Here is a 72,089-nt window from a genome sequence, read left to right as displayed (position 1 = left end):
TTTAAGGCATTCAAGATTGAGTGTGAGTTTGTTTTAAGCCCAAAATAAAAGTGTGTGAGATTCGATTTCAAGCGCGCGCCTGGAGGCTCTCCACGTCATTTGTTGTTCAATTTTAGTGCCCAAACTTGAAGTGTGATTGATTTAATCTAGAGTTTTGATCATTTAAGAATTTTGATAAAGTTAAAGCAAACATTGAAAGACCAAGTGAGTGAATTAAATTGTGGAACATTTAACACCTTTTTCAAGTAGACCCATCCCCATAAATGGCGCTGAGATTGCAACCAATGGTTAATATTTGATGGGTGATTTGAAAAGAGGTGAGTCCAAGGAACTACTCAAATTGATTTTTGCAAATTTTTATTTTAACTTAACAAAGTTTCTTAAATGTCCAAAAATCAAACTTTACCTAGATTGCATGTGGAAAAGAGATTTGTTTTGTTCAATTTTTAGAAGCTCCAAATGAAGTGTTTGATATTGCAATGGTTAATTGATCCTTGGCATTCAAGATTGGATTTGTTGTTTTAATCATGCATTCAAGGAAAATTTGATTTTAATCCATGGCATTCAAGAGTGACTTTAGCAACATGCATTCAAAGACAAGTGGTTAAACATTCAAGTTTTTTCCTTTGAGCATTCAAGATTGAGATTTTGTGTGTTGTTTTAAGAACTTTGAAGTGCTTTGTTTTAACCTTAGATCATTCAAGATTGTTTTGGACTCAAAAGTGAAAATGACTCTTTGGACTTTGGTTTTCATTCAAGATTTTGTGTTATAGTTTGCATATTTTAAGCCCCAAAAATGATATTCCTAGATTTTTTTGATGCATGAAAAACCTAAGAAACATTCAAGATTTTGCAACAAGACATTTGTTTGAAATAAATAACAAAGCTTTTTAGGACAATTTTGGCAACCATTTAGGACTCTTAGTTTTCATGAGATTTTTAAAAGAACTTTAAAATATTTGCAAATGAGGTTCATTTTATCTTTGATTGATGCTTTGAGTTTGATTTAGATTTTAGTGTGCACTTAGTGTTGATTTTGAACCTTTTGAAATGGAAACTTGAAGTTCTTTTTTAATTCCTAAAAATGAAGTGTTCCTAACTTTGCATGAATGCATCTAAAACCTTGATGTTACAAGGATGCAAATGATTGGATTGGTTTAGTTTCACTTGTTAAAATATTTTTTTTTTTGGGAAATTTTTAATTTTTAATGGATTTAAGTATGATTTGGGGGTTCATTTTAAGCACTAAAAAGAAGTGTGTATGATTTTTCTTTCTTAAAAAAAAATGGCCAAGATCTCCCACAAGAAGAAGAAGAAGAAGTAGATGGAATGAGAATAATATAGACAAGAAGAGGAAGAAGAATTCCAAGTTCTTTGTCCACCTATAAGCTTGAAAAATCTGCAAACACTATGAGATATACTATGAGTTCCTTTGTCTTCTTCATGGTCATGTGGACCTACAAAACCAATTTATACAATCCTACCAATCACAAAAACAAGCAAAATTAGCCAAAATCAGCAAATGACACACAAAATTTGACTAAAAAAGCTAATTAAGATGACCCATGCGGGGTCCCACCGGGCGTGCCAAAATGTATATGAGCAATGTTAGTATGCTAATAGAAACCAAATTTAAATAAAGCTTCTACAAACTAAACAAAATTCATAAACTTCAAGATAGACTAAGATGAGCTCTCAATTGAGAATATGAGCCATTAATGGGCTCTCTCAATGAGAAGCTCTCTTGTTGAGTAGCTTTGTCTAAATAGATAGGATGTATGCTCAAGCTTTTATGCTTCAAAAAGGGCTTCAAATGGAGTTGAAATTTGGGTGTGAGTGTATGGTTTTGATGTAAAATGGCTTCTCAAAATGGCATTATGACTTTACTTCATGGATTGTGTTATTTTGCAAAGGGGAAGGATCCAATTTATAGGCAAGAGGCTTGAGGAATTGAGGGCTAAGATGCAAGGATGGGGAAAAACTCATGGAGGGCTTAGATTGCATGAGAGGAGAGAACATGGATTGTGCTTCCTTACAGCCAATCAAGGAGTGACACATGTCACATGGTGAGAGGATGGAGGAAAGGGGAAGGATGAGTCAACAAAGGAGACTCAAGAGATAAAATCTTCATAAAGACCCTCATAATGACTTGTAAGAGCAATAAAAAGGCTTGGAAGAGTCATTTATGGCCTAGTGGGCTTCATAAAGTTTTATGATTGAGATATTTTGAGGGTGATGAGAGCAATTTTGACTTGGACTTGATTAGGAGGGTTTTAAGCTTGCTTAGGCTTGTGCAAATGATTAGAGGATGGATTAGGATGGTTTAGGATTAGCTTAGGGATAGGCAAGTGGATGGCATTTAATGAGGGTGGGTGAAGGAGGAGATATTTTTTAACTTTAGCTTGGGTTAGTAATTCTTAACCCATGTTTAGGGAATGTGACAAGGTTAGGAAGGGATTAGGATTAGGGTTAAAGACATCTTCTAGAAGAGTCTAGGCTTTGGATGAGGATGAAGACTTTCTAGAAGAGTCTAGAATTTCCTAGGATGAGGATGAAGACTTTTTAGAAGAGTCTAGAACTTCTTAGGATGAGGATAAATTAGATTTTTAGGAAATAAATAAAGTTTTATTTATTTCAAGCGTTTGGGTTGAGGAGATATTTATTAAAACTTTTTTAATAAACATGAGGATTAATATTTAATCTTAATTAAATATTTTGAGTTGGGATTAGGGGTAGGAAATGATGGGATTAGCCTTTAATTAAAATTAAAGAAAGATTAGAAGATTTTGGAAGAGGTTAGTGGTCTTAAGGAAATTGGCCAAGTTTTGGGCAAAAAATAAATTTTTTATTTATTTTGGGTTTTTTGGTCAATTTATTAATTAAATAATTAATAAATAAGGAAATAATGTTTAAATAAGATTTAAACATTTTTGGGAGGGATTCCTTAATTAAATATTTTTAATTAAGATAAAGGGATTTAATGGCATAAAAATTAATTAATTAATTAATTAATTAATTAATGATGATGTCATCAGAGATTTTTTTCAAAAAATAAAAATATTATTTTCTAAAGGATTTTTAGGTGTCTACACATGATTCTATGATTCTTATATGACAAGTTGGGTGGATTTCTCTTTGGATGGATTCTATTTATGTCTGGTGGTAGTGGCATAATAGAAAGTAGTATCATTCATGTTTGAGATGTTAGATACTTTGATTTTGTTGTGGGTACCAAGATTGAGCACATGGTGTACTTTGATCCATGATGGCGGATGTCCTAGGTAGGATTGTTCCCTTGTTCATTTATGTAGCTACAAATTGAACCTATGAAATGTATACAATAAGTGAGAGATTTTTGAGGTTATATGTATTGCACACATTGCATTATTTTTTTTTATATTGTATTATTTTATTTTATTATGTAATATTGCATCTAGATGGATGTGCAACTTTACACACCTAAATCTAGTCACATAAATTCATAATCAAATTTGGTCATCTTCTAAAGCATATTTTAATTAAATATTTAATTATTTTAGCACAATCTCCTGGTTAATTAATTTAATTAATTAATTATAGCCCAATCAATAAATTAACAGACAACCACTAGTCTAATTTATAAATAAAATCCCCCTTCCTATATTCAATTAAATAAATGCAAAACTCATTTAACTTAATCTCCAAAACCCCTCTCTAATTAATAAATTTAATTAATTAAATCCCTCAACCCACAAACTCGTCCTCTAAACCAACAGTTACCAAAACTCAACTCATGCACCAAGAATTCCTCTTTTACTTAAATAATTTATTTAATTAATTAAATCCCATACACCAAATATCCCTCTTTTAATTAAATTATTTATTTATTTAATTAAATTTCATGCACCAATAATTCATCTTTAATTAAATAATTCATTTATTTAATTAAATCTCATGCATCAATAATTCTCTTTTTAATTAAATAATCCATTTATTTAATTAAGCTCACCCACCAACCTTTTCTATAACAAATCCATCCACCTCCCACATCATCAAGTCAATTGAGCCACCTCACCCACCTTAATTGAAACACATCACCTCCTCTCTCATGTCTAAAATCCCTCTCCATGTCACTTGCATAAATTGAGGTATGTTTTATTCCCTCTGACTCAAGCCTAAGTCCACTCTCATGCCACATCTCCCTCATCCATCTCAAAATACAAAAATCTATCTATTTCACCTATCTCAGTCAACTGAAGCTTATCTCATACCTCACTCAGTTAACTATCCATCAGGAATTCTTGTCTCCTCCTCACTAAATTGCCTATAAAATTGAACCATTTTCTCCTCATAGATCATCCACCTTTTGAGTAGAATTATTATACCATTTTGAGAGCTAATTACTTTCAAAGCATTATTTGGCAATATTCAAATTTCCATGCATCCATCCACAATTTCCCATTACTGGAGCGTTCGGCATACAATTGAGCACACATTCATAATCATGACCATATCTATAGATCAAGAAAGTTGCAGCGATACAAGGTTTGTATTATTTGTTATTCGATTTCTTTTTTGGTAAATCTATTTGTTGGCTTTGTTATTAGTCTATGAATGTTAGTTTATTCTTTGTATTATTAGCACACTTATTTTATCATGTACATTTTAGCACACCTAGTGAGACCTTGGAAATAGGTCAATTTTCTGTCCAAGATTAGTTTTTCTTTGTTTAAAGACTAATGGATTGTCTACCATTTTTTATGTTTTTGTGGTTCCCTTATATAATTTCCTAAGTTTTTCAAGTCAAGGTTTATACCAAGAGCATGTGATCAAAAATTAGAAGTTTTTGGATGAATATTCATCAATTTATAATTTTCTCATGATTTTTCATTAAAAAATTATTTTGGGAGCAAATAAATAATTAGATGATAATTTTTTTTTGCAATTTTGTGTTGATGTCCACAACCTACAGTAAAAAATTTAGAATTTTTGGATAACTTTTTGACAATTTTTTTTATGATGTTTCATAAAAAAATTATTTTGTGGGCAAATTAAAGAATTAGATGATGAAATTATTTTTGTAGGTTACTATTGAATTCCACAGCCTACAAAATTTTTTTTTTTTAATTTTTGGATTAAGTTGTAACAATTTATATTTTTGTCATTATTTTTCATCAAAAAAATATTTTGTGAGCAAATAAAAGAATTGGACAATGAATTTCTTTTTGTAGGTTTCTGATGATGTGCGCAAACTACAATAAACACTTAAGAATGTTTTGAGCAATTTGCAATATTTTATTTTTTTGCATGAGTTTTCATAAAAAAAAAATTTGGGAGAAAATAAAATAATTGGATGATGATTTATTGATGTTAGAAGCCTACAATCAAAAAATCAGAGTTTATAGATCAATTTATGTCAATTTATAATTTATTCATAATTTTTCATTAAAGAATTATTTTGGGAGAAAATTAAAGAATTGGCTGATGTCATTTATTTTGTGAGTTGATGTTGATGGCAGAATCCTATAGTAAAAAATTTAGAGTTTTTGTATTAATATTTCACAATTTATAAAATTGTCATAATTTTTCAAAATAAAAAAATCTTCCATGAGAAAATAAAAGCATTGCCTAATGATTTTTTTTGCAAGTTGGAGAAGTTGTTGTTGATCTCAGATTGGTTTTGAAAAGTGAGTGTCAACACATTTAAGTTATTTACTTAGTTCATGTTGAACTAGTAGTACATGTCGAGCACAACATGTAAATATTAGACCATGTCGAGTCACAATGAGTGCCGATTCACTCAAGTGTCGAGTAGATAGACCATGTCAAGTGATTTAGGAGCTGAGTAAATAGTTGATGTCGAGAAATATAGGTGATGAGTCACAACAGAGAGATTAGTGCATGTCGAGCATCAAAGACTTCATATGTCGAGTGACACAGTTTTGACATATTTGTTTGTAATAGCACAAACAAATATGTAAACCATTTTTTAGCCAACTTAAAGATAAATTACAATATTTTGGAGATAAGGACAAATCTCTAGTTGGATTCCTTATACAATTACATGCAACAAATTAGAAAATGGGAAGGATTATGTGAAAAAATGGATGAATCTCAGTCACAGATTCATACTTAACCCTAAGCCACCAAAGTCTTCTTAAGGAAGACAAAACCCTAAACTATCTATGAGAGTTGAAGGAGCAAAGAGGATAGTTTGCATGTAAAATGTAATGCCCCGCCTGGAGATCCTTGGAAACAAGGATTCAAATCAAGCCAATATATTTTATTTTTTACAAGTATGAATGCACAAGACAACATCATACAGGGATCACAACGATCGCAATGGAAGACTTCAACACAATCCCAACAACCAACAAATCTTCGAACACCACTACCCAACTGACACACCCAAGCAAAAGCCAACAACCACCACAACAAGATGAGGGCACAAGAAATGACCATTCATCAACAAAACACCAAGTTGGGGTAAAATGCAGAATCCCAAAATTTGGCTAAGCCTGAAATCCTGTAGCCCTGAAAATTGGCTAAGTCTGGATTTCTGAAGCCCTGAAATTTCCTAGAATCCATAACTTATCTCCGAGAGGTTTGAAATCTATCTCAAATGATTTATTGCATATATCAAAATATATCTTAAGTATAAGAACTTATACTTAAATGATATATTTTAAACCCCAAGAGACTAAAACAGAAACACAAAAACTCGATTTCAAGAGAAACTGACAAAATTCAAAATGCAACAGCACAGGGTTGAAGAACGCCCAAAAGGGTATCCAAAACCACTCTCAAAAAGATCGAATCATGAAGAAAAGTTCCTGCTGATGGCACACATAGGTTTTTCATAAAAATCATGCGACACTTTTTACTAGAGGAGGGCGACACTTCTCCTTAAGGCGTGCGACACTCTTCCAGTATCGTACGACATTTCTCAAGAAGGCATGTGACACTTTTCAGCATCATATGAAATTTTTCAAGAAGGTGTGTGACACTCTTTCAATGTCGTACGACATTTCTCAAAAAGGCATATGATACTTTACAGTGTCGTATGACATAGTTTGCATGGGCGTGCGATACTTTTTAAAGTGTCGCACCATGCTAAACAAATGTCGCCCATAGAAAAAAAAGACACTTCCAGAACTCAGAAAGGCAAAGAACAAACCAAAGAACCTCCACACCAGGGAGTACCGAAACCACAAAAGCTTGAGGAATGAACACTTGAGTGCAAAAACAACAAAGAAAGAAGAATATCTATCCATCTAAACTACAACAGCAAAGAACACACTGAAATAAACATCGCAGAGAGCTGAACAATCAAACTAAGTACACGGTTCCTCCCAACCGTCAATAGCATCATAAGACCATCGTGGATCCTAGCCATCCTTGTGCGTAACATCCCAAGCCACTGACCAGATCGTCGGTACTGTCATAATAGAGATGTCACTACTAAAAACATGCAACAATAATAGCATAAGAAAATCTAACATGCTAGTGATAATGCATAAGATAATCCTACAGTAGATAACATCACCTATCACAAGCTAAACAGCAGTAAGCAATAGATATACTACTAAAGCAAATCACATCATCTAATCATATGCTAAACATCATAATAAGGGAATGCGCCAAATAAAATAACATCATCTAAACATGATATACAAGCATCCCAATGAAAGCATAAATCACAAAAAAGCATACTCCAGAACCCGAAGTACCAAGTGAAGACATCCAACAATGGTCGCACTAAGACAAAAGATCATCTCTATCCACTGATCCCTAGTAGTGGTAAAGGTAGCTACACCTCCCAACCATGTGGAACCCATAGGTCCACACCCACCGTGCTGATGGAGATAGTGATCCAACCACATACACACATAAAACACAACATCCATGGCTAACACTCACGTGAGACAGTATGATGGATGCAACCAAGAACCTAAGACAATGCAAGGAGTACAGGTCCTCATCAGACACTCAATAGGCTACTAAGTAGGGGTTGACATCATGGAGAGTCACTTGGCATCGAAAAGCCCAAACTCATATCTGTGTAGCTCAACTCCCTCAATGGAAGGCCAATACACAAAAGTACCATTTTATTATCTTAAGTTTTATTACCAGTCACACATTTTGTTTAGTTATCACTTATTTAAAACTTCCTATCCTCCGCCAACCCTATGGGACTAAGGTCACCAGGTTGTGAGATAGAAGCCCCCTCCATATGCTACCCTACCCTACCCATGCTCATCCTACAACAAGTGCCCGTGGGCATGCATACTCCCATCCCAACCCCAATGATCATAACTTTCGAAAGTACCATGAAAGATCGAGCCTCGCAAGTCACTCAAAAAATGTACGCGGACGTACTCGTGTGTGGTGCACTACCATCATGAAGATCATAACATAAGGACAAGAATGAGAACACAATGCAAAGAAAACACCCAACTGAAAGCAACACTGGAAGGGCGGATTCTACACGAATCTCAAAGCCAATAAAACCATACATCATGAAATCACTCAACTGGCCTCAATCTGAGAGTTTGGATTCTACATGAATCCCAATGATGTAACAAGACCAAACATCATGAACTCACTCAACCGGCCTCAATTTGAGAGTATGGACTCTACACGAATCCTAGCACTCACGAAACAAAAGCAAAGGTCCAAAAGAAACCATAACAGGTAACAAATCACTCAACCGAACACAAAGTCGAGAGTACGGATGCAACATGCATCTCAATGCAATAAAAGGTGCAATAGTGGTTTGACTGATATCCAAACGGATCATCCAAGTCCACGACCCACATTGTGCCAAGAAAACTTGAGAAAATAGGGTGGCATGCAAAATGAGGTAAAAACTCCAAATTTTAAAAAAATTCCAAAATTAAAACCCATTTGACCTTTAGGTTCAAAAACCTCAAAAATTCAAAAATAAATGGAATCGGACACCGTATGCAAAAATGGCCAGCATAACGGTGTAAAATCTCAAACCCTCATCTCAAAAAAAAGGGAAATGTTCATACTCGCCCAACCGGGTAGAACTAGCATACAAAAACGGAGGGGAACACTAGTTCTCAGCCTCCAAACAAATGGCTACCAAAAATAGAAGTAGAAATGGAGTAGAAACAATAAAATGAGAAAGCCCTACCTCACAGTCAAAAGGGCAAAATGAGAATCTGAACCATAAAATAAAACGCTCATAGAAGTGGCTGAAAATCACGGCAATCCAAGATTTCCCCGAGCTGGATCCAATGAGCTCAACCTTGCCACGATCCCATGCCCGTAGCTCCCACAACGAACAAAATAGTAAATCCTCATGAAGAGGATTTTTTGGTTTTACTCTCCAACTTTCCAATTTGAAAGTGAGAAGTGAGGAATTAAATTCCTCTTTGGATATTTATTCACTTTTCAAGTGAATAATCGATTAGGGCAAATAACTAGCCAACCTAGTTAAACCCCGAATCGACCCAAATGAAAATAGGCTATTCCTATAAATAGGAATTCATCTATGGAAAAGCTGCCAGAAATTAAAATAAATCAATTAAAAAGCTTGAAAACCCAAAAACACATAAATCTCCTTAATAACTTTCGTGACAAAGCAAACCTCTAAATGCACAGACATGCTTACTGGTCTAATCACATAATGCAAATGAGTTTGGATTTAATAATCACCGAAAGGTTTAATTTAAACATTTAATAAAGGATACATCAACCATACAAGGATGACATTGGTAAAATATGAACGGTTGAATCACTAACTCCATGTGCCACTACTAGGGATATAAATCATGCACACTAAACAACACGATCAAGTGCAATTGCATATAATAACATAGCCGAAGCAATAAATGCATTAAATTACCTAATTTAACCATTTATTTAATTATATTAAAATAATCTATTTACATCACTCATGTTTGCATAAAGCATAACAACGCAGGAATGAAGTAAATAACCATAGCATTAAATCTATCACATAACATAATCAGATGTATGTCCTAATACCAGATAACCAGATATCATCATAAAACACACTGTCATCTCAAAATGGCATTTTCATGCAATATGATCAACTGAACAGCATAGTAGTCTAAAATCTATGATACTGGAATCAAAGTGAACATCTGACCCTCAGGTCCTCTCAAATGTAAAACATCACATGAGTAACAATTATCTCTCTAAGCAGAAATATAACAAGGTAATGTCCGCAGCACATAACCAAATAATCTCACATGAACAATCCATTTAATTACTTACACATTTAATACTGATTGATTACTCTGCATTAAAAAGGCACTTAAAACACATAAGCAAACACATTCATAAACATGACTAACCACTGCTACAGGAACCTAGTCCAATGTAGCATGGTAATAGAACATAGTGCAATCTCTGCACACATCTCAGGGTAATCACGAAACCACCTCATGATACCACATTGATCCTGATAACCATTGGCACAAACCTCAGTGAACCAAAAATCACATCATAATCTCAAAGATCAGTCAAAAGCATAATCAAAGCAACTGATAAAGAAACATAAATCCAAACACCTCAACAGTGTAGACCACTCAGGGTCACAATCATGATTTCCATCACAACAAAAGATCAGCAAGGTTGCATCCATCAAGATGACTAACAAAAGTCAAATGGGAGAGGCGCTACATAAAAACAAAGCATTCATGGTGACTTAGAAGTTATGAAGAGAGACTGAATTGCAGAATCAGTTAGAGCAAAACAAGGGATAGAAAAAAGGATACAACATTGAAACATTTGATCAAGAAGGATCAAGAAGACATTGTATAGAGGTGATCTATTATTAGGCAAGCAAGTGCCAACCATAGGATCTATGTTGAGACATTCTAATAGGTGATTTCAGTCAAATCTCTTAATAGAGTAGTCTTAACAGGTTCTATGAAATCCTTTAACAGGGTGCTTACTTAGTTGCAAGTTAAAGTCCTCTAACCAAGCACACTTCTAACAGGGTGTTGAAATCCTCTAGCAAGGTACTTAGTTTTAAGTTAAAGTCCTCTAGCCAGACACACTTCTAATAGGGTGTTGAAATCCTCTAGCAAGGTGATATCTAATAATCTTTGTAAGCCTTTAACAATGCAGATCTTTTACAAGGTAGATCATGTTTCATGGTCAAAACATTGTAACCTTCATTCGATACACTTTATTATTGTAGTAGTGAAGATTTTTGGGTGTCATCCCTTCTCACTTGGAGGGTTTCTAGGTCATCATATATGGTGTTATGTGTGTGAATTCTTACATGTTTACATGATTCAAATGTATATGCTTTACATGTTATTTTAGTTTACTCATTGAATGCATGAGATGGATGTGTGGTGAAATTTTTATGGATCCAAGTTTAAACTACTAATTCACACCCCCCTCAAAATTTTATCTTTCCTATTGTAATTCCAACAATTGGTATTAGAGCCTTGTTCTCTAAAAGAGAAGCTTTGCAACTTTGAGGAAAGATCTTGAAATGGAAGTCTAAAAATTGGAAAGACTATTGAGAACTAGGAGATTGAAATACATCTCATATTACATCAACTAAATGAAGCAAGAGAGGAACTAAAAAAATCCTTGAAGAGAAGGAAAGAAATTGCTATTATGGATAATGACACACAATACAAAGAGATTGGCACTACAAAGCTATTTGTAGATGGACACTCAAATGAATTTGATGCAGTAGTTGTAGATCTAATGGAAAAGAATAGAGTCCAAGAAAAGGTAATCATAAATCTCAAATTAGAGCAAGAATCACAAGCCATACTACTATGTGAAGTGGTTGAACAAAAGAAGAAAGCCATGGAAGACAAATCCATGATTGAAGAAGAAAAAAGAATTTTGGCCAAAAGACTAGAAGAGAAGCCAACAGAGCTAACCAAGATCTCCAACATGCAATTGGATACTCTAAGTCAAATGATGAATGCCAACTATGAGTTAAAAGTTAAGGACATTGAGATAACTACATTGAAGTTGTAAAATGAAAAATTGCATAATAACCTAAAGAGAGAAAAAAAATTGCTAAAAGTTTCAACAAGCCAAATGAAACCATCAAATACTTTGAGTAATTATTGAGATCCCCTAGATCCAATAATGATACATCTGGATTGGGATATACAAGCACTAAAGAAGGAGAATCATCTAAAAATGCAAAAGAAAGGATCAACAAAGGTAAGAACTCTAAACCTACTTGTCATAATTGTGGTAAGAAAGGACATACTGCTAATGTGTACAAGAGCAAGACTGCAAATTAGACTGTCAAGTCTAAGAACATAGTTCACTACCATAAGTGCAACAAACAAGGTCATCAGGCACATGAATGAAAAACTAATACCATGCATAGACAAAGATTTGAAGGATATTGCTATAACTATTAGAAGTATGGACATAGAGCTTTTGAATGCAGATCCAAACCCATGTGGTCATCAAACAAGAAAACAAAGGTGAGGAACAATGGAAACTCTTATAATTGGGATTATAATAGAAGGTATAGATGTCATTATTGTTAAGAGTATGGATATGTTTCTAAGAATTGCATTAGGACACACTTCAGAGGCAATTACCAAAGGTGGTTGAGTCAAACCACATGTTTAATTAGCTATTTGAAAACTGGTCACACCAGTAGGTATTGCCCAACAAAGTCAAAGGCACCAAGTTGTGAATTTGATAAAGGAAAAGGAAAGGCAGATGTTGAACACATCATAGATGAGATGAATAAGACATGGAAGAGAAAGGATGATTGAAGCACATCAAATGGAGAAGGGATCACTTCACCCAATGGGTCAAGTGATGACACCTCATCAAATTAGAAAATTAAAAGGTATGTGGGACTGATATTTAAAGGTTATATCATACATCAATTCCAAAGGAGATAGTACTAAAAATATTACATTAGCATGAATAAAGATGCAAAATGTTGATAAGGATTCCAGATAAATGTTTAAGTTTTTCATATTGTTGTCATGCATGAAATATTTACTATGTATGCCAAGTGGAATGTTGGAAGATGTCAAGTCTAGCTAGTTGATGTTGAACTCATAGTGATTGTCAAGTGGTGGAAATGTCAATGGATGTCGAGTGAGCCTGAAATTGGTTGATGCCAAGCTTACAACTGTGTAAGCACTCAACATTAAATGCAAGGGTTTTAAAGGGTATTTGAATGATTTTAGCTCATTTTTCATCATTTCAAATTCAAGAAAGAACGAGTAGAGCAGAAGGTGATCTAGAAACTTATCCAAGCATTTGCAAGAGATTCTAGTAGCTATCTCACACCAATTCATTAGATCTCCTAAGATATTTATCAAGAGCTAAGATACACAGTTTAATTTTCATAAACCCTAGTTTCACACAATGGCATTGAGTTCAAAGAATGTTGAAGGGAAGGAAGTTTTAAATGTTTAGTTAGTGAGTAATGAAGTTAAACAACCCATTTTCAAAGTCATTCTTGACATTGCATATAAGCAAGACCCTTCTAGCGCATTATCAATGATTCCACCAAATGTAATAATGGTTCAAGATGTGATAAAATGTTATAACTACAAGATTGGTAGCATTGGTGACATGGAGATTAGGGAGGCATATAAAAAGCTATGTGATAATGGTGTTTTGAAAGAAGAATTTAAAATTTTTGAGAAAAAGGGATTAACACGAGCCCTGCATTTTCCAAACATGTTTAAGACAAAGTGGATATGAATAGTGCTTAGCCAAATCCATGATGGTTCCTTATGGCTAGAGAGTAGAGTTGTTAAAATTAATAAGAGGATAATCCATAGGGTTACTGGCTACCCAACCCTAGATAGGCCTAAGACACTAAGAAGTGATTCTAAGGAGGTGATTGAAAAGAATACTGGAGCTATCTAGAACAAAAGAGGTATGACAATAGATACAATCACTGATCCATTGTTAAACTTTGTTGTAAGGTTTATATCACACAAATTTTATCAATCTAGTAGATTGACTAGTGTACCCTACATAGCTATGGATTTTGGATACAAGATTGTCAAGAAAGACCATACATATGATCTAGCAGAACTATAATTGCAACAACTAATGGAAAACTTTGGAGCAATTAGAAAAATAGAGAGCACACAATGCAAATTTGGCTCTATATTGATATGTATATTCTTTTATGTACAAAAAAAATTCCCCTGATTTGGTATTGTAGGATAGAAGACCAACAGATCAATTGCACTAGAGATTGGTGAGTATATTGAGCAGCTAGGAGAGAATTTTGAATCCTTAATGACTAGTTACTTTGAAGATTTCAAGAAGTCAATGAAGGAGAGACTAAGAATACCAGTATCCTTAATTGAAAAACATTATAATGATGTATGTTTTCTTGTGGATGCTGATTATACATTTGTACAAGCTACCATACCAAGGGTAATATGGTTGAGACCATTAGGCTATGAGATAAATGTGGATGAAGCCTCAACAACTATAATAGCTCTACTTGCAGAAGAGGTAGAAAAAACTGCAAAAGTTTTTGAAAACTATGAGATGGTAAAGTCCAAGATTACCATGGAATTGAAGACTATCTCTACCATGAAGAAAAAAGAAAAACTATTAAAGAAGCTAAAAGCCAAATTTGGAGAGGGTGTCGAAGAGGAAGAAGAAGAAGAAGAAGAGGAGGATGAAGAGGAAGAAGGAACTAAAGCACAAGAACCTCTAGCATTGACAGAGGGCATGGGAGAAGATAAAGAAGAGGAGAAAACTAAAGGTGTTGAGGGAGAAGAAGCCAAGGAAGCACCTACTCCTATTGAGAAAAAGAAGAGGAAGGCCAAGGCACAACCTATGGCAAGGAATAAGAAAATTGTCAAACCTAGTCAACCAAAGCCCACTGAACCTACAACAAGAGCCAACACATGTGCAACTAACCAAAAAGGCCAAGGAAAAGACAAAGAAAATAGAACAAGGAGGCCAAGAAGAAAATATGATGCACAACAAGATTCGAAAGAGGAGAAAACAAAGTCAGATGAAAACAACCAATTCAAGGTGGTAAGTCACAACCCTCTCTCATATCTTGAAAAATTATGTGAAATGTTAAGAACAATGCAAATCTATCAAGATTTTATCATGTTGATTTTGATAAATTTGGTAAAGAGGAGAAAAACCAAGTAGAAGAGGCCATATATGCCATGATGTCAAAATTCAAGACAACACCTCTAGAATTTTTCAACTTTGTACCTTAGAGTCTATATGACATAGTTGAGAAAAAGTGGCATCACTATCTAAATAAGCAAAGACAAATTAGGGAGACCACACTAGCCCAAGTGATACCTAAATTAACAAAGGTACAAATTTCTAAGGTTGTAAATAATTATGTGGTTAGGTTCACACCTAAATACAAAACCTTTAGTATTTTACAAAATAATATTGAAGATGTTGTTAGGAAGTCAACATGGATATGAAAACTCATTTATGGCTTAACCATAGTAAAGAAAGGAAAACCTAAACCTTCAAAGGTCAAAGATGATGTGGAGGAAGATAATGACAAAGATAATACTATTGGAGGAGGAACATAAATGAAAGAAGATGACAAGTCCATAGTTAAGTCTGAGTAGCAAGAAGAACAAAGTGTGCATAACACACAATTGTCGAGTGTCATTCCTTCATATGATATAACTAAAACAATAACTGTGAAGGATTTTTTTGATCTATCAGCTTAGAATATCAATCCTCTTACTAAATAATATTTAAAGAATATACTAGATCAATCTATATTACAAGCCAAACTTTGTGGCAGTCTAGTTTTGGTAAGTGTAGATGAATTACAAAAGTTAATGACTAATGTTGCAAAGGAAAAAGTGAATCCACAAAAACCACCTTCTATCATCCCTTCAGTCACTAGTGTAAAACCTTTGGTTCAAATGCTAGAAGCCACATCTACCAAGGTTGATACAACTATCAAGATTGATATTGTGATATTGCTATTAAGATTTAACTATGTGATTTTTGAGTCAAACTCATTGACCCATTTTTTATGAGTAGTGATTCAACATGAATTCATCTCTCATGAGAATAAATAAAACACTTAGCACTCATTGGATCTAGGTGATTCTCATAGGGGTGAAGCACCGAGACTTCTTGGGAGGTCACCCATCCCAATACTACTCCAGCCTGAGCGCACTTAACTACAAAGTTTTCTCCATGTTTAAACCCAAAGCTTGCAACCCCATTTACAAAACCTTCACCAAGTGTTATGCCTTATTAACCATTCATTTGAAAGCCCCTTAAGCTCATCAATTGATAAGTAGGAGATAATTTCCACAAGTCAAATTGTGATATTGCTATCAAGATTTAACTGTGTGATTTTTTGAGTCAAAAAAATTGACCCATGTTTCATGAGTAGTGATTCAACATGAATCCATCTCTCATGAGAAGATTTATATTATTGAGAAGAAAATAGTAGAAAAACAAATCATCACTACAGGACAGCAAGAAATAGGTCGCATAGACTTATCAGCACCTGCAACACAATAACAAAGTACAATTCAAGTCATAGAGATAGAATAGGGCAAGCCTAAAGAGAGTGAATTGACTTGTAAGGTGAAGGAACAAGTTGTCATTCAAGCTCTAGAAACTTTACCAACATCTGGTACTCCTTCCACATAAACTCTTCAGAAGCCAAGCACAGAAGCTATTCCATTACAAATCTTAGTGCCAAGCCCAAGCTCATCAAAGGTTGAAAAGTTAATTCATTATGGAGATATAAGCCTTGATGAAGAAATTATTATACCTAAATATGATTATGATACTATGAAATTATTAAAAAAAGGCATACTACATTAGGCCTTAGAAAGGAAAAAAGCACCAAGAAATGCTCAGGAGAGAACATAGGCAAAAGAAGGCACTTCAAGACATTAAGCACTTCTTTCTAGAAGCATTTAGTCTGCCAATTCCTAAAGAGACCAAGCTACTAATGGAACAGTTAATAGATATAGTGGAAAAGGTCAATAATTAAGACCTTGATACAAATGCCAAATTATTAGAATGGTTAGAAAAGAAGTTCCAAAATAAGGTGAATGAGAAAATATCTAGTAAGATAGCACTAACACAAGTTGCATTGGCAACTAAGGTTGAGGATGTGAAGAAGGTACTTGAGAACATCTTCTCATTATACACAAAATTATGCAACCCATCACTCTTCACCCAAGAGACTAGAAGTCACATTTTGAGTTTGGAAAGTCAAATTTCTACATCAGGTGCAATACTACCAAAAAATCCATCTTATAGTGAGAAGAATTTGATAAAATTGCTTCAAACATAGAGTTAGTTAGCTATATTGAAAGCAGATGAGGCTAACATAAGAGCCAAACTAACTAGCATACAAGAAACTCTCACCCCACATATAGAGATATTGTAAAAGGAGCTAGGCTATGATGAAACTCTACTAAAGAAAGGCCCCAATCTTTCTACTTTAGACAGTCTAGTCCACCTTGCTATCGAGCTTTGCATCCAACTCAAGTCATTGCATGTTGTCTATGATAATTGGGATGCAACCCTCAAGATAATATTGGATGTCCATAAATCCTTTTTGGACAAACACATAATAAGTGTATAGCCCATTTGACATAAGTATCAAAAAGGGGGAGAATAAAAGAATGGGAGAATAAGAAAGGGGAAGAATAAGAACAAAGGGGGAGATACATCATTGGGGGAGATATATTTTTGGAGAGAGAAAGAAAAATAGAGAGATATCAGCTAAGGAAGAGCAAGAAATATCAGATGAATAGATGAAAGATTATCAGTAACGCAACGGATTGAAGTCAAAGTGTATCAGTAGAGACATGTTTACTCAGAAGGAGCACATAATTTTAGTTACAAAATAGACATATCAACTCAGGAGGAGCTATCAAATTTTGAGGTATACAAATTATTGCAAAATTTTGAAATATTGAAGTTTTGTATATAAACTTAGTCATGGATATATTATGCTCGAGAAATCAAAGATATCAACTCATATTCAAGTGTTTTTGACACTCATGTCAAAGGGGGAGATTGTTGATCTTAGATTGGTTTTGACAAGTGAGTGTTAACACACTTAAGTTATTTACTTAGTTCATGCTGAACTAGTAGTACACGTTGAGCACAACATGTAAATATTAGACCATGTCGAGTCTTAGTGAGTGTCGAGTCACTCAAGTGCTGAGAAGATAGACCATGTTGAGTGATTCAGAAGCTGAGTAAATAGTGGACGCCAAGCAATGTAGGTGTCAAGTCATAACAGAGAGATTAGTGCATGCCAAGCATCAGAGACTTTAGATGGCAAGTGACACAATTTTGACATATTTTTTTGTAATGGCACAAACAACTATGTAAACTATTTTTGAGCCAACTTAAAAGTAAATTATGATATTTTGGAGATAAGGATGAATCTCTATTTGGATTCCCTATGTAATTACATGAACCAATTAGAAAATGGGAAGGATTAAGTGGAAAAATGGATGAATCTCAACTGTATATTCATACCTAATGCTAAGCCACCAAAGTCTTCTTAAGGAGGATGAAACCTTAAACTATTTATGAGAGTTGAAGGAGTGAAGAGGATAGTTTGCATGTGATAACAAAGCATTCATGGTGATTTAGAAGTTATGAAAAGAGAGTAAATTATAGAATCAGTTAGAGCATAATAGAGGATAGAAAAAAGGATAAAACATTGAGACATGTAATCAAGAAGGATCAAGAAGACATTGTATAGAGGTGATCTGTTATCAGTCAAGCAAGTGCCAACTATAGGATCTATGCTAAGATATTCTAACAGGTTATTTCAATCAAATCTCTTAACAGAGTAGTCTTAACAAGTTGTATGAAATCCTTTAACATGATTCTTACTTAGTTGTAAGTTAAATTCCTCTAACCAGACACACTTCTAATAGGGTGTTGAAATCCTCTAACAAGGTGAGACCTAATAGTCTTTGTAAGCCTTTAATAGGGAAGACCTTTCATAGGGTAGATCATGTTTCATGGTCAAAAGATTGTAACCTTCATTGGAAACACTTTATTACTACAGTAGTGAAGATTTGTGGGTATCATCCCCACCCCAGTTTTACCTTCTCCCTTGGAGGGTTTCTGGGTAATCATATCTGGTGTTATGTGTGTAAATTTTTACATGTTTACATGATTTAGATGTATATGTGTGATGAAAGTTTTGTGGATCCAAGTTTAAACTACTGATTCACCCCCCCACCCCCACCCCCCCCCCTAGAAGTTTACCTTTCCTATTTTAATTCCAATAGTTGTTAGGAGGGTGAAATAAGAAATTTTGATCTTAAAAAAGTTTTAGGAGTTAAATTTTTTAATCTTAAAATTTAACTCACATTTCATTTTGGGCACTAAAAAGAACAATGCATGCTCTTACATACACATAATCTTGAATGACTAAGAGAACGAACCAAATAATGATTTTTTTGATTTGGGTCTAAAATGAAGTCACACAATCTTGAATGCATAAAGTTTCAAAGAAAATTACAAATTGCACACTTAAATTTAGGCTTTAAAATGAATGCACAATTCTTGAATGACTAAGGTTAACATGCTCTTATTCCCTTCTATTTCCATCTTTCATATTTTGATTTGTTAAGTTGACCCCTTCAAATAACTTATTAAGTTGACATTTGATTTACTAAGTTGACCACACACATTTTCAAGTTGAAAAAATAAATATTACATCTTAATCATGTGTGTCTTCTATCATAGATAGACAACTTAAAATCTTCAATTTGAAAAGAACAAACTTTTTGGTATGTTTGTAGGAGTGTTTCTACTACAACACTCCCATTGTCTCATTTAATTTCTTTCATTTTATAATCTAGTTAATTAAGTGACGTGTGTACCAAAAGATTGTAGCAAGATCATCCACAATATCCCTATGAGCACTTCTAGAGAAGCATGTCCATTGGGAAGCATTAACCCATCAGAGAATGACCTCACCAATAAATTACCTAGATGGTATAGAAACAAGGTGTTGAAAAAAATCTCACTTAATATCCATGCAAGTTTGGATGATGCATTTCTAATGGTAGTCTAAGGTAGGAAAGCTTTCCTATAATTTCAACATGGTCATAATAACCTCTTAAATGGGTCATGCCCGTAACAACCATTTGGGATGATTCCATGGATGTAATTATGAACCAATTTAATAGCTACCTTTTTAGTAATATTCTAAAAATCCAATTTGACTTTAGGGATAATGTGTTTCTGAAGTGCTTGCATTGTGACTCAACCTTGTAAAAAATGTTTTTTGAGCATATACAATTCTTGGTCCTATTTTTCCAAAGTCATTTTTCAAAAAAGACTACATACTTGTCTATCTCAAAGTTGCTATGTCCTTTGAGATATTGTTTGTTCACAGATCTTATTTATTGTTAAGAAATCTATCTTTGGGTTCCAACAAGTTGTTAGTGAGTTCATTCACAACAAACCTAAGATTGTTTTGGTAAAATTATAAAATTGTATCATTACTTTATCTATTTGAAAGAATACTTGTCCTATTTATTATTTTGATTATTTATTTGTGCACAGAGTGTAAGGAAACTCAAGTGCGGAAACAACTTCCTACACTAATCTCTTAAGAGAAGTATGGTGCAAATCCTATTAAAATCTTTTACACTTATAGATTCAATATAATGTAAACAACAATATTTCAGCCAACAAAGCATAAGGAAAATAGATAGAGAAAGAAACACATAACACAAAGATTTTCCAGTGGGGAAAAACCTTTTGGTCAAAAAACCCCACCCATCCAGAACTTGTACAATGTATTATCTTCAACACAAGGTTACAATACACTTGCAATGCAAGTTCAACAGTGACAACCAAAGACTCCAGAAGTAACTCACAGTATCAACAATACACTTTTTTGCATTGCATCTCTTCACAACCCTAAAAATGCTTATAACATGTGCTTCACTTTAGGGCTACTCCCAAAGGTAACCATATTAGGGTTTTTACCATTCTCCAAGAAAATAGGAACCCCAAAAAAAAATTTGAACCCCACGATTGGGGTAGAGTGTATAGTACTCAAATTTATCAGTTGCCACATGTCTTCACCTATCATTGAATCTTCCTAACATAGCTCTTACGTGTCATAGGAATCTGTCATAGTCGTTTTAGCCATGATCTCCTTATACACAATTCAAGATGTCAACACATCAACATTTATTGCAAGAAATACATTTTACAAAACAAATAATAAGAATAGGAATTATCCAAGGTTGAGACACCTTATTCCTAACACAAATAAGTCAAATGCTCATGTCTGACCAACCAAAGGCCAAATTTAGAAAGGCCAAGCTTAATCTATCCTTAGCATATAGAGAAAGAGAGTCAACATGCCAAAAACTAGCACCCTCCAATCCTAGACTTGCGAGTCAAATTGAGAAAGGAGTTGAAACAACATTACAAACTAAGTGGGATAACAAAGTCAATAATTTAATCCTTAGGAAATGAGTAAACCACATTCTTATTGACCATTCATCTATCAACCATCATGATTCCTTTTAGTCTCATCATGCATCCTACACTTTGTTACTGAGATCTTTATCATTAAGTACCGAAAGGTTGTTAACCAGTCTATTCGCAACAATCCTAGGATTTGTTCTAAAGAAAATGATTAATTCAACCAAATATAAGGAATTCTTATAGCATTCACTACCTAATCTGAAGGTTGCTACACTGAGAAAATATAAAAATCCAAGTTCTTGTGTTAAGATTATCCAAACCTAAGTTCAAAAAGGTTAATCTCCATCTATTCCAAGTATACAGAGAAATAGAATCCAAACACAAAAAATCAGCACCCAATCCAAGAATTTTCTAATTAGATTGAATTGAGAGAGAGGATATTGAAAGCACATTACAAGTAGAGTAGGAGAGCGAGATTGGTAGATTGAGAGCCCATCCTAGAGTAAATCATGCCCTTATCAAGATCACCATGTATGACTATTATGATTATGTCCAACTTCTTCCTCACATACTTTTCACTTTTTTTACCCTAGAGTCCTTTCTTAGAGTCATCATACCTTAGAAGAACACCCAAAATCCTTTCCCAGTTACATCTTGATCCACATGCTCTATCATATCCTATATTTGGTATCATTATCCTAGAAACCACATATCTTATATCTTGCATCTAAATACCACTACATCTATCCCTTGGCTAACACACTTGTCCAAGGTAGGTTATCTCATCATTTGTGTCCCTCATCACCTTGATCAAAAGGTTGAGCTCCACACTTGATTATCTACCATCATCCTACATCTCCCACATAGATCACATTATATCCACCTTTGATACCAAGATAATCCTCATTGTCCTATAGGAATCACATCCTTAGACTAATCCCTCACCATCAGACTATCTTCAAACATTGGTCACCACCTTTAGCCTCTTATAAAATCTGTGTACTTTAGAAATATCATAGACTTTTTCTCCTATCTTGTATCCAATATCATATTGTCTTTTTTCACCCCATGTCTAGGTTATAGTGTCATTTCATGCCATCAACCACACATCTCAATAAAAGGAAGAAAAATAAAACTACTTCATATCCTCTTGGCACAAGAACTAGCACATATCTCAATCCTAAGAAAACAAAAAACATGCAGGACCCAACATCTCAAGATCTAGAACCCAACACCAAAAACATCTTGACTTCAGAACACACCATGAATTTATGGATTTACCTAGGAATGCATCATTGGTTAGCACCATCAAAGCACAAATATACCATTAGGGCATACTTTCAAATTGAATATATTGAAGGTTTTGACTTTGGGTGAATGTCACCATCTAGCACTACCATAGACCCCACTCCATCTTGTTCCAATGATGATGCAATTCTTGTTGACCATGATTTATATGTGTAAAGCCTTAGAAATATTGCTCCACACATCCTCCAAGTTATAAACATTCCTTAAAATTATCCCATTATGCCTCTATGAATACCCAATAGGACTTCTTATCCTACCTTTGACAAGGAAACCATTTTTGCATTCATCTACACCTCCTTCCTATATCACACCCACGTATCCCCCACATACATCATTTATGTCTCCATCTTCCTCCACAATCATATCCCAATATCCACCTTCCATAGAAATTCTACTAGCTACATCCCTAGTCCAAACCCACCACCTTCATATCCTCCAACCCATTTTCCAAATCCTCAACTTGATCATAGTTATGCAATGCATCAACCTAGCTCACCTACTATTTCCAATCTAATTCCATCCACTCTATCCTTCATAACTCTTTGACCTTGTATTAGTCTACTATATTCCATCCATCTTATATCACATAAAACCCCCTTTCAAAAATAACCTACACCTCTAAACCCACTTAATATTCCATACCCCAATCTATCACACCTCCTGTACTAGAAAAAAAACTTCCCATCACCAATAACCTAGTAATGCCTCCTCTTGAAGGTAGCCAGACCTTTCCACCATCACAACACCAACAAACAAGGTTAACCCCTTATGTGCACTATCTATCCATGTCATCTCATACATCCATTTCTAAACCTCCACTAAGTCAACCAAGCCTACAAAATGCCACCCCACCTTTGTATACCTTTACATCATCTAGTTATGTCAATCCTCCACCTCAAAATCTAACACTTAATTCTCCAAGGAATTTTACAAGGAATCTAATAGAAACTGTATCTACCAAATTTGATGATCCATTTCATCTAATTCCATCATGTCAAGTTGTTAGTGATAAAGCCTTTCCATATCCTACACCCATAATTCATCTACCATATCCCACAACTATCATCCACCCCACTTATAGATCCCCTTCCATATCCTACCATCATTAAAACCCTCCCATCCATCAAAACCCTCCAATTTGCATCCACATATCCTCCTCCTAGAATTATCCAAACTCCATCTAATGAAACCCATGAGTCCATTCTTCATCTTCCCATCCCCATTGAGGGAACTCCCATTCATCCATCTAATGATTTCACCCATACATCTCATATCACACCATCCACTACCAACTAATCCTATCAATATCTTGTCCAAAATCATGTTGATGTTAGTGTGCGGTTGTCATTGCACCAAAAGATTGATCTATTAGTGCCTGATACAACCACTCAGTTTATAGTACACAGGAGGCAGTTAAGCCCTTTTCACAAATTGTAAGAGGAGTGCTAAATGAACTTCCAACAATCTCCCCCTCAGTGTTACCCGAGGTTCTGAGGATTTGAACTTGTGACCAAGCTTGGATACCACTTGTTGGAGTGGGGTTTTCATTGCACCAAAAGACCAATCTATCAATGCTTGGTACAACCACTAAACTTATAGTACATAGGAGGCGGTTAAGCCCTTGTCATAAATCCCAAGGGGAGTGTTGAAAGAATCTACAATAGTTGAAATATCCATTAGCATAAATTATAATCCTACCATTCTACCTACTCCATCTCAAGATCCTCCAATCCTGCTTATTCCCCTACATGATCCATTTTTACCATCCAATCCATCTAAAGAGAAATCAACATGTCCTCCATATCAAGATCCTACCCTTTCATCCACTACACCACTTCAACATCCTATTGTTTCGTTCATCCCTCCAAGTCAAGATCCATTTCCAACCACCTATTCAAATAAACATAATTAAGTCCCATCCCCTTTGCTTCATGATCTTATAGCTATTTTAATCCATGGTAACATATCTATAAAAGAAGAAATAATTGTCCTACCCAAAAGTTCTACTCCTCCACCTACTAATGTACTCACATCTTGTGTTCCAAATAATGAACATCATATTGAAAAAAGAAATAAAAGTTTATCTATAGATGTTGGTATCCCTTCTATCCCTTCATAGTCTCAAGTCCTTCCATCTTCACCCCAAAGATCCCACCCATCTTATTACAGATTCATTATGGGCCCTTATCCTACTACTTCTTTCCATCCCTCCATTTTGGATTTCTATATCCCTTATCTAAATCCTTCACTCTTTCCAACATTTTGGGTCTTAATATACCTAATCCAAAATCTTTATCTCCTCCATCTATTTTGGGTCCTACTCCTTCCTTGATTCCATCTATTTTAGGTCCTTATCCTTCATTCCTTCCATCCATTTTGGACAATGACATGCATCCATATCTTGTATTCCAATCCATCACCCCATCTCCTTAAATCCACAAGCTAAATCATCAAAGGCACTTATCCTTGAATTATTTTCATCCTTCAACCTCTATCATTCCATCCATAATATCTCCATATCCTCCATGCTCTTGTTCCCATACCATAACTAATGGAAGCCAATTTGATGCCAAAATTAAAAATCATAAATCCAAAAATCCACAAAAATCCAAGTATCAACATGTCCCATCTAAGATACGTGTTCAAGAAGAGAAACATCTTATCCAAAAGAAAGAAAAATTTAAAAGGCCCAAAGTGAAAAAGTCAAAAATCATGTAGATACCCAGGATAATCATAAAATAAATGCATCTTAAAGAAAAATCTCAATTGGCATCCATTCATAATTTATCTGAATCTCCATAGACACATCCTCCATCCCCCCATTCATTCTTAGTCCTTGTGCTTCTTATCCTATATTGTAAATTGTCCATCTTCCAACTTTAGTTTTGGTCTTTATATTCCTCCTACTCTATTTTCTCCTTAATCTCATTCAACATCATCTTCCGCACTATTTCATTACCCTTCAGGGTGTGTTCCAACGATGATCTTTCTAATTCCCTCATCCATTTATCCACAAGTATTATGTTTTCCCATCCATTATCTACCAACTCTCATCCACCATTCCACTCATTTAGTCCAATCTTTTTCATACTTTCTTATCCACTGATCCTAGCAACATCTATGAGTAATAAATTAAAAATTAAAAATAGTCAAAAAAAATTTCCAATTGTGAAAACTTAGCAAACAAGCATCAAGCTAATCCCTCTAGCCATTTTCTCTACACATTTTGGGGAAGTTCCTCTACCCACCATACACATCTCATCTTCCTACCATACCCACCACATCTTATCTATTTCACCTCCTCCATCCTCTCGATATTGATAAAAATAAATAAATGATGCCACCACCATGTGTAATCTCTTATCCTTTATCTACCCATTATTCCTTTCATATAATCCATCCTCCTCTTTTCCTTTAGCTCCATCCACCCATCTTAGTTATCCTTTATCTACTTGGACCTCATCTTGTTATTTCCCTATCTTACATCCTATCATTTCCCTTCTTATTTCCTCCTCATACATGACATATTATAACTGGGGGTATTGTATTCCTTGGAGACACTATCCTATCCAACTTCCATCTCCTTTTTGTTGTTCTATTTCCATCTCCATCTTCCAATCCCTATCTTCCCACCTTCCATCTTCATCTTCCAATCCCCATCTTCCCACATTCCTATATCTAAATATTCCTATTCACCATACCTTTTTCTTCTATCCTTGTACCTCCCAATATCTCCTCCATATTTTCATCACTTGACATATCTCTTGTCATTGATATCTATCTCTATGTTATCGCCATGTAACCCAATACCATCGATTCATGTTGTAAAGCTCCTATAAATCTATCATCACATGCCCCATCTCATTCTTCCCCTCTAGTTATCTAAAATTGTGCATAAATAAACCCATTTAGTTATAACCTTAGTCTTGTTTCTAGTCTTGATCAAAATCCAATCATCATCATTAGGATTCATCCTTCCCAATCCTTACCTTGTTTTGAGGTATATAATTCTCATTATCCACATCACCCTATGCACCATTAGTCCATCTTGGCTTTTTAACTTGACAAGGACACCATCATGCATTTCTTTGCACCACTAGGAATCCATCCCATTCAACCATCCAACCGTGTAAACAAACTCTTTTATGGTATCTCAATAAATTTTATTCTACATACCATCCCTAATCAGTCATTATTAGTTTTCAGTCATCACTCATTCGGTATCAATCCTTAGTCATTAGCTCATCATTCTTCAAGAAGTCTCATTGTACATATCCCAATCTTGTGTTAGTTCACATCATATTAGTTCCTTTACTTCTCACTACTCCACACTAGGTGCTAGGTGCTAAGTGCTATGAATAAGTCCTTGCAAGATACATCTTTCTTCTTATCAGACTTGGGTCCATCAGTATTGAATCCTATTGATTGCTTTGGCACATAGTTATTCTTTGTTGATTTACTCATTCTTTTGATGTTAGATTTCAATTTTGGTTTTTTATTATCTTTTTTGGGCAATTTGGTTATCCCCTCCTCAAGGTCACCACGATCATTCACATTAGTTGGCCAAATAATATTATCAAAAACCTATAGCAATGGATTGCCTATTTAGGATTGGACACCCTAATTGGTTTCTAAATGAATTATTCAGTCTCATTTAATTATTGACCAAGTACATAAACTTGGAATAGCATTTACAAATTATATGCTTTAAACCTTCTCAATCTAAGACTAACTTGTGGAATTCAAATGCTTGAGCTTCAAGAAAACTAAACTAGAACTAGAAAATCATGTAATCACTAACAGAAGCTACTTTAGCCACCTATGTTGTAGGAATAGTTCACTGATTTTGTTATCAATGGTTGCAAGAGAAACAGAGTTCTACCTTACTTAGAAACAAACAAGGAAATGAAATCTATTCTAACAGAACAATGCACTCACCAAGTGGCCCCCCTTGAATGAGTGAATAGGAAATATAATCAAGATAAGAGATATAAACTTAAACTATACATTCTATTCATTAATGGTGAAAGATTACACTTGATTGAAAAACATTATCACAATAGTGTTTCTATGAAAATCAACTCACTCTATTTCCTCGACTACCTTCAAAGTTAAAATAGTCATTATTTTAAAGGAAACTATAACTACTTCCTAAATCTAAGATCACTCCATTAATGAGGATCAATTATAGACTCACAAAGTTTAAGCAAAAACAACATTAACCACTAATAAATCCTCCAAGAATATAGCAAGTTGTGGAAGCTACATTCGTGTGCTATTATAATAGGAAGCAATAAATGATTTTCCCCACTTGCAAAAATCTAGCAACCCACAGTTGGTTTTGACTTCTTCAACATTGAAATGTTGATCCTTGAATACCCATGAAAAACACCTACAAAATAATAAATTCTCACACAACCTTCCTATTTGAATTCCTTAGAATAATTGAGAGGGGGGGTGAATTAGTTATCCAAGGTCCAGATGTACAATTATAAATTTTCACAACTTAGTGAACCCATATCCATAAAACATTTTCATCATGCATACCTCCATTAGATTATACAATCACTTAAACTTGTAGGTTACTATCAAATTAATTTGTAGAAATGTAAACATGAAACGTAATAGATTCAATAACACACTTGACACAGTGATTTAATGTGGAAATCCAATTTGGGAAAAACCACCAGTAACATGCTAGTCATTCTCACTCTTCTGAAGTGATGTCATGTGAAAGGCCAACATTATTAAAGGTTACAATGCACACTGTTAAATGTGACCTAGTTAAAGGATTCCAATCACCCTATTTGGAGTGAGCTTTGTTAGAGGACTTAGATCATTCACTTGGAATATCACCTGATTAAAGGATTTACAAATGACTGTTAAGTCAACCTTAATCCATAAGATTTACCCTAGACTGATACAATGATTAGAGAGTAACAGTAAGGCTTGATCGGATAACAACTTACAACTTCATTTTTAGATTATAGATATATGTTTCAATCCTCCATTCTACTTGACTTTCACACTCTTCAACTCTGATAGTTTATTCACCCTTCAAGCATCCACACTCTTAAGCCTTCTTGCTTTGTTTGCCAATGTAGTCTCTTATTTTAGGTCATTGAATGAAGCAAATACCCTAGACTCCCGGTCTTCCTTAGGGTCTCACACATCAACTCTTTCTTCTGACCAACCACCTCTAGAAATAGAGAATTAAGATATTTTTCCATCAATCTTGGCAGAAAAACTTCATTTAACTTGTTCTTCTAAACTTACTCAGTGTAACCAACCTTTCCAACCTTAAGTAGATTATCAATGCACTATAATATCACTATCTTAACTAATTCTTGTACTCCTTTTCATATCATAACTCAACCTTTCCTCTAGGTGATATTTCTATCTCATTTGATCAAATCATCTTCATCAATCAAAAAAATGATAGTACTTAAGTCATATAAGTAATTATCTTACCAGCATGTAGCAAGTTTGATAGCAGTGACAAAACAATAATTGTAACACATTTATCATACTTGTATTAATACATTTTCAACAATCTCCCTCTTTGGCATTGATGAAAAACCAAACTGACCAAACTTAATCAGTATAACCTACAAAATTACAAAAATAAAATAATTCTTTGTATTGAAATCTCTCCCTCTATTAGCAACTTTCATCTTCTGAATAGATTACAAAAATTAATGTCCTAATCAACAAATAATCAACTCATCCTTATGACTCCTTCTTGATCACTTCTTATATCATCCTCAATATTATCTTCCTCTTACTAGGTAGATGTAATAAGCACATACACTTGTATGCTTTCTCCTTCTAAGTAGATATTCCATAGTTTTGTATCTTCTATATCTGGATTTCTCCTTCTGTGATTTCCTGAACTCAATACACTTTTCTTGTCAACGATTTCTCCCTTATTTCAAATACTTTATCTCCCTCTTTTTTTATTTAAATTCCTATATCTCCCTATTTGACAACAATGCCAAAGACATGTCATCTTAATATGAAGATATGAATATTTTCAGTTTCTCCCTTTGTTACCTTGCTTGTGATTGATTGTTAGATCCAACTCTTTGATTACTTTAGGCAACTCCCAAAGTCAGATCTACTACATCAATGTGTAACATATGTCAATCAACTTGTTTGATGTAGGGCACTCCTCATGCTTCTTAGATAGCCTTTGGCAAAGGCATCACCCCTAGTTTACCTCTTAGACATTTATGAGCATCCTTAGGTAATGCTTTTGTGAAGATATCAGCAATTTTTTATTTGGTGTTTACATATTCCATCTTCACCTCTTTATCTTGAACTAATTCTCTCAAGTAATGATACTTGATTGCAATGTGCTTAGTCTTTGTATGCATCATAAGATTCTTTGATATATTTATAATAGCACTTGTATTATCACAATAAAGTATCATAGGTTCAATGATTTCTTCCTTCATACCTTTGAGTAGTTGTTTGATCCATACAACATTTGTACAATTTACCACAGTAGCAACATATTCAGCTTCAACAGTAGGTTGAGAAGTGTAGTTTTGTTTTTTGCTAGTCCATGTAACTAACCTTTTGCGTAAGAAAAATGCTCCTCTAGTGGTGCTCTTTTTATCATCAATATTTCTAGCCCAATCAGTATTAGTATAGGCTCTCAATTCAAATTTCTCATTTTTCTTGTAGTATAGACCATACTCCTCTATTCCTTTCAGATATCTCATTATTCTCTTTACTGCCATCAAGTGATTCTCTCTGGGATTAGCAAAGAATCTTGTAACTATTCTTATAGATAATGCAATATTAGGTTTTCCATGTACTACATATTGTAATTTACTAATCATAGACCTATATAATGTTTGATTCATCTTGGTTGAACCATCATTCTTTGACAATTTATGTCATGTCACCATAGGTGTGCTTACTAGCTTGGAATCTTCCAATCCAAAAGTTTTTAGTATATCCTTAACATATTTTGACTGAGTGATGTATATACCATATTTCCTCTATGTACTTGAAAACCTACAAAAAACTTAATCTCTCCAAACATAGACATCTCAAATTCTTGTTTCATTTCATTTACAAAAGCATTACATAAAGTATCTTGACCTCCAAATATGGTATCATCAACAAAAATTTTAGATAAAAAAATACCTTTTCCTTTCTCTGTCTTCAAGTAAATATTTTTGTTATCATCAATCCTCTCAAATCCAATCTTTACAAGATAATTGTGTAGTCTCTCATACCATGCTCTTGGTGCTTGCTTCAAACCATAAAGAGCTTTCTGTAGTCTACATACCATGTTTTTTTTGTTAGCATCCACAAATCCTTTTGGTTGTTCTATATAAACCTCTTCCTCCAATATACCATTTAGAAATGTATACTTAACATCCATTTGATAAAATTTGAAACCTTTGTATGCAAAGTAAGCAAGCAGAGTTCTTACTCCTTCCAATATTGCAATAGGAGCGAATGTTTCTCCATAGTCTATCCCTTCTTCTTGTGCATATCCTTTATAAACTAATCTTTCCTTTTTCCTTGTGACTTCACCATTTTCATCTAACATGTTTCTATATACCCACTTGGTACCAATCACATTTTTGTCTTTTGATCTAGGAACTAGAGTCCATGTCTTATTTTTCTCAATTCGTTCAATCTCTTCTTCCATAGATTTACTCTAGTCTACATCTTCTAAGGCATCTTTCACTATTTTGGGATTTTTTATGCTTAAAAAACATGTATCATTTCTCAATTTGTTCCTTGTCATTGGTCTAGCATCTTTATCACCAATGATTTGTGTAGCAGGATGATGTCTCTTGACATATTTAGACAATCTTGGTTCAGCTCCAACTTCTACATTTGGTCTCTCAACTTCTAAATCACTATGTACCTCTCTATCAATTATTTTAGCATCTCTTTCATTCTATAACTTGGCACCTAAATGTAACTTGGTTCCTGAGTGCAACTCGACATTCATAGTATGTGATTCAGCAGTCATTGAAACTTGTTGTTAGTTTGGAACTTGATTTATAGCATCTTCTTCAATAGGCATACCTTCATAAAAGTATACAAATTATATGTATTATTATGGTCCCTTCATAGGTTCAACCTCATATACTTCTATATATTGATCAAATTTCACATTTGCACTCTCCACAACTTTTTTAGTGTTAGTATTTAAATAATTATAAGCTATACTTCTTGTGGAATAACAAAGAAATATACCTTCTTCACTTTTTGCATCTATTTTACCATTCCTAAAATCTTTAAGAATATAACACTTGTTTCTAAATAACTTAAAATATTTTACAATAGGTGAATATCTATTTCATAGCTCAAAATGTGTTGAATGAGTACATTTCTTGACTTGTACATGGTTCAAGATATAAACAACTATACTTACAACTTCTCTCCAGTATTTCAAAGAAAAAAAATTTTCCATCATGAGTGTTCTAGCACAGTCCATTACATACATGTTCCTCTCAACAATTCCATTTTGTGGAGGGGTTCTAGGAGCAAATGTTTATCTTTTGATTCCTCTATCATTACAAAACATCTCAAACTCATTTGATGTAAATTCTTGTCCTCTGTAAGATCTCAAACATTTCAAACTTTTACCTATTTCTTTCTCAAATCTTTCTAAGTTTCACTTAAACATCTAGAAAGCATCACCTTTCTATTTTAGAAACATAACAGTCATCATTCTAGAATAATCATCAACAAGTAGCATAATTTCCTTATCTTCTTTGTATATTTTCACTTCAATTGGACCACACAAGTTAGTATGAAAAATCTCTAATATTCCTTTAGAGGTATGAGTCTTAGTCTTAAAACTTGACTTTGTTATTTTGCCTAATTGACATTGTTTTCAAATTATATTGTTAGACTTTTCAACGTAGGCAAACATCTAACTCTTCTCGTGTTACTAATACTAACCAAGTTATCAAAGTTAACATGACATAACCTCTTATTCTATAGCTACACATTATCAAATTCTACAAATAAACAAGTAGCATCCTCTATATCAAGGTAGAATAGATTACCTCTAGTTTGGTCACATTTTCCAATCAACTTTCCATCAATATCATATATCTTAGCAATTTTGTTCTCAAACTCAACCCTGCAACCCAAGTTATTTAGTTGTGACACACTCAACAAGTTATAGTTAAGTCCTTCAATATAATAAGCATTTTCACATAAAATATTTTCTATGAGCTTGATAGAACCTTTTCCTTTTATCATACATAGTGCATCATTACCAAACCTTACACTATTTCCATCATAATAATTCAAGGTAATGAGCTTACTTTTATCTCCAATCATGTGATGTGAACACCCACTATCAATGATCCATCTATCATTCTTTTTCACACAAGACACTAGTACAGTTGCCTCATCTTGATTAGATTCATCCTTCATTTCAACATACACCACTTCATCATCATTATCTTTAGATCCATCTTTTGTTTCCTCTTCAACAATGTAGCAAGACTTCTTTCCTTTGTCTTCATCTCTTCTACTTTTGTACTTGTGACCACCTCTATAATTCTTCTTCTCTGGACATCTAGCAGCAATATTACCAACCTCATTGCAATTGAAACACATGATAGGTAACTTACCTTTGAACTTGCCTTTACCTCTATGAAATCTCCTTTCCAATAGTGCTTCAAGTTGATCTACATCTTCCTCATCTGTGTCACTGTCATTGGACACATATTTTGTCTTTTTTTTCTTCTTCTTCTCATCAGGTTCCTTCAATGACAACTTAGCTTTGAAAGAAAATTCAATATTTTTAGATTTTTAATTATCAAAGTTAGATAGCTCAAAAGCAGTGAGCCTACCAACTAGACCTTCAAGAGTTAGATCATCCCCTGGTATACATCTTAATTCTTATATTATAGAAACTCTAATAGCATAGATGGGCAATAGTGTTCTCAAAAAATTTATTAGTATATTATCATCATCTATTTTTCTAGTATCTCCTCTTATTGCATTAGCAACATCTTTTATCCTAGAGAAATATTGAGCAATATTCTCACATTCTGCCATTCTCATATCATCAAACTTACCTCTAAGACTTTCAGCTTTGGCTCTTAGAACATTTTTTCACCTTCATAGATAGTTTGTAGATCATCCCACATTTTCTTTGCACTATCACAATCCTTGATATCATCAAACTTGGCATAGCTTATGGTAGAGGCAATCTCCAACATTGTATGGTTGTGTTATTTCTTCTTTTTTAGATCTTTAGCAATTAGGGCTCCAGCAAGATCAGCATGCTCAAGAATAATGGTAGATTTTGCATGATCTCCAAGACCTCCTAGGTGTAGCTTCATTAGACTTTTCCATGCAGGAAATTTATCTCTATTAAGCTTGGGTACTTCTCTTTTTGACATATTGATCTTTGTGCTTCTAGTATCTTCAAACTAGTCCTCTTAAGTAGACAGCTCTGATACCAATTTTTGGAATTCTTTAGAATAACTAAGAGGGGGGGTGAATAAGTTATCCAAGGTCCAAATGTACAATTATAACTTTTCATAGCTTAGTGAACCCATATCCATAAAACATTTTCATCATACATACATGCATTAGATTATGCAATCACTTAAACTTGTAGATTACTGTCAAATCAATTTGTAGAAATATAAACATGAAACATAATAGATTCAATAACATATTTGACACAATGATTAAATGTGGAAACCCAATTTGGAAAAATTTACCAATAACATGCTATGCATTCTCACTCTTATGAAGTGATGCCCTATGAAAGGCCAACCCTGTTAAAGGTTACAATGCACACTATTAAATGTGACCTAGTTAAAAGATTTCAATCACCCTATTAGGAGTGAGCCTTTCTAGAGGACTCTAGATTATTCACTTGGAATGTCACATGGTTAAAGGATTTACAAATGACTGTTAGGTCAACCTTAATCCAAAGGGTTTACCCTAGACTAATACAATGATTAGAGAGTAACAGTAAGGCTTGATCTGATAACAACTTACAACTTCATTTGTAGATTAAAAATCTTTATTTTAGTCCTCCATTCTACTTGGCTTTCACACTATTCAGCTTTGATAGCTTGTTTAACCTTCAAGCATCCATACCCTTAAACCTTCTTGCTTTGTTTGCCAATGTAGTCTTTTCTCTTAGGTCACTGGATGAAGAAAATACCCTAGACTCCTTGTCTTCCTTAGGTTCCTATGCATCAACTCTTGCTTTTGACTAGCCATCTCTATAAATAGAGAATTAAGATATTTTTTCGTTCATCCTCCATTGTCCATTTTAGGGTTAGGTTATATTAGATAGGATTTAATGAATCTACCCCTCATTTCATTTCATTCCCTTCTAGAAACTTCTCCTTTAGTCCTCTTTGAATTCACCTCAAAATGGTTTATCTTGAATTTTGTGCCACCAACTTATCAATCTTCTCTTCCATATGGTTTACACAATTCAAGAAATCAAAGTTGTTAGCTTAGATTCATCAATTCTTGATCTTTCTCTTAATGTTGACACTCAAAATTAACTAGCTTCTGATGCTCGGCACATACTACATTCTCGACATCCACTGTCAAAATATTTGGTACAAACTAAAGTTTACTGGTGCTTGGCATCAACTAAAAATTACTTGGCTTACACTATTTCACTCAGCTTATACTGAAATTGACTTTTCTCGGCTCCAACTAGTTTTATGTTTAGCTTGCACTAACTTTGCTTGATGTCTACTATCCACTTGATCAAGCTAGGTAGACAAACTTTGTTTAAGTTGTTCTTCTAAACTTACTTAGTGTAACCAACCTTTCCAACCTTAAGTATATTATCAATGCACTATAATATCACTATCTTAACTAATTCTTGTACTCCTTTTCATATCATAACTCAACCTTTCCTCTAGATGCTATTGTTACCTCATTTGATCAAATCCTCTTCATCAATCAAACAAATGATAGTACTTAACTCATATAAGAAATTGTCTTACCAGCGAGTAGCAAGTTTGATAGCAATGACAAAACAATAATTTAAACACATTTATCATACTTGTATCAATCTATTTTCAACAATCTCTCTCTTTGGCATTGATGAAAAACCAAAATAACCAAACGAAATAAGTATGACCAACAAAATACCAAAAATAAAATAATTCCTTATATTGAAATCTCTCCCTCCATCAGCAACTTTGATCTTCTGAATAAGGTTATAAAAAATTATGTTCTAATCAGCAAATAATCAACTCATCCTTGAGACTCCCTCTTGATCACTTCTTATATCTCCATCAACATTATCTCCCTCTTACAAGAGAGATGTAATTAGTAGGTACACTTGTATGCTTTCTCCTTCTACATTTTTGTTCATTGCTAGTAATTGTTGTAGGAGAATGGGAGGTTGAAACCTTAATGAAAGCCAGTATTGGAATAGACACCTCAAATTGATATACCATGGGATTCTGATAGTGGAAAGAGTTAAATTATGAGGAGAGTGGGGTTCCCTTATCTTTAGGTCATTTGAAACCCATGTCCATCTTTGTCTTGAAGCAATGATTTTTCTTTCAACATCATGAGATGAATGTTGCTCCCAATCTGCAAAGGCTTTCTCTCTTACTATGTATAATTTATTAGCTCTGCTTGGGTTTCCTAGAATAGAAATCCAATCCAAAAATGGCTACTTAGAATTTTGAACTTCTAGAAAAGGAGTTGTCATTTCATTGTCCCTGTATGGCACAACTTTGTGTTCCTTGCTTGTCTCATTCTGCATCCAATACATAACTTCCCTCAATTGCACATCTCCTACATAAAGAATGAGTTCCACTCTATATCATTTGGCACTACCATGTTTTATAGACATAATTCACACAAAAAATTCTTTAGAGGCATTGGAACAGTCTAGAATGCATCATAAAATTTATTAGGAGTTGAAATGGAGGGACTAATCCCTTCCACAATTCTTGTCAATTTGAAATTAACAAGTTGTTTCTTGAGAAATAATGCCTACATTTCATAAGCTCAGGAATCAATGTTGTGATTTGTTCAATCCTTCTCTTCAAAAATTCCATTTTGGTCTGAGCTTTTCTTTAATTGATGGCCTTTCTCATAAATGACATATTTCTATTTTTCTCTTTCTAGCTTCCATTGTGCTCTTCCTGCAACAATTTTTGATATAAGTTGATCCCTACAAAAATGGGTGTAGACAAATAAGGTGGTGGCAATGGTTCTTGGCTAAGAATATCTACCTAGTCAAGTGTTAGGTGAGGAATTTTTATGGTACTTTGTGACATGGAGGGTTCTCCCTTCCATAGAACAAATATTGTCACTAAATTTCCTCCATTCTAGACTCAGTTGTTGCTTTAGCCAACATATGTAATCCATCTTGATTGAGCTTTCAATCACTTCTTCAATAATTTCTTGTCTAAATTCTAGGTATTCCTCAGAAGGAAGGTTTTCTGAATTTTCACAAGTGTCTTGCATAATAATATTTTCTTCAAACTCCTTAGACTCTTCAAAATCCTTATCACTATCAACAAGTACATAGTGAACACTAAGGTCAACTTTTGGTTGTGGATTTTGGTTGTTAGTGTCACTAGCTATATGTTATTGAAATTTTCCCTCCAAAGAGGATTCCTTGAAAAACTCAAGGGACTCTAGGTTAACTATTGGAACAAAAGCTTTAGCAACCCTATTACCTTTATAAATCCTCACACTTCTTCTTGTAGGGGGTGTAGACAAGCATGGAGGATTCTTTTATTTCCTCCTACTTGCAGTCATTTCTTCTATAGCTACTTCAGGAGATTTTTCAAAAGTCTTGTCCCCAAGAAAATGTAAAGTTTCATTGATATTATTATCACCATCATGTTTTTATTCTAATTTTTCCTCTTTTAGTTCTATAGATTTACCCTTGGCTCCCCTAATGGTGGACCTGGTCTTTACAAACAATGGGGTCTTGGGGGCTCTAGCAGTTTCTTTATTTTTACTTTTCTTTTTGCTAGAAATGGAGGCATTAGCTTTGTAAATTATTTTCCTAGATAGTCTAGAACTAGAGGGAGAAGCTTTAGGAATATTATATGTCCTTGGAATAACTTTACAAAAACTAGTGGATGTTCTTTCCCTACGCCCAACACCCTGGCTTCTAGGGTCAACCAATCTAGGTTCTACCTCTTTAAATCCCATAAACTCTTCCTATGTCCCAATTGATTATTTGTTTAATTACCTTTCCACAATTAATTTTATCAAACAATGATGGGAGATAGACTTCCTTTCTTGAATGTACTAAAGAAGCTTTCTTTTTTCACAATATTAAATAGGAAATTAGGAAGATTTACTGGTCTATTTTCATGTCAAAGATGAGACAAAATTTTGAAATGTAGACCATGCAAGCACTTGTAGTGACCTTCACAAGTGAAATATTGAATGATAAATGTAGGTGGCTAAATAAAATCCAAGGGAAAATATAATTTGGAAGTGCCTTGGTTCTTATCTATGTCCAACAAATGGTCAGGGTGCAAACAGAACTATGCCCTAGTCAAAAGTAAATCAAAATCCTTTACCCAATTTTCTCCTTCCTGGGGTAACCCGGTTACTTCAGCCACAAAATCTTCTATAAATTTAATTCTAAGAAATTTAACCATTACAAACCCATCCATCAAGGTGCTTATAAATTGAAGAGCAGCCTCTTCATCAAACCCCTTAAGACTCAGGCAGTAATGTAACCATCCTTTTCTCCTGAACATCTCACAATTGACAACATCACCCAGCAAAACCCTGTGATCCACTGGCTCATATCTCTAAAGACCTCCTCTCATTGTTATGAATAAAAAAAATTTGCAGAATCATGGTGTTCTCATAACTCAACAATGGTGAATCAACAAAATTCTCAATGTTATGGCACTAGATGTTATAGACAAAAAATAGCATACAATTACTATGTGCTTCTTGGAATTCAAGATTTTTAATGCATGAAATCTAATGATATCTTTTCTTGCATCAAGTCTCATAATATTTTGCTTGTGTCAAGGCTTTTCACCCTGAACATGTTGCTAATATATCATTAAAAGTTAAACTTCAACTTTTAATGTCCTTAATTTCCTTAAAGATGCATTTACTAAAGGATGGGTCATTAAACATGTGATGACAATCATCTCATAAGACAAAAACTTCAAAGTTTACATGCAATTTGAAATTTTAAAAAATGAATATCCCCCCCCCCCCCCCCAATTAAGTAAGGGCATGGGTCCCACTAGGCCAGGATATGAAACAATAATAAATTTAAACAACATGAATTTTGAATAAAAAATGTACATGGCATGAACTTGGTGAGTGCTACAAGAAAAGTGTTCTGAAAAAGATCACCTGAATTGATGGAGTGATAGTATATTGGTATGGAATGATGGTGAAGAGAGAGGGTGAGGTGGAGTGTATGGTGGAGAAATAATTTTTAGGAAGAAAGTTTTTATTATGGGAATCTTGAATGGGATCAAGAATTAGTAGAAGTTGGGGTAGAAAACCTAGACTCTTCAACTACAAGAATGAGTATGTCTTCATTGTGCTAGAACTATTGCAGGAACTCCTCACAACTGACTAGTTTTTTGTGCAGTCTAAGATGATGCCCATTGATAAGAAACTTAAATTGAATAGGATCAACAATGGACAACTAGACCACTCCATTTGGAAATACAACAACAATTTCAAATGGTCCTAACAAAGAAGTTTGAAACTTTCCTAGATTGTATTGATACCTAGAATCATAAAGAAGTTCCCAATCCCCCACAACAAACATTTTATCCTTGATAAACTTATCACACCACTGTTTTCATTGATTTTGGATGAGTTATGTGTTATTCAATGCATATTTGTGTCATTCATCAAGGCCATTTAAACTTAGAATTTGGTATTGTTGCACAATAATAAGTTTCATACCAAGCTCCAAAGTAGTCCTTAATGTCTGATATTCAAACTCCATAAGCATTACAACTAACCTACCATAGACAAGCTCAAAAGGAGTGAAACCCATTCTATATTTCCAGGTGGTTCTATAAGCCCAAAGAGCTTTAGGAATGTGTGTGGTCCAATCCTTCCTATGGAGTACTATTGTTTTGGTGAGAATGGCTTCTAGCTTCCTATTGGTAACTTCTACTTGCCCATTAGATTGAGGATGATAAGATGATGATCTACTATGCTTAATAGTATATTCCTCTATGACAACAATCATTAGATTAGATGTAAACTGAGCTCCCTAATTAGATGTCAACTCCCTAGGGACACCAAATGATGTAAAGATGGATTCATACATGAACTTGGAAATTTTGTTATCCCTTAGATGTTTCATGGGTTTTTCATATTCCCACTTAGTTACATAATCAGTGCAAACTAAAATATAGGATTTACCTTGTGAAGAGGGTTCAATAAATCCTAAAAAGTCAATCCCCCATTTATCAAAGGGTGCAACAACTATCTAAGGTTGTAGGGGCATTTCATCTAATTTAGTGGGTCTCCCCATGTGTTGACACTTATTGCATTTCTTTGTGTTCTAACTGCATCCTTGTGTAAACTTAGCCAATAATATCTGGTAATCAAGAATTTAAAGGTTGTCTATTTGGCTGCAAAATGACCTCCATAGGGCTCATCATGGAATGCCCTTAAGATATCATATGTTTCATCTTCCCTTATACACCTATGCATTACTTGATCAAGAATAGTATAAAACATAAATCTAGAAATCCAAGAATAGTTAAAACTATTTTCAACTAGTAACTTTCTTTCTTTAGTAGAGAAGTGAACTGGTGTCTTTCCTGTGGTTAGGTAATTTGCAATATATGTATATCATGGATTTTTTGCTGACAATAGGAAAAGAATTTCATCTAGAAAAATGTCATCAATGGTAATAGGATCATTAGGGATATACAATCAAGACAAAAGTTAGCTACCACATTGGCTTTGTTGGGCTTATCTACTATTGTGATATCAAATTCCTACATAAGTAGCAAACGACGAGCCAATCTTCCTAATATTATAGGATTATTCATCAAATACTTTATAGCAGAGTGGTCAGTATGAACAAATATTTCATATCTAGTAATGTAGTGCCTAAAATTATTCAATGCATAGATAACTACAAGTAGCTCCCTTTTAGTGACTATGTAATTGAACTCTACACCTTGCAATTTTTTACTGATGAAATAAATAGCATGTTCAACTAAGTCAACCTTTTAACCTAGCACTGCACCTATAGCATAGTTTGAGGCATCCCTATGAATATGGAAAGGTAGTCCCCAATTGGCCTACTCAATCTGTGTTGGATCTACTTGGATGCTTTATGATGAAATAAAATGACCTGGTACAGCTCCTTCTTCCATCATCATGAAACATTTTTCACTGTTTAGGGAAACGTTATAGTCTTGGCATCTTTTGAGTACCTTTTTAAGGTTTTCTTTTTCTTCATCAAAAATAGTACCATAAACAGTAAAATCATCCATGTAGATCTCCATATAGTTAGCAAATATATCAAAAAAGATACTTATGACAGTTCGTTGGAATGTGGCTAGAGCATTGCACAAGCCAAAAGGTAAAAATGAGTAGGAAAATGTTCCCTATGGGCATGTGAAGGTTTTTTTCTCTTGGTCCTTTGGAGCTATTTGTATCTGATTATAACCACTAAAACTATCTAGAAAATAAAAAAATTTCTTGCTAGCTAGGTTTTCAAGAACTTGATCTATAAATGGCCAGAAAAGGTGGTCTTTCTTGGTGGTTGAATCGAGCTCCTTGTAATCTATACAAACTCATCATTTTCCTCCCTTCTTTGGTACTATAACTAGGGGTGAGACCCATTGGTTATCAAAGATGGGGTAGACAAAACCATCACTTTATAGCTTCTGGAGCTCATTTTTACTATATCCCTCAAAACAGGGTTGACTCTCCTCTAAGGTTGTTAGACAAGTTTGAAGTCAAGACTAATGTAGATCTTGTGAGTGTAGAGCATAAGATATAATCCTTTTATGTCCATGTAGTCTCAATAAAATGCTTTTTGATTCTCCTACAATAACTACAACACAATTTTTTGATGGGAAGGTGATAGGGTATTACTAACATTCAACTCTCTTCCTAGACCAACTTCCATCTTAATGACCTTATCTGCCATGAATAACTAAGCAACTAGAGAAAAATCCACCTCATGTGGTAATAATAAGTGAAGGAATTAGGAGGCTTCTAAATATTGAGGTGTATTCAAAGGTGGGTAATATGGTTTCTAAGATACATTCTGCTTGAGGACACACTTGAGACTCTACTCCATACTCATTCATAATAATGGACAAAATTATCTCATCTTCTTCCTGAGAGGCTACGAATGACTCTTGACCTATCATAATTAGCTAATGGATGGAATTGACCTCTAGATAATAATCAAGTAAGTGTAGAAAGATTATTTGATCATCTTACAATAGTGGCTGAGCAAGGGAGTATAAAGTCAAGTTCTTAGTATGGATACTATTGGATATTGTCATCTTCCCAAATTAGCAAGCTATATAGGCATTTGCAGTAGCTAACCATAGTCATCTTAGAATTAAAGGATATCCACCCATATTAGCCTTTGGGGAAAGGACAAAAAAGTCTTCTAGATATTCCCAGGAGTTTAAGGTGACTATGACATCTTCTATCATCCCATCTAGATTGATAGTGGAGCTATCAATGAGTTGAAGTATGGTTGGTGTTTCTCTGAGACCAATGATATGTAGTTGAGATAATACCTCCTTTTTCATGACATTTATAGATGTTTCTAGGTCAACTAAATCATTTTGAACTTGCATCCCATGAATGGTGACAATAACCACAGGACTCCCAAGGTCAGAATATTTGGATACAGTTAATTTCTTCAAAATTAGATCAAAAATTTGTCCTAAGACATGAATTTTTTTGGGTCCTTCTTTCTTCTTGGTTGCTTGATACATGACTCCCCAATGGCTTTACTATAGGAAATAACTTTCTTGATAGCATCAAGTAATGCTATTTTTACTGTCATCTACTTCAATTGATTAAGCAAACCAATTACTGCTTGGTTTTCTGCAAGATGACCTTGTTCTATCAGCCTATAAGGAAATAGAGGCTCCTTGGCTACAAGAGAGGTTTGATGAACTAACACATCCACTTGTTTGGTTGGGGAATCTTCAACTTCGATTATTATAGGTTTTTGTGGTTCAAGCAAATAGTATAACTTTGTTGTTGTGTTGGCTATTTGATATTGTTGGGATTAGGATTAGGCTAAACTGGTAGTTGAGTTTTCTTAGGGGGAGTATTAGTGGTTGTAGGAGGAGGCATTGGATCTTGCTATTGACTAGGTTGGTTATTCCAATTTTGGGGTTGTTGCCAACCTTGTTGAGATTTCTACCAACCCTACTAAGGTTGTTGCCAGTCTTGTTGAGGTTGTTGCCAACCTTGTGAAGGTTTTTGTCAACCTTGATGAGGTTGTTGCTAATTATTATTTCCACTAAAACCAGTATTCTGAGAATTTTTTCATTGATTGTTACTATTATAATTTTGGAGAGGATCTTGTGGCATACCTTGTATTTGAGCCCATGTTCTTCGTTGAGCAACATAGAGCAATTCTCCATTTTCATCAATGGCTTTAAACTTAGTAGGCATTGGTTGTGAATCTACGCTTGCAATAGACTTGTACCTACAGTTCATTTTCTTCTCCCTACAATGTGGACAATATTTAGCTAACATGGCATCAGCTTCATCCTTCTTCCTTCTCACCTGCATGGTATCTAGTTGTGTAGCTACATCATTAATGATGTCTTGTTTGAAATCGAATAGAAGATTGGATAACTCCATCTTAGATACTCCTAAACTGCCATTAGACTTATGTGGTAGGTCTCTAAGCCCCCTACCTTTCTCCACATTGGCCCTAGAATAATTCAAACATATACTTTGTATACTAGTCAAATTTTTTTGAGAGATATCTCCTTCCACCATAAGATCCAGAACCTCAATACTTCCATCATTTACACCTGTAAGAAAAAGATGTTTCTTTTATTCCTCATCTAGTTGGTTCTATGTGTTATGTTGTAGGTTGAACATGAACCGTGAGACATAATCTTCCAAGGTTTCATCTTCCTTTTGGGACATTTTGAAAATTTCATCCCCTTTCAAATCTTGGCCCCTAAAGTATTATTTATACTTTGTAAGAAATAAATTGCTCATTGCAAGAAAATCTGCTACAGTGTTGACACCCAACCCCATTGGCCATCTTAGAGTAGCTTCCTTTAGGGTGGATGGAAACAACTTCAACTTGTACACATTATTTTTATAGTCATAACTTCTGCAAAGGATGTCAAACTCAAAGAGGAAGGTTTCAGGGTCTTCATTAATTAGGCCATAGAACTTGGGAAGTGCAGTAGAAGGTATGTTCCTCAAATTTTGATTACCTTACTAAGGAGGGATAGGAAAAGGAAGTGTAGGCTAAGGCTGAGCCATTCTTGGAGGATAACCTAGCAGTGGTGGTTGTTAGATAACAAGGGCAAGTGGATTTTCTTGGTATTCAAGTTCAACGAAAAGATCATTCAAATGCAAGGATTCTTTAGAGGATGAGGGTATTCATTCTTGAGCAACAGTAAATGGATTTTCAAAAGGTTCTTCTTCTTCATTCTTGATGTGAGGTTCTTCAAACTCATGATTAAAAATATGTTCCTAATTATTATGAGGGAGAAATCTCCCAAGTAGGTGTCTCCTTCTATGCATAAAATGTTTTAAGTCTAAGCTCTAGAATATTAAAATTGGAAATTAAGCTACTAAGATAAGTTTCAATTAACACCATCCCTAGAAATGGCACCAAAAATGGTTGGCCAAATAATAGTATTAGAAACCTACAATAATGGATTGTCTATTTAGGATTGGACACCCTAATTGGTTTTTAAATAAATTATTCAGTCTCATTTAATTATCGATCAAGGACATAAACTTGGAATGACATTTGCAAAGCATATGCTTTAAACCTTCTCAATCTAAGACTAACCTATAAAATTCAAATGCTTGAGCTTCAGGAAAAATAAACTAAAACTAGGAAAGAATATAATCAAAGATAGAAGCTACTCTAACTACCTATGTTGTAGGAACAATTCATGATTCTATTATCAATGACTGCATGAGCAACAAAGTTCTACCTTACTTAGAAACAAACAAGGAAATGAAATCTATTCTAACTAAATAGTTCACTCACCAAGTGGACCCCCTTGGATGAGGGAATAGGAAATACAATCAAGATAAGAGATATAAACTTAAATTGTGCATTCTATACATTCATGGTGAAAGATTACACTTGATTGAAAAATAGTATCACAATGGTGTGCTATGAAAATAACCTCACTCTATTTCCTCGACTCCCTTCAAAGTTACAACAATTTTTATTTTAAAAGAAACTATAACTACTTCCTAAATCTAAGATCGCTCCATTAATGATGATCAATTAGACACTCATAAAGTTTAAAATAGAAACAACATTAACCATGAATAAATCCTCCAAGAATATAGAAATTTGTGGAAGCTACATTTGTGTGTTGCAACAATAGAAAGAAATAAATGATTTTCCTTGCTTGTGAAGGTCTAGCAATCCACAATTGGTTTTGACTTCTTTAGTGCTGAAATGTTGATCCTTGAATACTCACATAAAATACTTGCAAAATAATCAATGCGTACATAGCCTTCCATATACATATATATTTTCATCATCAATAGTAAAAAAAAAGGTGTAAAGTTCCAATTACTACTCTTCTAAAAATTATGGCTACAAGAGAAAAACTACCCAAAACATAGCATAGATGGGGAAACATTTGTCAACATGTATAACTACTTCATCATACCATTTATATCCATGAATTCAAGAAAATATAGCATATTTAAACTATCCATATTTCTACTTCATGTTTTCACATATATACATATATATAACATATACATAAAAACCATAAGTTTGTATACTTGAAACCATATAGTCATGACTATTTGCAAGATAATTTTTTGAAAGCAAGAAAAATAGAACTTAGAAAGATGGCCTTTTGGAGGCCCATTACATATCATGGTGTATTAAAAATGTGGTAATTAGAGAAAAAGTCTTGATCACTCTTTGGTTGGTCCCATCATACATAGCCTAGTCTCATATTCATTCATGTTAGATCGTGTCCTTTAGTTCTCACTACTATGTGATTCAGAAAGTCCTTATGTGTAATCCTCTATCACTAAAGTATTTTGATTATAATTTTTGGTTTCTTTTGATTCTAGGTGCTAGGTGCTACCAATAAGTTTTTGTAGGAGATATCTTTCCTCTCTTCAGACTTGGGTCCATCAACATCAATTCCTATTGATCTCTCTAACAGATAGTTATTTTTTGTTGATTTACACTTTCTTTCAATGATGGATTTCAATTTTGGTTCTTGATTATCTTTTCCAAGAAATTTTTTTATCCCCTCCTCAAAATTGCCACAATCATTCATATCATGGTGTGCTACAAATGAGGTTATCAGTGAGCAAGGTCTTGATATGTCTTTTGTTTTTTATTTTATGCATGTGAGTCAGTTGGGTATAACCCTTGCTTATCAAAACATATGCTCATTTATGATTGCATGTTGTACTTGGGAAATTTTGGGTTACCCAATGTTGTTTCCACTATGTTTCCCATTGGGTTTCATGTGTGATGTTGAAGAAATCCATGTGTTTGTTGTGTGTTATTCCTAAGAAAAAATAATGACAAGTCCTTAATGTTATTGGTAACCTTGGCTAGATAGTGATGCTCCTATATTAAATTAAGTGCTTAAATACATGGTAGTTCTCCTCATGGAAAATCCCACACTCAAGCTTCAAATAGATTCCATCTCATCCTCTTGTTTCACGACAAGGAAATAACAAAAGGGTCATTTTTTATCATTATCAAAATAATCCTATTAGCGTCTATCCTACATCCTTATCCTATCTTAAAACCTATCCAAAAAGCCTAGAAAAATCCTACAAAGTTTTCAAATTTTCACACACTCATCCATTACATCCTAAGGGTTCAATTTAAAATACAAATCCCCCATTCATCCCTCATATAATCCTTCCTACAACACTAATTTGTCTAATTTGTACAATTGATCTCCCCTTGTTTCATATTCCTATAGTGAAAGTATGAGGCACTTTTAAATCTCCTTCATCCTTTGTGTGTCCTCCATTTCACCCTAATTTTCTTACTTTTTGAGATGCCATCTAGTCTTTTTTTCTCTCCCTTCGACCTTCTCAAGGAGGAATCACACAATACAACCTTTTATCAAGACTAGGGCAACCTACTTGCTTTAAAACCTTCTTTGTGTTGTCTATTAGTTATAAACATTTTTAAAATAGTGTTGTACCAACACTATATCAAAGAGGGAAAAAATTTAGAAACCTAAATTTAATCACATAAATTTGTAATCAAATTTAGTAATCTTCTAAAGTATATTTTAATTAAATATTTAATTATTTTAGCATTATCCCCTAATTAAATTTGATTAATTAATTAATTATAGCCCAATTAATAAATTAAGAGACAACCAATAGTCTAATATATAAATAAAAATCCCCCTTAATTAAATTAAATAAATAGAAAACCAATTCATTTAATCTCCAAAACCCCTCTCTATTTAATTTATTTAATTAATTTAATCACTCCACCCACAAACTCATCCTCTAAACCAACAGTTACCAAACTCAACTCATGCACCACCAATTCCTCTCTTAATTAAATAATTATTTTATTTTAATTAAAACTTTGTTAGAATGATTTAGAATAACTAGGAGGGGCTGAATTGGCTACCCTTGGGTCTAGATGTACCAATTCAACTTCTAATCACTTCAACTATTTTAGATCTAATCATTAAGTAGCTTGGTCTCTATAGAAAATAATCAGTAACATAAAACTTACAGAATGTAAAACATTAACAATAAACACCTCAAACAACATCCACACAAGTATGACATGAGGATTTAACAAGTAAACCCAATTTGGCAAAACCACCAGTAACGTGCTACCAAATTTTCACTCTTTTGAAGTGAGCTTGTTGAGGAGCCAACCATATTAAAGGTTACAATACACAATGTTAAATGTGACCCCATTAATGGATTTAATCACCCTATTGGGAGTAACCTAGTTAGAGAGCTTTAGAACATTCCATTAGAATGTCAACTTGATTAAAGGATTTACATATGACTGTTAGGTCAATCTTGATTAAAGGATTTCAAATTGATACAATGGTTAAAAAGTAACAACATGTTGATTTGATAGATACAACTCACTTTGTAAATACATATATGTTTATCCACTAACTGACCTCCATTATCATCTTTGTCTCTAATATGTTTGGCAATCCTTCAAGTGATCACACTTCACCTCTTCACAAATCTTCTTAGCCTCATGCTTAAGTTTTCCAGTCAATAGAATCAAAAAATGATTTTCCACATCTTTAGGTTACTCTTATTCCCCCTTAAATAGGTGGTTTTGATCTTTTTCCACTTAAACATCATCATAGATCTTAGGGTTTGGCTAGACTCATCAAGTCTTTCTACCATTTCATTTTCCTTCTCCCCTTCTAGATACTTCTTGAAACTCTCTTTGAATCCATGCCTAGGAGTGCACAAACATGATTTATCATGAATTAAATGCTCCATGACATCCATCCTTATCTTCAACACATTTTACATATTCCAATAATTTAATTGTGTTAGCTAGAAATCAAGATTTCATCACAAACTATCAAATGTTGACACTTAGTCATCACCATCTTCTGACACTTGATCATCACTAAATTACTCAGCTAATACTAATTTTTATGTTCAACACACTTTCTGATACTTAGTGGATATCGATGCTTGGTTGATAGTGTATTGTGCTTGGTTCATACTGTCACTTTGTCAACACTAGCATCACTCATCATATTCTTCAAGTTCTTTAGTATTATTCTCTTTTTCTCGGTCAATCCTATGCATTTGGTCTTCCTTTAATCATTTCTTCTAGGCTTCAATACAACTGGCTTCTCCACTTATGTTATGATTAAACAATCACATTATCTTGTCAAGGTCTAACTAATCAAGTTTCCATTGTAGTGCAACGTAACTCAACCTTTCTTCGAAGTTCTTTTCTTATCTCTTCTTCTCAAATCCTCTTCATCAATCATCTTGATATTGTACTCTACTCAAATAGCATTTGTCTCACCAATAAGGTTTGACATCAATGAAAACATAACAATTGTTTCAGTTGTAGGTCCAACAAAATCATGCACCAATAACTCCTCTTTTAATTAAAGAATTTATTTATTTAATTAAATCTCATACACCAAATATTCCTCTTTCAATTAAATAATTTATCTATTTAATTAAATGTCATGCATCAATAATTCATCTTTTAATTAAATAATTCATTTATTTAATTAAATCTCATGCACCAATAGTTCTCCTTTTAATTAAATAACTCATTTATTTAATTAGGCTCACCCCCCAAACTTTTCTCTAACAAATCCATCAACCTCTCACATCATCTAGTCAATTGAGCCACCTCACCCACCTTAACTGAAACACACCACCTCATTTTCCATGTCTAAAATCCCTCTCTAGATCACTTGCATAAATTAAGGCATGATTTATTCCCTCTGAGTCAAGCCCAAGTCCACTCTCATGCCACATCTCCCTCATCCACCTCTAAACACATAAATCTATCTCTTTCATTTATCTCAATCAAATCAAACCTATCTCAAACCTCACTCAGTTAACTATCCATCAGGAATTCTTATCTACTCCTCAATAAATTGCCTATAAATTGAACACTTTTCTCCTCATAAATCATCCACCTTTTTTAGTAGTATTATTATATTTTTGAGAGCTAATTAATTTCAAAGCACTATTAGGTGATATTCATATTTCAATGCATCCATCCACGATCATCCACTATTGAAGCATCGACCATACAATTGAGCACATATCCATAATCACAACCACATCTACAGATCAAGAAAGCTACAGAGATACTAGGATTGCATGTTTTGTTATTTGGTTTCCATTTTGCTAAATCTATTTAGTTTCTTTGTTATTAGTCTTTGAATGCTTAAAATATTCTTTGTATTCTTCGTACACTAATTTTATCGCATACAACAACATCTAGAAACTATCATGGGATATTCTTGATGAATTGTATTGTAATATTGTGATAATATTTTATGTAATTTTTAAAATTGGAGAAAATATTAAATGTGGGTTCAATGGGTTTGGTAGTTGTATGCGCCCTAAAATGGTCACCTAGATAGACTGTGGGCCCCCATTATTCAATTTATCAATTTATCAAATTTCTTGAATCAATGGTTTGCAATATTTTATTAAATCAATTCAAATCAATTTTCTTGATCAAATTCGATTATTTATTTTTCTAAGGTTGATTATTTTATCCTAAGTTTTATTTAATTAAAATAAAATCTTCCTTTTAATTAAATAAAATAAGTCCTCATTTAATTAAAAGAAAACCTCTCTTTTAAGTAAATTCATCCACATTTAATTAATTAAGAGAAAACCCCTCTTTTAATTTAATTAAATATTTCTTATTTAATTAAAAGAACTTGCTCCCTTTTAATTAAATAAAATTCCCACTTAAATATCTCTTTGTGATGAAAAAGGAAATGAAATAAAATAAATCTTTTTTTATTTTCTCTACACTTAAATGCACATACCTCTAAGTGGGAGTCCTCTTTTTCCGCTTTCCACTTTCTTCTCAAACACTCCTCTTTTCTCATTGGTGGAATTTTGTCTCACATAGATCAAACTCTATTATCCCATATTGGTTGTTAGAAGCCTCTCACCTCTATATTTTCCTTTATAAGGGAGAGCCCTCTCCTCATTTTGGACATCCAAGTTTAGACATCCACAATTATACATCCATTATTGTGCTATTGTTATGTTGTAGGTTTCATCCTTGCATTTTCCCATTATCTTAGAGTCATATTTATTTTCATAGATTAGTATTGCATTGTTATTACATTTCCTTTCTTGCATTGTTTGGCATTGTCATCATATAGATTAGTTTTCATTTTCATTTGCATGCATATTTTTGGATCCTTGAATCTCTTATTTCATGATGTACTTGGGTGGGCACAAACTAGGTCAAACTGAGGGCCTCCATTACAAACCCTTGCACTCCATGAATAGAGAGCTATGAGCTGCCATTCGAGACCTCATTTTTGAGTATATAATGACTCATAGAAGTGTGCTTACATTTTAGGCATACATTTTTGGAACCCACCATGGGGCAACCCACCTTTGCTTGCTAGTTTTGCACACTTTTAGATTTAACCCCCTTGTGCAGATTTGTTTGGAGACAAAAAAACCTAGATCTAAAAGATTTGATCATATCTCCTAAATAGCTAAGTATTTTTATTTGAATTGTTTTTTGCAAGGTGGTGACATATCAGAAAAGCTTTAATCCAAATTTTAAATTTTTCTAAGGTATTTTTTGATGTTTTATATTTTTTTCTTTATTTTTAATGAAAAAATATTTTAAGGAGAAAATTAGTGAATTTTTTAGAAATGTCTACATTTTGGGAAAGCTCTCTAAATTATAAATAGAGTTGGGTCTTTGTGTTTTGATTTTAGAGATCATATTCAGGCTTAAGAATTTAATTTGAAAAAATTCATCTGTTTTGACAAAATGGCTACCTAGGGTACAAATGAAAAGATATTTTTAAAATTCTAACATTTTTGGAAAGCTCTCTAATTTTTGAGAGGGGCCACTTTTCTACATTTAGAATTTTGGATCCAAATTCATATCATATAGGTCTAATCTTTATGAATGGGTCAAAAATCAACAAAAAAAAGGGTATTTAATGAACAGCTTGCATTTAGTTTTTACAATGGATTAATGCATGATGTGATCTTTCATTTGGGTTATTTTCTGATTATTATCACTTTTAAAAATCAGATTTTTAGATCTAACCCTATTTTTTCATAAGTTGGATATATATTACATATCTTGTGTTTGCTTGTTTTTCTTGTTGCTTTGTTCATTGCGAGCAAGCATTCAAGCGTAAACAAAAGGTACAATAGAGAAAAGATGCATTGCAAAGATTATCGGGTATTTTGTTGGATCTTTATAACATTTGTATTTGGAGGTAAAATTAACTCTCTCATGTGTTCGGCTTGAGTGCTTTTACATGCTTTCATGGATTCACACTTTTTTTGGTGCTCTAAAATTGGATCTAGATTTGTTTTCACACATCTATGTTTCACATAGTAATTAGGCCCTATGAACACTATTCAGGAGATCTTGAGAGACTGAGCTTCATTTGCTTGTTTTACATGTGAAGCTCCTCTTGATGATGGATCCCCTTATAGGTAGAGAAGGATATTTGTTATTATCTCACTATTCTACTTGGATTTGTCCTCAAAATCCATTAGTAATTTCTCTTTTGAGATTGGTGATTTTTTTTGTTGAATTTTCCAAATAGTTTGTGAGATGATTTCAAATTAGCATGTCAAAAAATCTTGTTTGCTATGTTTGGGTAAGGTGAATAGGCTAGAGGAGTATGCTTTGTTCCCTTTTGGGCACATCAAAAACTTGGAACCCTTGAATCCAAACCAAGTCCCCCTATGGTACAACTTTGTGATTCTTCCTTGATTAGAGAGGGTTAAACCATAGTTCCATTCCCTTTATTGGGTAAACCACATGAACGGTACCTCAAGTGATAATAGCCATTTTTGACGTGGTAGTAGCAACCGCTATATAAATGTCCTTGTGAGGGAGATCCTAACGGGTGTAGTCTTTTGTTGGGTTGTCAGATCTCCTCAGTATCTCTGATTGATTACGTTCTCAGAATATGTCAAAACCTTGGTCACCGAGATTGGATTTCACCCACTCTAGATTGAAAAAGTTATAGAGTTGAACATTACTAAGAACCATAGTGCTACCAAATTTTCTTTTCTAGGACTATTTGCATGATTGGAAAACATTTTGAGAACATACATAGTAGTGGTTCTAGGGATTAGATTGATACTAAGACACTATTCTTGTTCATGTGCAAGGTTGCTTTGTCCCTTGCTCATTGTTTGGAGACATTTTCTTGAAATCTTAGATTGTTGTTTTGTGTGCTTGGTTCATGATTAAAAATCTATTGATACACCTAGTTGGACATATAAAATGAACAAAATCTGAGTTTCTGAGTCGAGACTTTACAATCAAACTGCTTTGTTGTCCTATTATTTCCAATCTCCCTAGGTTGATCCAGTTCAGATTAGGCTACTTACCCAATTGTTAGAAGCTTGTTTGCACCTTGGGTTATTGTGCCTTGACCTCTTGAATTAGTAATCATTGATTTCACAAGAGACCTTGTTTGGAGTTGGTGAGTTAGAGACCGTCCTTGTTGAGAAAGATATACCTTGGATTCTTTGATATTACACTTGGAGAGTCTTAATAATCTCTTGTCCATCCACTTTCATTAAAATTCAATTTTAATTAATTAAAGTTTGGGTAAATCATCCTCCTGGTCCATATGTTCTAGGATATTCACCCAAAGTTGTGGGAACCTCTATGGCAATGTTGGTTTATGCCTATTGCAATATTTTATCTTTTCATCTCTTTTCTTGGACAAGTGAGTACTTTTACTACCCTAGTTTGGTATCAACACTTCTTAGGGTTATCCTAATCAACCAGTACTTTTTCTTTCATGCCAGTTACAACAAGATATCAAGTAGATCAAGAAAAGAAACCTCAAGTTTTCTTTGAACAATTACCTTTAGTTCAAACCCATCAAAGACATAAGGGAAAAGAACCTATGTTTGTTCAATTGCCTGAGGGTATTCCAAAAGTTTTTTTTGACCCTAGTGGTGATCTTATTGATTTGAGTACACCCTTAGCATCACCTCATTTAGATATGGATATGAGTTTTACAAGAGCTCCACACAAGAAGAATTAAAGTAGTGAGTATTATGTTGACCTTTTGAGTGGTTATCCCACTCATGGAAGTAGACCAACCTCACCCCTTATTGAGGATAGGTATTTGGATGCACATCAAAGGGATGAGAAAAGTAAACATTATTCCTATCAAGAAGAGGAAGCCCAACATGATGATCAAATTAGTGAGCCTTCTAATGCTCACGTGAATGCAACATTTATTGGTAACCAGTTTAGACAATCAAGACTGTGTACACCGCTCATGACACCTTTAGGTTATGCAAGTGGAAGACTCAAAGCGATTGAGCATGAAAGAAAAGCCCTTCTAGAATAACAAGCTAAGAATGAAGAACAATTTAAATGCCTAGAGGAAGAAAGGAAAGTTATTATTGAGATGGAAAAAAAATATCGTCAAGAAACACAAGATTTTCTTAGAACTTCACAACTTGACAATCAATTCAACAATGTGCACATTGGTGGTGGAAACAACTCTCCTCCATCCACCCCTCCTAAGACTCCACCAAGTGGAAGATACTCAAGAACATCTTCACAATCTCCTGGCCCTAGAGGAAGGCAAGCTTCAAGACATGATCATTATAGGAGACCACCACCTCCTAGAGTTTCAAGACAACCTTCACAACAAGCTCATCATGGTTCATGATATGGAGGTGGTAGCTCAAACTTTGACTATAAATCTTATGATTTCATGGCTATACAACCAGATCCACATTTTCAGAAACATATGGAAGCACATATGGACCAAAATAGAGATGCATGCTTTCAACATTTAATCAAAAAGGGTGCTAAGGTCCCTTACAACTTTGATGTAGACAAAAATATTCAAAAGAATGATCCTTCAATGAAAGAATAAATTGACCAATTGAAGAAACAACTGAAACAAATATCGATGCCCAAGAGTTCTTTTTCACTTGATTCAATTTGTCCTAATCCTTTTGATAAGAGTGTTGACATGAAAGGTTTTCTTGGAAAATTTGAGATCCTCCAATATGACAAATATGATGGAAATGGGGATTTGAATGATCATGTGCATCAATTCTATACTATAAGTTTTGAGTTTCATCATGAGGACTCATATCTTATGAGATTATTTCCAAGAAGTCTTAAGGGTCAAGCCATGGAATGGTTTACAAATATAACTCCTCCTATTAAGATGTTCCCTGAGTTAATTCAAAGATTTGTCCAACACTTTTCATACAACCTTTCACAATATGTCTCACTATTGGACTTATGTCACACAAAGCAAAATCAAGGTGAATCCTTTCTTACTTTCTTGCAAAGATGGAGATGACAATGCTCTAGTTATTCTAGGACTATTCTTGAGAAAGAAAAAATTGAAATCCTCATTAGTAACATGGTTCCTAAGATGAAGTATGAAGTTAAGAAGATGATTTTTGAGTCCTTTGATACCATGGTTGAAGCTGCATTTAGAATTGAGGATGTTTTGAGAGAGTAAGGTATTCTGACCAAAAATGGAAACAACAACAACAATAGTCAAAATAACAACAACAACAAGGATAAAGGAAAGAACACATATTGGAATAAGAACAAACAAATGGTTAATGATGGAGTTGTGGATTCCTCAAAGCCTAAAGAGCAAGATGTTATCCATTTGGCTAGTGTTAATCAACAAAGTAACAAGCCAAGATATCAAGAAAGGCCTAAAGGAGAGAAACGTAACTTTACACAATTGGGTGAGTCATATGAAGAGATATTCATGAAGCTCCTTGCTTGTAATCTTGTGTGCCCTTATGATGCTATAAAGTTCTACATACCTGAAGTTAAACCATGGTGGTGGGATGAGAAGGTCTATTGCAAGCTTCACAATGGCATTGGACACAATATTGAAAATTGTGGGAGATTTAAGCATATTGTTCAAGATCTTATTGAGAATCGAAAACTTGAAATAGATGGATTAAATACCAATGCTAATCACACAGCATTCAAAGAGCCTTTTCCCAAGTATGAGAAAGGGGAAGCTTCCCAACCTAAGAATGGCAAGGCTGCAATCAATTACACTTATGCAAATGTAGAAAATGTTCTCAATATGCTTGAAGTTGTAGAAGAGAGTGTCAACATCATGAAAGATGAAAATCCCAATGGTTGTGATTTAAATTTGAGCTCTCCTATCCCTAGTGAGAAATCTATATTGGTGCTAAGGGGTGCTCACTCTAGAGAGTCATCTCAAGGTCCCCTTGTTATTAGAGGACCCAATTTACACTAGTCAAGTAAACCTAAGCAGGTGTCTTCCCAAAGTCTCAATGTTGTTACACGGAGTCAAGGTCCCCTTGTCATCAAAGGACCTAGCTCAAGTCAACCAAGTAAGCCAAAACAAGTGCAATCCAAGAATATTCCTTCAAAACTAGTGGTTAATCCTAAGTCAAATTATAGTCTTGTTAATCAATTGCAAAGAACCCCCACTTAGATTTCAATCTTTGAGCTTTTAGAGTTGTCTTCGAGACACAAACAAGTCCTTGAGGATGCTTTGTGCATGGTGAATTTCCCTAATAATTTAGACATAGATCAATTCCAAAACATGGTTAATCATATTTCTAACCCTCATTACCTTTCTTTTTTAGAGGAAGATGATAAATCTTTGAGCCATCTACATGACCTTGCTCTTCATATTGAGGTCATAATCCATAGGACCCTTGTTAGGTGCATGTTAATAGATGCGGGTGTTGGGCTTAATATTTTTTCTTTGAGTCTTTTAAAGACATTAGATTATTTTGAACATGTTATTGATACTAGAAGAAAGATACTATCAAAGCCTATGATGAGGCAGAGAGAAGTTCCAAGGGGTTGGCCATCCTTCCTGTTAGGATTGGCCCTTTTGAAAAAGATGTTTTATTCCAAATAGTTGACGTTGGACCCCTTGCATACAATATTTTACTTGGTAGACCATGGATTCATTATATGCAAGTAGTACCATCGACCTATCATCAATGTGTTAAGTTTCCATACAATGGAATAAAGATTTATATTCCTGGGGATAAAACTTTTTCCATTAACTCAATTTCAAAAAATACTCATGTTCCCCTCAATAAAGAAGAAAATGATTTTAATGCAATTTTAGCTAATTGCAAAGACAAGTTCAAATCCATAGACCTTGGCACGGGGAGATATCAACTCAACTCCCTTGCGGCATTACCAATTTCACCAAGGTCTTATGGTAAACCTTCACAAGAGATGAAACCTTCCTCTTTAGCTATGACATTATTTGACACATTTGTAAAGTCGTCAGTACCTATTCAAGATGAGAAAGAAGATGTGGTTGTTAGAGATTGGATTTATAGAGAATAGAAGTATATGCATAATGAGAACTTCACTCCCTCTCCTCAAGCTTATGGATGAGGGTATGCTTTTGTCAAGAAGATGGGCTATCCTCGACATGGCCCTCTTAGTAATAGATTGGATGCTAGAGCTGAACCCCTTGATCATGGTCTTTTGGATGCAAGTCTAAGCAATTGGTTGGCCTAGGATATGCAAACCACAGTAATGTTACTCCTATCCTTGATAAGTTAGATAGTGAAGAAGAGCAAGAGTACATACCTAATATGGAAAATCAACAAGATATGGGTGAAGATTAGGTCCCTTCTACTAATCTCCTTTGGGGAGATTTAGATAATCCAGTATCTCATGAGACAATTGCCAATTTAGAAAAAGAGAGTGTGACCCTTGATGATATTGAAGCTTCCACTTCTAGACATCCCAAGCATTCATGGTGTAAGTATCCTAATCGAGACTCAGAAATAAATTATAATGAGTATAAATGGGACTCTTTCTTAGAACCTTCCATAGATGATATGGATGTTGATGTTGTTCATACATATAGTTCTCAACCCAAGTTAATCAACAAGTCATGCGTAGGACTAGAAGATTTGAACTCACACGTTGCCTTAGTGGACAATTCTTCGCTTTTGAGGATGAATTTTGATTTTTTTAGTTTAGGAATTTACTTGATAGACAATAAATTTCAATCACTAGATATATCATCCATATTCACAACCTTGAACCTATCATTGATTTACCCCTTGTTCATCCTAGCCTAATTGATTGGTCCCAATGCAATCAAGAACTTGAGCTCTTAACATTTCAAAATGACTATGAAATAGCCTATTGTTTGAATGCCACTGAACCTATACTCTCTTCCACTAGTATGACAAAGCCAAATATCAAGTACCTTAGTCACAAAATAAAGAGAAAAGAAAAGAAAAAGAATAGGAGTTTTGATGGTGAAAACCACTATGTGGCGGTGTCAGAACCAAAAAAGGTAAAAAGAAAGGATGTATCCACAAGTGAAAACCTCTCTAAGGAAATTGAGGATGAGGTACTTTATCATATTCCTAGTTATTTTCAAGATAGATCTTCAGTTCTTACTGAGCCAACACAAGCAGTCAATTTGGGTACAGATGAAGCTCCACAAATGGTACATTTGGCTCAGTCTTTGTCATCACAAGAAAAAGAAGCCTATACTAAGTTCTTGAAAGAAAAGAAGATTAATTTTTCATGGAATTATTTAGATATGCCAAGGCTGGACACTAATCTTATTATGCATTGCTTATCCATAGCTCCAAGTGTTAAACCAGTTAAGTAGAAATTGAGAAAAATGCATCCTCGCATAGCTCTCTTAGTCAAGGTAGAATAAGAGAAACTCCTTCATGCAAAATTCATAAGAGCTATTGACTATGCCAAATGGATATCAAACATTGTACCAATTTCAAAACATGACAAAACCATTCGAGTTTGCACAGAATTTAGAGATGTTAATAAAGCATGCCCAAAGGATGATTTTCCACTTCCTAATATAGACATGATAGTGGATATGACTGTGAGTTATGAGATCTATTCCTTAATGGATGGTTTTTCTGGATATAATCAGATTAAGATAGCTCTTGAAGATCAAGAAAAGATTGCATTCACTTGTGCATGGGGTACCTATTGTTGGAACATTATGCCTTTTGGATTAAAAAATGTAGGAGCCACCTATCAACGAGCTATGACAACTATTTTTCATGATATGATGCATAAAAATATGGAAGATTATGTGGATGACACCTTGGCCAAGTCTAAGAAAAGAGATACACACTTAAATGATTTAGAAGTTATTCTAGATTGCATGGAACAATTTCAACTAAGGTTAAATCAATTTTATCTTCGACTTTTTAAAGTCAAAATTTATTTGTATTCTTTGTCCTGATGTGTTCCCAAATCGACCACACATCTGGGTTGTTTTGTGATCCCAAATTGACCTCACACTTCAATTTCTTTCTTTAACTACTTGTGTTCCCAAATCAATCACACATTAGTCAAAGAGGGGCAAATGTATGCACCCCAAAATGGTCACCTAGACTATGGGGCCCCATTATTCAATTTACCAATTTATCAAATTTCCTGAATCAATGGTTTGCAATATTTTATTAAATCAATTCAAATCAATTTCCTTGATCAAATTTGATTATTTATTTTTCTAAGGTTGATCATTTTATCCTAAGTTTTATTTAATTAAAAGAAAAACTCCCTTTTAATTAAATAAAATAAGTCCTCATTTAATTAAAAGAAAATCTCTCTTTTGATTAAATTCATCCACATTTAATTAATTAAGAGAAAACCCCTCTTTTAATTTAATTAAATATTTCCTATTTAATTAAAAGAACTTGCTCCCTTTTAATTAAATAAAATTCCCACTTAAATATCTCTTTTTGATGAAAAAGGAAATAAAATAAAATTATTATTTTTTTATTTTCTCTACACTTAAATGCACATATCTCTAAGTGGGAGTCATCTTTTTCCGCTTTCCACTTTCTTCTCAAACACTCCTCTTTTCTCATTGGTGGAATTTTGTCTCAAATGGATCAAAATCTATTATCCCATATTGGTTGTGAGAAGCCTCTCACCTCTATATTTTCCTCTATAAGGGAGAGCCCTCTCCTCATTTTGGACATCTAGGTTTAGACATCCACAATTATACATCCATTACTGTGCTATTGTTATGTTGTAGGTTTGGAGAGTGATTTTTGAAGGAGTTTGAGCATCAAAGCTTTTTGTGGAGAACTTCTATCTTCTTGTCTTATTCTCTCTTGCATCCATGGCTTCTATCATGAGGTTTCATCCTTGCATTTTTTTATTATCTTAGAGTCATATTTATTTTCATAGATTAGTATTGCATTGTTATTACATTTATTTTCTTGCATTGTTTGGCATTGTGATCATATAGATTAGTTTTTATTTTCATTTTCATGCATATTTTTGGATCCTTGAATCTCTTGTTTCATGGTGTACTTGCATGGGCACAAACTAGGTCAAACTGAGGGACTCCATTACAAACCCTTGCACTCCATGAATAGAGAGCTATGAGCCACCATTCAAGACCTCATTTTTGAGTAATCTTGGATATAATGACTCATAGAGGTGTGCTTACATTTTAGGCATACAATAGCATATGGTTTTAGCACATATTTATATAATACCACTTGGAGATTTTGTGGGAGATTTCTACTATATTAGCAACCACAAGGGTAGTTGTAGAGGCAAGGATAGAAGGTAAAAAGGAAAGTCAAGCAAAACAAGGTTGATAGGTTAGCCAAGGGAGCATTTGTGAAAGTTGGAGGCATGGCATGGGATGTGTGAATTCATATTTTTTCACATGGATTTCTTGGTTGTTACTATGACTTTGAAGGCTTCCATGGTTGTATTGCAATGGTGTTTTTTGTTGAATAATACATGGTGATGAATGTTTTTGAAGGTTGGATTTTTCCCTCGATGATGGTTTTTCAGAGCTTGTGTCACATTTTTGTGGATATATTGTCTATTCTATTATATGTAGATTTTAAGTGCTTATTTATTTTAGATCTATTATGTGTTATGTGGAAATGATAATATTTTGGTTGCAGGTTTCCTAACATAGGGGTGGGAGAATTGAAGATTTCTTCAACTATAGAGGGGTTCATCTTCAAATTACTATTGAAAACCACATAATTAAGGTAAACTATCTCTTTCTTCATAAACTCACACTTATCAAAATTGATGGTTAGTTTTTTGTCATACAATTTCTTCAATACAATTTCTAAGTGCCTAAGGTTCTCTTCCATGGTTTTACTAAAAATCAACATGTAGTCTAAATAATAAATGATAAATTTATCCATTTAGTCCTTTAAGACATCCTTCATTAGCCTCATAAATGTGGTGGGGGCATTTTTCATCCCAAATGGAATAACAAGACATTTATATAACTCAATTGTAGTTTTGAATGTTGTCGTCTACTTATCTTTGTCCTTGATTCTCACCTAGTGGTAGCCACTTTTAAGATCAATCTTGGTCAAATTATTTTCACCCCCTAAATAATCCATAAGGTCTTTAATTTTTTGTATGGGAAACATGTATATAATAGTGATCTTTTTGGCTTCTCTTGAGTCAATACATAACCTCCAAGTTCTTTCTTTCTTGGGTGCCAAAATTATGGGTACTATACATGGACTGACACTCTTTCTTATCAAACTACTATCTTGTTCATAAATTCTTTCTCTCCAACTAAAAATACACTAGGTATAATGTGATTAACTTCTTCTCCCTCTTATTTCACATATTAATAAAATTCATACATGGATTATTGATAGTGGATGCTCACATTATATGACTGGTGGTATAGAAAGTTTGATAAGTTAGAAGAATATGATGGTGTAACTTCTTAGCTTGGAAATGGTGTTCCATATCCAATGAAAGGTAGAAGATGATTGATTTTGAATGATAAGATCAGATGTGAGGATTCTTATAGGGTTCAAGGATTTAAGTATAATTTATTAAGTGTTGCACAACTTAATAAAATAGATCATAGATTGGAGTTTCTAAATAGAAAGGTAAATATCTATGATGGTGATGAGAATTTGATTGGAACTAGAGAGAAAACAAGAGATAAATTATTTAACCTAGATCCTAATATAATGATACAAGAGCATCTTAGGTTTTCTCAATGACTACTTTGGAGGAATGTTTGGTAGCTACTTTGAAGGTAATTTGTGTGTTTACTGAGTGTTCTCAGTTAAGCTTTGGTTCATATTTGGTGACTGAAGGAGTGCAATCATCTTTGGATAGTTCTTAGTTGGAAGGAATGTGGCCTCATTGATGAACTTGATGGATGAATGGACTCAACAATCCTAGTGGAGCTTGATCATCGAAAGGAGCTCAGTAATGTTGGTTGTGCTTTGCTTGTATTGTAGGGTTTAGATTGGAGTATTGCCCAAGAAATTTGGTTAATAAAGGGGTTTGGTTACTTGGTAGTTGGTGGAGCTCAATGATGCTTGTGGTTTTGCTAATGCTTGAAGGTTGTTTCTAATACTCAGTTTCAATGTTGCCCAAGTTTTCTAGGAGTCAATTGCTATTGTGAGTTGACTTGGCAATTAATTTGGTTATATGTATTTAAATTTTTTTGTGAGCCAACTTGTGGCTTAAATATTCATTTAATGCAAGTTTTATTTAATTTTTAACATACTAGGCTGACTTGTGGCTTAGTTGGGTATAAGTAAAGGGGTCTTATGGAGCCTTAAGTCATTCATTCAGTGGAGTGAGTCATTATGGAGTGTGGGTTATAGCATGGAGAATATGGGGTAGATGAGTGAGTGAAGTTCTCCTAAGTGTGTGAATAGAGCATCAAATGTGAGGCAATTTACACTTGGATCTTGGGTAAATTTTGAGAAGGGCTAGTAGTTGAGGCTTGGGAAATAAGGAAATTTCTTGGTGGGCTTGTGAGCACAAGTTTAGATCATCCTTGGAGGTTTCTACCAGAATGTGGATTTGGACTACCAAGGGTTTTGAGTTGGATCTTGAGAGATCTTGTAGAATTGTTATTGTAATTTCTAGTTATATTTGGTTGTAACCAAGAAGGCCTTAAATATTGGCACATTTTGTGTAAAAAAATATTTTTATGAATAAAATGTTGTAATTGGTATCAAATCTTGTATTGTTGTTTTATTTTTGTTGTGCAATTATTTGTTGCAGACTAGGACATCTCCTTTGGGGATTCTCCTTCCTTGCACTAGGTTAGATGGTGTTAGAGCATATTTGTTCCTAAGCATGTAGAAAAATTGACAAAGTTGAGGTGCTTTGCACCTGGACCTTGGTTTGAGAGGAGTTGATCTGAGAAGATCTTGATCTAGTTGATATTATGATGGATTTTTCTTTTTAGATTCCTAGATACATTGGTTGTGAGGTGGTAGATCATCGTTCTAACTTACAATTACAGAAGACTTACAAAGGTATTGATGGATGCAAAGATCTTGTTGGAGCATGATCACGGAGATTTTGTGTGATGTGTATTGCATATATGTGTTCCTAGAATTGTGATTTTTTCTTGATTGTTTTGTGTGAGGTGACAGGTTGTGATCTAACTTGCAAACAATTTGGGTTTGTCACAAGGTATGTTGGAAAGATTTTTTGCAAAGGATTTATGAATATCTTGGAAGATGTCTCTGAGAATATTGGACCATGGGATAATTGTGAATCTCCATGATGTGGTGGAGAAGAGGCTTTCAGAGATGTCATCTTGGTTGGAAGCTAGATTAACTGATCGAGTGAAGGAAGGAATGGTTGATTTTAGTAGATGTTTATGGAGCTAGAGTCTAGCAATCTAGAAGAGAGTTGTCTAGATGGTTAGAATACTTGTTTAAGAGAGAAGATGACATGACAAGGTTGAGGTGAAAGAGGTTGATATTGTTGATTAGTTTGTGGAGTCTGATGTAGAATCTACAAAGAAACTTGAGGTTGTTGCTAAGGATATTCCTAACCATGTTGATCTTGGGGTAGAGACTTGTTTTCATGATCACTTGGATGGATCTAACATGGAAATTGCAAAGCGCTTTTTTGTGGATGATCAGGTTGTTGTGGGTGATGATTTATATGTTGCAGAGCATCTCATTGTGAGAAATGAGATTGCTAGTGTTAGGAGTTTGGCATTTCTTGGTGATATTTCTTATGTGGCTTTAGTTTTAGATATACATGATAATGTAGATCTTTATGTTCTTGATTTTCTAATGGTTGACATGGATGAGGCTTTACCTATGAAGCATTATGTTCAGTTTGTTTGTGGGAGTGAACATGTTGATTGGGTTATTGAGATTCAAGTGATTCTGGTGTTTGATAGAATGATGCAAATGTGGGTGATTTAAAGATTGGTTTTCTTGTCCCTGACAGAGTGGAAGCCTTTGGTGAAGATAAAGATGGTTGCAAAAAAAAATTTGAGCATCAAAGTGTGGGATACTTTTCTATTTAATTGGGAAGTCTGATGTAGGAGGATCTCGAGCTTTCTTGGTGACTACTTTGGAGGAATGCTCGGTAGTTACTTTGGAGATAATTTGTGTATTTATGGAGTGTGTTTGGTTAAGCTTCGGTTCATGCTCAGTGAATAAAGGAGCTTAGCCATCTTTGGAAAAATCTCAGTAGGAAGGAATGTGGCCTCATTGATGAACTTGGTGGATGAATGGACTCAGCGATCCTTGTGAAACTCGATCATCAAAAGGAGCTTGGTAATGTTCATTGTGCTTAGCTTGTACCTTAGGGTTTATATTATAGTATTGCCCAAGTAGTTTACTCAATAAAGGGGTTCGATTACTTGACAGTTGGTGGAGCTCAGTGATGTTTGTAGTTTCACAAATGCTCAGATGTTGTTTCTAACACTTAGTTTCTATGTTGCCTAAGTTTTTTGGGAGTCAGTTGCTATCGTGAGCTAACTTGGCATTTAATTTGGTTATATTTATTTAATTTCTAATGTGATTTGAGTTGGGGCTTAAATGTATATTTAATGCAAATATTATTTAATTTGTAACATGCTAGGCCAATCTGTGGCTTAGTTGGGTATAAGTAGGGGGGTCTTGTGGAATCTTAAGTCATTCATTCAATGGAGTGAGTCATTATGGAGTGTGAGATCTAGCATGGAGAAGATAGAGTAGTTGAGTGATCGAAGTTCTCCTAAGTGTGTGGACATAATTTCAAATGTGAGGTAATTTACACCTGGATCTTGGGTAAAGTTTGAGAAGGGCGATTAGTTGAGGATTTGGAAACAAGGAGATTTTTTGGTGGCCTTTTGAGCATGAGTTTAGTTCTTCCTTGGAGGTTTCTACCATAGTGTGGATCTGGACTAGCTAGGGTTTGGGGTTGGATCTTGAGGGATCTTGTAGAAATGTTATTGTAATTGCTATTGTATTTGGTCATAACTAGGAAGGCCTTACACCCTTTATGAATAAAGTGTTGTAATTGGTATCAGATATTCCATTTTGTGTTTTTTTCATTGTGTGGTTATTAGTTGGGGGCTAGGACATCTCCTTTGGGGATTCTCCTTCCTTGCACTATGTCATATAAGTACATTCCTATTTTCTAAAGTTGAAAATGTATCTGTTGGAGTTATTTCTTGTAAAGAACATATTAGGTGGATTTAAACTTGATATCAGGAAACAAAGATAGGGACAAGCCTAAGGATGAGCTAAATCCTATGTTTAGCAAGGCTAAATCTTGGTTCTGGGCCAATTAATAGAGTCATTAGGAATCAATTCACTTTAGGAATTGCTAAGCCAAGGTGGGAAAACCTAAGGGGTTCATCTCATTAACTTGATTTTCTTTTATGCAAAATTATTCCCTATAGCAAAAATGGTCAATATCTTCTATGATTTCCTAACAAACTTCCTGATTGTAGTAGCTAATTACAACCAAAGAAAGTAATAGCAAACAAGCTATGATCCACACTTTATCTCTTCAATACATAAAATGAGAAATTGATATTATTGTTGTGTAAATGTTCTGTAATTATATGAATGTTCCAGCATGCCTTCAAACTTTAGGATGGGCTAGTGCCTTATCCATTGGGCTATAGAGTCTAGAATTAGCAATTTAGACCTTTTTAATCAACTTATGATTAAGGAAATTGACATGAAACTTTTAGTTTCATTCTGATTCTCATCATTTTCATAAGCCCTAAACCTTATCAATTATAGAGAGCAATTACCTGATTCTTTAAATCAGTAGCAATCAATAAGAGATATACAACCATTTCGATTGCATTAAACTGAAGAAAGGATTTATCTATTCAGTATCAAAGCTATAGATGTATGAAAAAGAGACAAAACATCAAATATAATGATAATGAAGGATAAATCCTTCCATTTTATTTCAATATTTTTGATAAAACTCAAAATACAACACAGGGATAAAACCACTTTTCCAGAATGTTTTCCTTTTTTGTATTCAAATATGCATATAACTAAACTCATTCAAGTAACTACATAACACTCTGTACAGACTGCAAAATAATAATATGACATATATGAAAATTCCACAGACAACCCACCTCTACTTCTCATCTTGGAAATCCATATAAAGGATTGCAACAAGCTAGAAATGAGAGGAGGACACATGTCAAAATTTTAATGGAATACAAAACTTTTTGGAAGATGTACATAATAAATATACTAAACATTATTCCAAAAATATTGACCAAAAAGATAAGTAGTTGGGATGGCACAAAAGCATTAATGTTGAATTTTTGATATTTTCTTCTTTATGTACTTTGTTGCCCATGTATGCAAAATATCTCAGCTACCTCCTATCGATAGAGCCTTTATTTCACCTACTACTTCCCAAACATAAATCTCTCTTTTGGTGGGCCAATCAGTATTCTTTACCTCTTGTAAATCTTGAGTGGCTTTGGTCCACCTAGCATCCATAATTGCTTTGGATTCAACAATAAATTTATTCAAATTTATTTATGCTTTAAAAAGAGAATCAATCAAAGTATGGAAAGGGGAATCAGACGTATCTTCAAAAACTGCTACTATAGTCTCTAGGGTCAAAATGTCATCAAAAATAAGTTGATCACTCCTACTAGTCCCTCACTATATTGGTAGCACTAAGTACTGATGGTATACAATGTTCTACTCTGTTAGTTAAAATTTTCAATTTACCTTGTATAACTTGTAATTTACCAGTAAAGAAGCCACTTAATTCTCTTACTATTTCCAAGCTTTCCTTTACAATGATACTTTTATCTAGCAAATCTGGCTCTTTAGCCATCAACACAATTAATCTATCTAAAAATTGAATGTAGGGCCCCCATAGACCAAAAGTGGGTGTTAACCATGAGAGTGCCTCATTGCAAAATTGCTTGGCACTTTGTAAAGCAACAAAAGAATTATGAGCCTATTGTGATATGTTCTTTAGAACATCAACCCTATGGCTTATCATACTTCTAAGGATCTCTATCCTTACATCTCCTCCCTACTAGACTGATTGAGTGTCAATGCTCATTCTCCTTGGCTGTGAGGACTCATCCTCTATATCCTCAATCTAAACCAAAGCCTCGGTAGTGTCCCTAACTGGCACTAAAGTCCCCTGTCCTTCTTCTCCCTGAGCTGGAGCCATTCTTTGTTCTTCTTGTCCTAACTAATCTTTGAGAGATGTAATTTCTTCCTCAAGTGCTTAGACTTTAGCCTTAAGGTCAGCAATTCTTTCCTTATATACATGACTGCTTCTGAGCTTATTTTCATAGAGCTTCCTGACATCAATACAGTCATGTATGGACTGGGTCAATCTTGTCTCCATTTCCTCTACCTTAGCTTCATTAATAAATGAAAAATGTTTTACTGCCTTAGAGATCTATGTGCCAGAGGTGCCCTGTAGAGTCCATATTATCATATTTCCCTATTATGTGCTATGTACATCCATTAATTTAGGTTTTTTAGAAGTAGGGGCCATGCTCCAAACTACTAGGGACTTGGTATCAATGTTGAAACTAGTCCCTCTCTTCAATCCCTCAGCACCAATTGCTTCATATGAGATGGCATTTCCCTATCTTCTAATTTGATCAAGCATGAAATCTTGCTCCAAGTCCCAACTCGGCACTAGCAACATACCACTTCTTTGGACTAGATCCTTGTCCTCCTCTAAAGTCATTACTTCACTTTCAGGATCATAGCCTATAGTTTCTCAATTAATTCCATCCTCTTCTCATTTGATTCATTAGGTTTCATCTTGAGGAAAAGCTCACTTTATTTAATTTTATATAAAAAGCTTTTGAATTCATTGGATTTGATGAATTCATCATACTCCAAGAATTGTTGAGCTTGGAAGATCCTATCATCCAGTCTTGCTTCTGCCAACTCCAAATCTGTCAAAGTGTTCTCTACTATAGTAGCCCTAGTCTAGAGATAATTCTCTCTAATGTCAAAAATAAACTAAATTTTCCTTGTAAATATTTGCAAAGTCCTTTGCCTGACTTAAGGAGGGATCTGTACAATTTTTTGCCTCTTATGTCCTTTTTCTATCCATGATGCCTAAGGTGCATCCTCCTCTCCTACCTCAAGAGTGACATCAAGCTCTGAGCTATCAAGGAACACTCTTTCATCTTCCCCCATTGGTCCTTCTAACATCTTGGCCATTATCTATGCATGGTCCACGACCATCTTTATGATTCTCTAGGGGTAAGGGATATCCATGTAAAAACCTAGGAATTGGGGGTCAATTCTCTTCAATTCCTTTTCTACCCTTAGAACATCATCAAGCTTTGCAAGCTTGGCATTTTCCTCCCCTTCTACTATTGTTTTTGCTCCTTGGAATTGGGCAGTACATAGTTTCTCATTTCTTTTAATGTTGCCCTCATCCATCCCTCAGGGTCATACATCCTATAAGGGCCTGTGCATAAATTATAGTGGTGTAAGAAAGAATGAACAGAGTCTAGGGCCTCCTTACCAATGGTAAAGTCACCAATCTTAAAACATCTACACAGAAAAGTTCCCCTATGCAACTTAGGGCCTAAATACTCTCTATTCACCATAAACAATTGCCAGATAAACTCAATTATTCCTAACCTATAAGGAATAAATTTTGGTAAGATATGGGGTAGCTGGGGGCAACCATAGACTCTCATTAGAGAAAAATTAGGAAATAGGAAAATATCTCCCCAATTATGATCTAACCTTTTCCCCTCAAGTAGCAAGGCCATTCTCAAAATACCTTTCAAAATTCCAGGGGCCCTAAAGTACCCTGTGTCTAGCATTTTCATAATAACAGCACTAAAATTATTTAAAAAGGACACAAAATCAAAAAAATGATAAGTGTTATCTTATACCTATGTCCACAGCTAAACTAGCAAATCTGCATTCAAATCAGAAGTTTGATCAATGAAGTCAGAGTTGATATATCCCATGTTCTTGTAGAGGATCAAATGCATTAGCATGGAGTAGTAGGGGAAAGTGAACTCTCTCATCTTACCAGCCTATTCCCTGGCAATGTTCTCCTTCATTATATCTAATATATGACTAACATAGTCATATTCACAAGCATGGTAGGAGTTCTACACATCCCTGGCAATTATATACTCTACTCCCCAACCCTCATCAAACCCATCCTTTCCTAAAAATTTGTGGACACCATACACAGTCTTTACAAAATAACTTTTGAATTTGTCTAGGGGCATCTTTTTCTATATCTTCTTTAGGTAATTACCCACCTTCTTCAAATCCTCGGGAATGTGTTGCAGTAGTGAGGCTCCTGTGAAAGTATTGGGGTTTGCCTCAAATCTCCTCTACAAGTCTTTCAAATCTACAGGCTGACCCATTGCTCTAGTTAGTCAAAAGGCTTCAATAAAGGATTCTCGATCCAAAGTGCAAAGAACAGTTCCATCTTTTTTGTGAAAAGACTTGGTGACTGAGTTGTAACACTGGAATAGGGCCTTCATCAAATCTATATCCACAAAGACCTCTGGGAAAATTAACTTGGCAAGGTTCTTCTTCCATGGATTGCAAATAGGAATTTTCTTCTCCCTATTGCAATAGAAGAAGTAGAAGAGTTCAAAACTAGTAACATCAGGGCACTTAACATCTCTGCACATAGCATATGGGTTGAAGAAGGCAAGATCATCTATAGATTTTTCATTAGTAGAACTTGGAAATAGTTTCATCCACTCTTTTGGAAATCAACTAGGCTTCTTATATCTGGTTTTAACTCCTTTTGAAGTTGAGGTCTCTAAGACTACCATATCTGAGGCTTGGATTTCTTCCACTTCTTGATCTGACATTTTGGAAATATGCAACTGAATTACCCAAAATTGAAAATGTTATGTCTCTTACAAGCTCCTGAAACAACAATTCAAAATGCATAGAAAACATAGGAAAGGCTCAAATTCTCTCTCTTTGCAAATGGTGAACTATGATTATGAGAATGGAATATCTTGTAAGTTGATATGCGTAGACTAATATCTATCTTATATCAATTTCAGCACGCTTGAAAAATGATCTCAATCCCCTTTGTCAACTTCATAGAGTGTCACCATTAGTATATAGCTATGCACTTTTCATACTATATTCAAATCTAATTGGTTGAGAAGCCCATAGTTCCTTTCTCATCATTATGTTCTCTATCAAGATTAGATTCTATGATATTACAACAAGGTGGCTAAAAAGACCTTTCATAATATTGCAACAATATATTGATGGCTCTCTGATCTTACGACATCCCTTAAAATGCATATCAACCAATTAGAAAGGGTGGTAAGACCCTTTACAATCTTACAACACCTTTCATTGTCATAGCATCGGCAATGACTCTATCTTATTCTACAATCTCACAACAAGTGGTTTCAGAGCATCGTAAATCATTTTCACTTACCCTACGATCCTATGATCGTAGTTGAGCTTAGCCTTTTGTAACATCAGCAGCTTATGATTCCTTCTATGTGATCTTACGATCAAGCCTTAATCATAACATTGGAAAACCATTTTCAAAACCTTGAGATCTTATGATGAAAGACATCGTAAGATCACAGACTGCAAGTTACTGTCCAACTTTAAAAAAATTAGTCCCGCAAATGCTGACAAAGAATACATCTGGCACACGTACACTAGCTCTACCCAATCAAGAAACTGACATCTGTCCTAACAACTCATGACCTACTTTCCTTTATAACCCTTTCAATCTTATGATGACAGAGTGTTGTGCCATTGCAACATCACCTTTATCCTTTATATGATCACATGAAAAACCTTTGTCATAGCATCTTAACCTCAAAATTGAACCTTCTAATCATGCAACAAGCACCATGGGATCATAGACCTCCATCCTTCACTTTACGATCTGATGATAAACACTTTATTGTAAGATCATAACCACCCTTACTCTTTGCTCTTAATGCCACAATGAACTATTTATCATAACATCAGAAAAGACCACCACATGAAAAAAATATAATGTCATACAATACTACAACACAAAGGACATCATTTGATCGGGGGAGATCAAAACCTTACCTACAATAATGCAACACAATGCTAATCGTGAGATCGTAAAATTCCTTCACACTTGCCTATGGTATTTCGATAACCCTCCATCATAATATCGTAAGAAATAATGTACTTAGTAAAATGAAACCCTCTCACTTATATGGCCTAGGGTTAGGGAATAATAATGGAGATTATGCAAATTCATTAGGGTTAACTGTAAATGGGAATAATATAAATAATTTAAAATTTTCATCACAGAATATAGAAATTTCTCATTAGTGAAAAAGGAGCTATCAGTATCATTATGACATAAGAGACTTTTTCATGAAAACTTTGATACATGGTTAAAGTGAGTAGAAGGAAAAAAGTGAGAGGCTTACTAAAATTGCATAAACCTAATAATGTTATGTGCAAACAATGTCAACTCGGTAAGATGACTAAATCTAGTTTCTCAAGTAGGTCATATTCATGTAATGATATTCTAGAGTTGGTTCATCCTTATTTTTGTGTCCCTCTAATAGTTGAGAGCTACTACAGAGACAAGTATTTCATTCTATTTGTTGATGAGTATCCTAGAATGATGACTGTAATGTTTATGAAGTTAAAATTTGATACATTTCAAATGTTCAACTGGTATAAGGCTAGAGTTGAAAATGAAACCAATAAATAGTTGAAATGTTTGAGATCTGATAGAGATGGTGAGTTAATGTCTGATGAATATACTAACTATTTTTTTGAGAATAGAATTAAAAGATAAACATCTACACCTAGAACACCATAGAAGAATGGAATTGCAAAGAGAAGGAACATAGCTATTGTTGATTGTGCTAGAACACTACTAATTGAAAAGGGAGTGGCATAAATATTTTGGAGAGAGGTTTTAAGCACTATTATTTACACCTCAACCAAGTTTAGTTGAAGAAAGGAAAGATCAAGACATTATATGAAATTTAGAATGGTTATACATTGAATGTAAGTAATTTCAAAATCTTTGGAAGTGGGTGTTATTTTAATAAAGATGTAATAAATAAGAAGTTTGATTCAAAAGGTGATGAATGAATATTCATAGGTTACTCTACTAGGATAAAGGCATACAATTTTTTTAATAAAGTAATTGAAACTATGATTGAAAGTGCAAATGTTAGAATTGATGAGTTTTCAAATAAGAATTATGAGGAGAGAAG

Source organism: Cupressus sempervirens, chromosome 10 (assembly GCF_028749045.1).
Source record: "Cupressus sempervirens isolate cs-2001-9-10 chromosome 10, ASM2874904v1, whole genome shotgun sequence".
Lineage (NCBI taxonomy): Eukaryota > Viridiplantae > Streptophyta > Pinopsida > Cupressales > Cupressaceae > Cupressus > Cupressus sempervirens.
This window is presented reverse-complemented; position numbering follows the sequence as displayed.